General features: G+C 39.2%; 5 protein-coding genes and 1 long non-coding RNA gene across 7 annotated transcripts; 3 read left to right on the top strand and 3 right to left on the bottom strand.

The window, feature by feature from the left end:
• Window positions 1-13606: 13606 nt before the first annotated feature.
• LOC133738397 (ferredoxin-3, chloroplastic-like) lies at window positions 13607-16383 on the top strand. The gene is made up of 3 exons (XM_062165933.1): window positions 13607-13730; window positions 13961-14064; window positions 15736-16383. The coding sequence occupies exons 1-3, from the start codon at window positions 13633-13635 to the stop codon at window positions 16203-16205; spliced, it is 672 nt and encodes a 223-aa protein (XP_062021917.1). The 5' UTR covers window positions 13607-13632; the 3' UTR covers window positions 16206-16383.
• Window positions 16384-16907: 524 nt separating this feature from the next.
• Window positions 16908-20986, bottom strand: LOC133738395 (phosphatidylinositol/phosphatidylcholine transfer protein SFH3). 2 transcript variants are annotated; one of them, XM_062165931.1, is made up of 14 exons: window positions 20819-20986; window positions 20131-20380; window positions 19941-20040; window positions 19568-19834; window positions 19381-19458; window positions 19162-19263; window positions 19032-19081; window positions 18748-18847; window positions 18569-18661; window positions 18356-18424; window positions 17971-18094; window positions 17471-17856; window positions 17257-17337; window positions 16908-17158 (listed from the first exon to the last, which is right to left on the bottom strand). In XM_062165931.1, exons 1-14 carry the CDS (start codon window positions 20862-20864, stop codon window positions 17141-17143), a joined length of 1764 nt encoding a protein of 587 aa, XP_062021915.1. In that variant the 5' UTR covers window positions 20865-20986; the 3' UTR covers window positions 16908-17140. The 2 variants fall into 2 exon arrangements, with proteins under 2 accessions (XP_062021915.1, XP_062021916.1); XM_062165932.1 differs by having other exon boundaries at window positions 17471-17850.
• A 6863-nt stretch (window positions 20987-27849) lies between these two features.
• LOC133737342 (uncharacterized) lies at window positions 27850-28470 on the top strand. The gene has a single exon (XM_062164920.1). The coding sequence runs from the start codon at window positions 27850-27852 to the stop codon at window positions 28468-28470; it is 621 nt and encodes a 206-aa protein (XP_062020904.1).
• Window positions 28471-34956: 6486 nt separating this feature from the next.
• LOC133737341 (uncharacterized) lies at window positions 34957-35726 on the top strand. The gene is made up of 2 exons (XM_062164919.1): window positions 34957-34973; window positions 35249-35726. Exons 1-2 carry the CDS (start codon window positions 34957-34959, stop codon window positions 35724-35726), a joined length of 495 nt encoding a protein of 164 aa, XP_062020903.1.
• Window positions 35727-47476: 11750 nt separating this feature from the next.
• Window positions 47477-49930, bottom strand: LOC133740833 (uncharacterized). Its single transcript, XM_062168769.1, has 8 exons — window positions 49552-49930; window positions 49039-49114; window positions 48834-48949; window positions 48589-48644; window positions 48374-48481; window positions 48212-48281; window positions 47950-48048; window positions 47477-47864 (listed from the first exon to the last, which is right to left on the bottom strand). The coding sequence occupies exons 4-8, from the start codon at window positions 48606-48608 to the stop codon at window positions 47772-47774; spliced, it is 390 nt and encodes a 129-aa protein (XP_062024753.1). The 5' UTR covers window positions 48609-48644; window positions 48834-48949; window positions 49039-49114; window positions 49552-49930; the 3' UTR covers window positions 47477-47771.
• Window positions 49931-53821: 3891 nt separating this feature from the next.
• Window positions 53822-54347, bottom strand: LOC133738306 (uncharacterized). Its single transcript, XR_009860053.1, has 3 exons — window positions 54164-54347; window positions 54013-54077; window positions 53822-53911 (listed from the first exon to the last, which is right to left on the bottom strand). It is a non-coding gene; the product is annotated as an uncharacterized LOC133738306 (long non-coding RNA).
• Between the last annotated feature and the right edge of the window lie 17114 nt (window positions 54348-71461).

Genomic DNA, 71461 nt, shown 5'->3' with positions numbered 1-71461 from the left:
AGGCAATGACTTGGTGAGTAAGTCTGCCACACTGTCTTCATATCGAACCTAGTTCACTTTGATCTTGAGGAGAGTCTGTTGTTGTTGATTATGCTTGGTGTTGTCGCTTTTGATGTAGTCTTGCTTCACTTATTAAAGATAAGCAGCATTATCCTAAATGCTCGTAGGTTCATCTGTGGTAGACTTCAAACCATAATTGTTCGAATATGCGTAATTATAGATCCAATCCATATACATTCACGAGCCACTTCGTGAAGAACATTAATCTCTGCATTGTTCGAAGATATAGTGACTAAGGTCTGTTCTGTAGACCTCCAAGACATCGCGGTCTTACCCATGATGAACACTTAACCAGTTTGGGAATGACCTTTGTGTGGGTCAGAGAGATACTCAGCATCAGCAAAACCTTCCAAAACACTAATGTTATGGGATGGGGAGAGGGAACGCAGACCACTATTGGTGGCGTTCATGACATATGATGGGTCCAAATCCATCGTCTCTCTGTAGGGATAGAACAAGCCCATATCAATCGTACATCTCAAGTACCGAAAGATATCTTTTACACCAATCCAATGGCGTCACATTGGCGCAGAGCTATAACTAGCTAACAAGTTCACTGCAAATGAGATGTCCGGTCTTGTTCATTGAGCTACGTACAATAATGCGCCTATTGTACTTAAGTAAGGCACTTCTGCCTCTAGCACATCTTCGTTATCATCCTTTGGACGAAGAAGATCCTTTTCAGGATCAAGACTACGGACGATCATGGGGGTGCTTGAAGGCTTGACCTTGTCAAAATGCCTAATTAAGCATCTATCAACACGATACTCAAGTTCCAAACTGAGACATAATCGTTTTCTCCCAAAATCCTTCATCTCAAACTCGGATTTCAAGTGTTCAGCGGTTTCCCTTAACTCTTTAAGGGCTTCCAATGAAAATCATGTCCAACATGAACCGCTATAGGATCCGAAACTTGTTATGGAAACACGCGGGCTTATCCCTTCCCAATCAAGTAGTCACTTTAGTGAGCGTTTCAACCTCTTTGTAAACGCGCTTCATGGTTTAGAGCCACTTGACTTGGGTAAATGAAGTTCACCATGAACCTTCATGTATATTCCGTATCTGATCCCCATAAAGATACGTAGTGACCACATTTGTAAGCTACATGTTCAGTTATTCAGAAACTACCAAACTGACAGGGTAGTGGAGTGCAATGACATCCATTACGAGCGAATATGTCTCATCGTAGTCGATTCCAAGGCGTTTTGTGAGAAGCCTTGCTCCATAAGGCGAGATTGCCATCTCTTTTTCTCATCACGCTTTCTAACGAAGATCCATTAGTCAATAGGTTTTATGTTAGGAGGTGTTGGCCGGCATCACTGACTCAAAAACCTTCCTCTTTGTTAGAGAATCCAACTTAACCTGGATCGCATCTTTCCATTTAGGCCAAATTTCTTTACGTTGGCATTCATTAATCAACGGAGCGTGGTTCGATATCATTGGACTCAACAAACTCATGCGCAACTAAATGCGCAACTACATCATCAATTATGATGGAGTTTATATCCCACGTCTCATGTGCAATAGTATAATTTTCATAGAGCTCTATATTCTCAGGAATAGGTTCTGACGTTGAGGCGTCCCCTAACGGTAATCTTAATCCAGAAGATTCTCATGAAACGGATTTTGAGTGTTGATGATTAAAGGATTGGGTTGTGCCAAAGTATCATTCAAACCCACGGGCCTCCTATGCATCCTAGCTGGGGCCATGGCCTGTAACGCCGGAGTGCCACTTTCTTTGGCGTTGGCGCCATACCTACCTCCGTGTAGGGTGGCGCTACGTCCTCTCGTAGGGACGTCCATCCTTGCAGGCATGTTTGCAGCAGATATGTGTGATCTCGTCACTTTAGTGGGGATCGAGATGAGACATAGTGGGGACAGACCACGACAATTCTTGTCGTTCCTGCTGAACATTCTTGTTCTTATCTTCCCCTAACGACGGGAAGACTGTCTCATCAAAGTGACAACCCGCAAATCTAGCGGTAATGAGATCGCCTTGCAAGGGCATTAAGTGGCGGACGATTGTCGGAGTCTCAAATCCAACGTAGTTGCCCATTCGTCTGTAAGGACCTGTCATAGTGCGATGTGGCGGCGCAATTGGCACATAAACGACTCACTCAAATGTGCGTAAGTACGAAATACTTGTACCCAGTCACTATCTGTAACGCAGAGGTAGATTGAGTGGCGGTGGGTCGTAGACGAATTAGCATAGCTGCATGCGATCTTGCATCACCCCAAGCGGATATAAGGAGATGGGTGCGCATTACCAATATCCGGACTACCATCGTAGTCATTTCCGCGAGACCGTTTGGGTGTGTTCATGATGTCCAACATCAGTCCCAATGCAATAGCCATCGAAAGTCTTCGATGTAAACTCTCTAGCATTGTCAAGTCTAATTGACGGAATAGGATGATCCGGGGAGTGAGCCCGTTGTCATATGATATTTGCTAGGAGTGTAATATAAGCAGCATTTACAAGTGGATAATGGCATAACACGTGACCAGTGTGTTTGTGTGTCAACCAACATCATGAAATATTTAAGCGTCCGCATGTTGGTTGAATTAGTCCACAAAATCCCCATGGATTCTATGTAAGAACAGAATGAGTATTTTCATATTCTTTGCATAGGACGGTCTCAGTCCTAATTTCCCTAAGGAACAGGCTTTGTAAAATGAGCGAGAGGCTTTAGAAGCAACTAATGAGGATTTTGGTTGGGCCTAAGTGTTTGGAATGCTATTTGAAGCAAAGTTGGTGATTGTAGCATCACCTAGGGTGCCATCACTATGATGGATGCCGTCCATGACGTCATAGATAGAGACTGTGCCAGCCCCAGGCTGGTGGTGGATGGCGGCGGTGCCAGAGGCAGCGGCAGTGGTCACACTTAGTCCAGGAATCAACTTTTGATTCATGCTTCGTTTCGCTATATTGAAAGGATGTCCATATGAAGTCTTTAGTAGACGGATCATCATATCATGACTAGGATGACCTATTCTATCGTGACAAAGCCAATATGTGTCTAAATCCAAGAGATCTTCTCGCATAATTTTATTGGATTTTATAGCTCGAATAGTGACATAGAGTCCACTAGAGAGACATATAAACTTCTTTAAGATGTGCTTTTGTTCGTAATCATTAGAGGTATTGCAGAGGAACTCATTTCCGTTCTCTACATGCGTTTTCGCATGGAATCCGTTGGCTATTCATAATTGCGATTTGCCCTAGGAGCGTAGAGAGTTTCTGTGACAGTAATCAAGGTGCCATTTGGCAGGGGGAACTTGGGCTATTCCATGTCCTTGAATTAATACTGAAGGCCCAGCCATCGTAGTCACAAAATAATATGCTCAGAATCAAAATGGAGTCATAATGAAAAGAACTCGAAATTTTATTCATAAGCCAACATAGTACATCATTGTCTCTTAACCATTAGGAGAATCTAATCCAAATGCTAGCTAATGCAAAACAAAGGTAGTCGTTTGACTTCTTTCGGTAACTCCAAAATAAATATGACCAGGCGAGTAGAGAGATGTCGGTGGAGCAAAGCTCGCTTAAGTACCACTTATCTCAAAACCTTCCTAGACATCATACTTATTTTGGATGAGCCTATGTGAAGTAAAACTAAACCAATGACATTTACTACAAAGTATATGGCAATTGTACATCTCTTGGAAAAATAAAGACTTAAACAGAATTGGCGATCTATTGATCCCAGCCAGATTTGTAGTCTTCAACCCTTCACTCTAGATCATCTTCTTGATCTTCTTGTTCCACATAGTGAGTTTCTCTTGCTTCACAATATGCTTTGTAGGCGGTGACAATTTCTTCACGAGCTCTACAAATGTGTGCCCAATAACGGGATACTCCACATCGAGAACATACATCTCTTTGCTCAGACTCCATTGATTGAGGTGCTTTGAAAGCGTCATTTAGATGACTCTTAGTGTTGGTGGCGCCACCAACATGGCCAGAGGCGTTGCCTCCCTCTCTCTTTCCACGTTGACCTCTTAGGTTCTGTATTCGCCTATTTTGGTGGTTACCTTCCCAAGTAGAGACATTATATGGACCAGAACGTCCAGAAGTATCCCTAAGATTAGGGTTTCGCTCTTGGCGCCCTCTCTTAGGGGCGCAACTATAATTGGATTCTGGAATAAGCTCTGTTTCTACGGATCTCAAATTATAGTTCTTCACAAGGATGTTGTCATGCTTTTCAGTGACATTCATAGCTCCAATAAGCTCATGAAACCTTGTGATCCGTCCTGCGGTAACATCGATTCGATAGTTCTTAGCAACCATCAATGCAGAGACAGGGAAGGTAGAAAGGGTCTTCTCAATCAACATCGCATCTGTGATCTCTTTACCACAGAATTCCATTAAGGATTTAATGCGAAGTGCTTCCGAGTTGTAGTCAAGAACTAACTTGAAATCACATAAGCGAAGGCTATGCCATCTCACTTCTAGGTCAGGAAGCAGGGAGTCACGGACGTTGCCAAATCTTTCTTCGAGTGAGACCCACAGCCTTTTGGGGTCTTTTTCATTCATACACTCGTACTGGAGCGAATCATCCATATGACGAGTCATTAGGATGATGGCTTTCGCCTTATTTGCCTCTAAGGCTGCTCTATTTGCTTCCAAAGCTTGAGCTTGCTCAACAGTTAGCACGTCCTGGCTAGGCTCGAGAATCATATCCAAGATTCCATCGGCCTTGAGATGCTGGCGAACATCACGAACCCACCTGTGATATCCAGAGCCAGTTGTTCCCAATGGAGCAAAGTCCAATTTGGTCAGGTTACTCATCCTGAAAGAGAACAAGAAAAAGGGTTAGTTTCTGAGCGAAAAGCTACCACGAAAACATATAATTTTTTTTAGCGTAGTCGCTTCCAAGAAATTAGGAATTTTTTAGCATAATCGCTTCCAATAAATTCAATTCCAAGAGGTATTGGATTAGATCGAAACAAGAACGTAAGTGGTCGATCATAAATTCTCTACAAACTCTAATTTTGGAGATCTCAACAAGCTCCAAGCTTGGAGTGAGCACGAACCCCCACAGTTCGGCTTAATTAGGTCTCCCCTATGATTAAGAATGGGGGGTAGAAGAAGGGAGTTTGCAAGTCCCCGAAAAAAGAAGAGAAAAGAAATAAAAACTTCAAAAACGGGAACTTTTAGTAAAAATTACCTCGAAATAGGTCGTCGGAAAATTTGGCAGGAAAAAGTCGCCGGAAAACTGCCGGAAAAGTCGCCGAAAAAGTGGCCTGAAAAGTCGCAGGAAAGTGGCCGGCGGTGCTGACGTGGCAGTCGGTCGCTGACGTGGCGGAGCTGTTGCTGACGTGGATGAGCTTATGGGCTTGGTGGGCTTCTCTTCTGCTTCTGGGCCGAGATCTTCTGGGCCGTTGACGCACGTGGGCCGCTGGGCCTTAGGCTGCCTTCTCCTTCCCCTTTTTTTTTTTTTTCCTTTTCTTTTCTGCCGGTTTTCCTTCAGGAAGTTGTGGAGGCCGGTTCAGCAAGTTTTAGGCCGGTTTTTGGAATTTTTCTTCCGGTTCCTTGATTCTGGTATCAAAGGGTTTCTGTTGGAAAAAATTGGTAGAAGTCGGAGGTCCGAAACATGGTGAACCGGTGGAGAAATTGCTGGGGGTGGTTTGGAGTTTCCAGTGGCCGGTTCGGTATGTTTCAGGCCGGTTCTGGTGGTTCTGCCGTCAGTTCTGGATTCCTGGGGTCGAGGGCTTTAAGGTGTGAGGTGGAGGCAGAAAAGGCTTCAAGGTTTTTAGAGAAACAGGAATTGAGAGAAAATTGTTGTGTATTCTCATTAATAATAGGGGTCTCTTTATATAGAGGATTACAAGACATAGAATCAGAGTTGTACAAGGAAAGATAATCGTACAATTAATCGGATATCTATGAATATCTCCGAGAATATCTCTAATTCTAAACCCTATTACAACTAGGTCAAGTAACTTAGAGTTTGAGCCAGACACATATTCTGGATTTACTTGAACATATATTTATTTGGGAAAAATTTGGTAAGTGGACTTGAACTATGGACCACTACGAATTTTGGTACATGAAGTTTTAAAACTAAACTTTAGTACATCAAATTCCAAGCCCGATCCAGTATACGTACACGACGTCATTGACGTCGTTAATTTGTGTGACAAGTGTCATATTTTGAGGGGTAAAACGGTCTCTCTATCTCTCTTCCCCTCCCTCACTTCACTTTGTCATTTTGCCTCTTAAATCCCAAGCCCCTCTGCTCATAACCACCACGGCCACCGCCGCCGATGCCTCTGCCCCCAACCTCACCACCTGTCTCTACCACACCGACTTCGCCCTCTTCTTCCTGACCTGGTTTTTCTCCTTTCTCGTCCTCCCTATGTCTCCTCTCTCCTTCTCTCTCCTCCCTTCCTTTCTTCAGAACTCGATCTCCAGGCCCTCGCCCTCTCTATTAGGATCGATTCCCACCACAACAAACCCTGGTTCTCTTTCCCGAGACGAATCGAACCTAAAGCTCCTCCCTTTTTCTCCTTCTTTCCTTTATTTATTCCTCTGCAAATAGGACTCGGTGTCCAAAAAGAGGCCTCCGCCATCGACTGCGACCAAATTAGGGTTCTAGTAGTCAATTGCAGCAGCCACATTATCTACCATCAATTTTTCATTTCCAGCAATGAAATCGCAGCAAAAATGATTAGGATTTGAAATTAATGCAGGAGATTTGGATCTAGGAATTATGGAATGGTGATGGTACAAGCAAACCCTGGAGAACTTGAAAGTGGCCGACGCCATCATCCCTGAAATTCAGTGAGCTTCTGGACTTGTGTGGGTGTACACACACCCACTCCATTCTAAATTTTCAAGATAATTGGGAAGAAGAGGTTTGTCAGGGTGCCAAATATAAAGTTTTGCAGATAAAATTGTTCACGGCGTCGTGGTTTTTTGTTTTGGAGATGTGGTGGTCACGGACTCACAGCCATGGAGGAAGGGAAAGGGGCTGGGGCTGGGTCTGTGTAGAGAGAGAGAGAGAGAGAGAGAGGGAGGGAGGAGGGGAGGAGAGTGAGTGAGTCAGAGTGAGAGTGCTCGGATTGAGTGTATGAGAGTGAGAGATAGAGGAAACTGAAAGTACTTAATTACCCTCTGACAAATGAATATTGACATAAGGGTTAACGACGTTATTGACGTCGTGTACATATATTGGGTCGGACTTGCAATTTGATGTACTAAAGTTTAGTTTTAAAACTTCATGTACAGAAATTCGTAGTGGACCTAACTTCATGTACTATTTCTGAATTTTTCCCTATTTGTTTATCTAACCCATTTCTCTTTCCAGAAATATCCTTATATGACATATCCAATTAAAGAATATTTTTTTAACAAAAATATCTCATTTAATTTATACCAACAAAAAACTAAAATATATTAAAATTTCCTAATAAAATCATAATATGATTTATTTCCATTTTTTTTTTCAGTTTTAGTGTTCATCTATTTTAATTCATGTTAAAAGATTAGTAAGTTAAATGAGAAATGAAGAATGGATTTTTTTTTTTGGTGTTTTACAAAGGGTTTTGCAAAGGTGATGAAGTTAACACTAATAGTTTTGTGAATTGAATCACGAATTATGATGAGGATGCAACAAAAAGATTAAAAAAAAAATTTCAAATTTGGGTGGAGAAGATGAAGATTAATGTTGTCCAATGAAAAATTAAGTAGTTTTTTGTATTTAATTGGTTATGTATTTAGTTTTTACATATTTGGATTTTAGAAAATTAGTGTACTTATTAGTCATTTTGCACTAAGGTAATACAGTATTTCGATAATTAAAATGTTGGTAGGGTGAACTAAAAAAATGGGGTAGGGTGGCAAATGCTGCACCCTAAAAATATATTTGCCCTCAGTGAAATTTGTCTAGTTGGCATGAATCAACAAGTTGGGAAAGAAAAAAAAAATATAGTAAATATGGAATTTGTTTCTAAAGGCTCCTTCCTTTCAGAAACATGGGCCATGTAACATTCTGAACCAAATCCATTTCGCCTATTGGCGAGGCATAAATAGAGGCATTCATCTTCTAGTAGATCCAATCCAGATCGAGCATCTGTATAAGAAGAGCTCTTCCCCCTCTGTGAGTAGGCGTCCCCTTTTGAACATCAAATTAAAAGCAAATTCTTGTAAGATGAGAATCGGACGCTCCCCTCTGACTGAGCTACGAAGTCTTTCATTGCTTCCTAAGGTCAGGACATGGCTCCTTTCTATTGATCTGTCTAAGGAAGTACCCCTATGGGTAGCTTCTTTGTTCCAGGTAACCAAGGCTAAGGTCTCCATTTTTTTTGAAAAGGTAAATATATCTTTATATTTACTATTATAAAGCAAGACCATCCTTTTGGTGTCAAAGAACACTAAAATATGGTTTGACTAATATACTCTTGCATAAATGAAATAAAACTCAAAGAATTATTAAATTTAAATGGTCTTATTGGAAGTAGATAATGTACACAGTTATCCATGATCATTCAATAATTAAACAGTTATCCCATGAGAGACTTAACCACGTTAAAGTCAGTTTCCGTGCTAAAAGTTCCATGCGACGGTTAACCATGTTCAAATCAGTTTCCATGCTTTAGAAGTTCAGAGCAATATACAAACCCATGGTTGCCCATGTTTATATCAACAAAGAAGAGGTGAAGAATAATTATTAAATGGTGAACCATTTGTTTTAGAATTTCTTTTTCAATTCTTTGAACAGTAATTGAAGAGAGATTAGGGCAAACGTATCATGTATTTGGTGAGGCTGACTAATCAGTGAACATGCATGGGGTGTTTTGAGTATTTCATTTTAATAAGTAAAGACACTTTCGAAACACACTTAAATTTTTCTTGGCTTTTGATTGGGCAACCTCACCGCCACGTGGTGTGTTTGTCCTATGTAAGAATCTCTCCTAATTGAATCTCTTCTTTAATTTTTCTATGGAGTAACAATTTATACAAATGGTGATTGTCGAGGTGTTTTGTAGAAGAAATGCATTTTAATGTACTTCAGAGAACAAAGGAGTTCGAGGTATTAAGTCATTCAAACTTCATGGTTCTTCATTTTTTACTCAATAACACGTGCATTGCACTGGTATGAAGCTAGTCTCTACTACTATAAAAGGAAGCCAAAATTTGGTGTCAAATGCTTCACCAAATTTTGATTTGCCATAAATGCCCTTTACAATAAAAAAAAGCCTCATAATTTCAAATGGTTATTATGGTAATCTACAAAAACACAAAAAATATAAAACTGAGGAAATGGGTGAAAATAAAACTTTTACTTTCTCCTCATTTCAACAATAACACGTGCATTGCACAGGTTTGAGGCTAGTTACTATAGAGGGAAGCCAAAATTTGGTGTCAAAGGTTTCACCAAATTTTAATTTGCCATAAATGCCCTTTACAATAAATTTTTTTTTTTAATTTGTCATGAATGTCATTTGCAATAAAAATAAAAACGCATAATGAAATAATCTCAAAAGGTTATTATGATAATCTATAAAAACACAAAAAATAAAAAAATTGAGGAATTGAGTATGAGGCTAGCAGTAAACAAGCATCAAATGATTAACAAATTCTAGGATCCCAAGCAAACCAGTCGAACCTAGGGTCTCGAAGGGTTTGAGTTTCAACAACGGCGGCGTCATTTCCGGTCTGCTCCAGTCGGGCGGAGCGACGCTTAACGTCGCCAGCTTCCTCGTGTCTTGTTTTGGGTGAGTTTTCCTTGCTGATAAGAGGAATTTTTCTGGTCTCGGGTTGGGAGGCGATAGCCGTTCAGAGGAGAGTCTTTCCAGTCGATGTTGTGAGGTAGGTGGGAGGCCGGATTCGTTTGTCCGGTTGAACGCCAGGACTTGCGCTGATTGTGGTTGGAGAGACATCAAGGTTAACAAGCATATTGGAGGAACCAGATCCGTCTGGTGCTGGTGTTTTGCTGATTGATGAATAGATGGTGTGGTGGAAAGGCCGACCGCCGGAGCTGATGCCACTGGCTGTGGCGGTGATGGCCAGGCAAAGGATTTGGGCTTCTGGTTCTATAGCTTGGGTTTGGGCTTGGGCCTTTGGGCCTGGGCTCAATTCGAGTAAGTAGATTTCAAAGAAAAGCATGAAGACCAACCTGTTGCTGAGGTTGTTAGCTGCTAGAGTTTAAGTTCTGCCACTAGACAATTGGATGCAAGTCTTGTTTAGGTAGGGTTAAACTCTATAAGCTTTTCTAAGATGTTTCAAGTTGTGATTTGTACTACAATTGTGTGCCAACAAATTAGACTAGATAAATGATTTTTCCTTAGGAAGTGAGGTTATTATTGCTTAGTTAGGCTTGCGTCATGCGAGCGTCCCATTAGACTTTAATGAGTTGGGATAATGACCATTTACACAATTTTGGAGTTAATTAACCCCACTTACCCAGACATTCTAAGAGATTGCCCACTTACACAATATTTTATATATATTTTGCCCTAGTACCCAATTAAGTATTTATTTATTTATTTGGATTAAATTATGTTTAGTCCCTATACTATGACCATTTTTTCATTTCAGTCCCTGACATTCTCAATTAATCTAAAAAGTCCCTAACGTCAAAATTTCCGTCTGATTGGTCCCTCCCGCGTCAAATTAGGAGTTTGCCTTAGGTGAAATGTCCAATATACCCCTATGTTATTTTTTTTTCCTTTTTAATTTTTTTTTCTCCTTTTTTTTTTCTTTTTCCTTTTTAATTTCTTTTTTTCTTTTTTTCCTTTTTTTCTTTTTTCTTTTTTTCTTTTTCTTCTTTTTTTCTTGTTCCTTTTTAATTTGTTTTTTCCTTTTTTTTCTTTTTTTCCTTTTTAATTTATCTTTTGCTTTTTCCTCTTTTTTTCTTGTTCCTTTTTAATTTCTTTTTTTCCTTTTTTTTTTCTTTTCGTTTTGCCTATTTTCTCATTCCTCAACCCACCAATCCCATTCCGATCAAACTCCACAACCCATCTGTTTCTCTCCCCAAATTGAAACCAAACCCAGCAAAGACCTAGCTTGGCGGTACAGAGATGGACTCGAGCAAAAGCAAGAGGCTAGGAGCTGATCGATCACTTCTTCACCTTCTCTGAAGCCATCTCCCTCTGTTGGGATCCGCCCTCGCCTCCATCGTCGCCGACGCCATCTCCCAAACACAAGCAGATCCCAATCAGCTAGGAAATTCGCCGCTAAACCACTCCCCTCTTGTTTTCACAGCCTACTTCTCTCCCTTTCACTCAAATCTCACTTTCTCTCTCCACATCAAGCCTCAATTTGGAAACTTTTCACTGAAAACTACCATTTTTTCAGACCCTGAGGTTTTTGGGTCTTGCTCAAAATGGTGATTTGGATTTTGGGTCTGGTTGAAATGATGGTTTTTGATGGCCAAGTTGACCAAAACCAGAAGTGAAGAAGAAGAATAGTGATGGAAAAGAAAAATGGCTGCCGGCGTGGAGAACAATAACTGGGGTTTCAGGTCGATCTGGATTAGTTCGCTAACGTGGCGCTATCGATGCAGCAGGATACGATGGTCATTAAAAAGGAAAAAGGAAAAAGAAAAAAGAAAAAAGAAAAGAAAAAGGAAAAAAGAAATTAAAAAGGAAAAAAGAAAAATAAAAAAAGGAAAAGGAAAAAAGAAATTAAAAAGGAAAAAGAAAAAAGAAAAGAAAAAGGGCCACCGGCGTGGAGAACAAGAATTGGGGTTTCGGGTCGATCTGGATTGGTTCGCCGACGTGGCGCTACCGATGCAGCAGGATACGATGGTCATTAAAAAGGAAAAAGAAAAAAGAAAAAAAGGAAAAAAAGAAATTAAAAAGAAAAAAAAGAAATTAAAAAGGAAAAAGAAAAAAAAAGGAAAAAAAGAAATTAAAAAGGAAAAAAGAAAAAGAAATAACAAGGGGGTATATTGGACATTTCACCTAAGGCCAACTTTTAATTTGACGTGGGAGGGACCTATTGGAGGGAAATTGTGAGGTCAGGGAGTTTTTAGATTAAATTAGAATGTCAGGGACTGAAACTATGATAGGAATAAAGTACAGGGACTAAACATAATTTAATCATATTTATTTTTAGGATAATTTTGCCCTCTCCTTCTTTGTCACTTAGAGAGAGAAGTCATCGGAGACCTTGTCGGACTCTGGCGTGCGGTCACCGTCGCCGGAATTCAGTCACCGGTTGCCGGAGTCTAGTCACCGGTCGCCGGAATTCCTCAAAAAGCTCGTCGGAGATATCATAGGTCACGGGAGAATATTATTGCTCTCCAATAACATTATTATTGCCCCCCAATAGCCCCTAGTAAAAACATTATTGCGCCCCAATAATATTATTATTGTCCCCCAATAAAAACATTACTGCCCCCTAATAATATGATTATTGCCCTCCAATAATGTGATTATTGCGCCCTAGTAGAAACATTATTGCCCCTCAATTAAGCATGCAAATACCAACAAAAAGCAAACCTCGTTGATCCAAACACTAACACCGCTTCAAATTTATTCCAAATTTATTCATAGACCATCCAATAAACCCTCATCAGAATCCACTTCAAAAAACTCAGAGCTAGAAACCAAAATCAAAAATCAACTCTTCTTCGTCTTCCTCACATCGCATTCTCTCCGCACTAGCTACAGATTCCTTCTCATTTCCTCATATTTCTGATAATCCACGGCGGCCTCGCCATTCCTTCACTCATCTCCACCTCCGATTCTTCTCTTTTTCAGTTCTCGTGTTAAACGCTATTCCGGCCGCCTCAGTTTTGGTTCGAAGGTCTGCATCTCGAACTCAGACTGACTCCGGCAACCAAGGTCTGCGAGGGAGCCGGAGAGGTCGGGAAGGTTAGATGGCACGAGCTGGGGTTAGACAGCACCGTTTCGGACGAGGCCGCCGAGGGTGGGTTAGCTCTGATGTAGGAGCAAGGAGGTAACAGAGACGAGTCGTAGAGCCCTTTGTCGGAGGAAAGGCTTTCCTCGCCGAATTTTCTAAGCAAATCCTCAGATTAAGCTTCTTGAGGTCGACGAGGGAGCTGGAGAGGTCGGGGATCGGAGGTGGAGATCAGAGAGAGAGAGAGAGAAACTGGAGGTGGAGATCGGGGAGAGAGAAAGGAGAGAGAGGGTACCAGCGGCGTGGAGAGAGAGAGAGAGAGAGAGAAACTGGAGGTGGAGATCGAGGAGAGAGAAAGGAGAGAGAGGGTACCGGCGGCGTGGAGAGAGAGAGAGAGAAACTAGAGGTGGAGATCGGGGAGAGAGAAAGGAGAGAGAGGGTGCCGGCGGCGTGGAGAGTGAGGAGAGAGAGGAAATAGTGGCATCTATACAGTTTCTTAATCATACAAAGGGCAAAACTGTCATTAAATGTTAAATTGGGTAAATGGGAGTAAAAAACTCTTAGTGGAGTAAGTGGGCAATTTTTAGGCTCAAATTGTGTAAATAGTCAATGAGTTTAGTTTGATTTAGATAGATTATCTAATTTTCCGGATTTTCTTATATAAGTTCTGTTAGACTCTGACATGTTTTCATGGCTTGATTACTAATGCAATCAACTTCTATTAAAAAAAAAAAGAGGCTAGCAGCAAATTAAAGGAGATGAGTTGGCATAGAAATTGCGTGCATTCTCCATTCTCTCTCGCACAGGACGCAAAGCATAGCCAGATATCAAACCACATCGTCTCCAACACCACCGGGTATCCTCGTCTCTTCCCTGTGAATCTTTCTTTTTGATTCTGCCGATTTCTTTATCGCCGTCTTGCTTTTGACTCTGTAATTTGTTCCGAATTTACAACCAAACCAACAAAGCCAAAAATAGCCCTTTGGCCATCCCTTTCACATTTTTAAATGAAATTTTTTTTAGTGTCCTTGTGTGAGAGTGAGACTCTCTCTCCCTGACTATTTATTTGTTGGTGTGTGTGACCAGCCACCAGCCAGCCTCACTTTCTCCGCTCTCAGCCGAAATAAAACTACTCCCAAGTCTTCATCATCAGCTTTCTCATCTCCCTCCTCACCTAACCGTCCTACTCCGTAAGCTCTCTCTCTCTATCTTTCTTTGTCTATGAGCATGTCATTTTTTCTGGGCCAGTAGATTCATGTCATATTGGATCTGTTGTATCTCCGAGTTGTTATTAATGTTTGTATGTTCCGTTGTTGGTCGTATCAATTTGGGCTTGACTTTCAAGATCGGGACTCTGTTGTTTTTGTTGCCTGATTTTCTGTGTTTGATTCTGGCATACTCTTGAGAGACAAACACTTATATATTGTTTACTTTTAGCTTTTCAAATGTACATTGTACCACAAAATTTGTCCAAGTTTTAGTCTTTATATGGTTTTAATTGTAAAGATGCATGCTTTGAGTTGAGAATTTGATTCTTGAAAAACCCAAGTTGTATTTGTCTTGGTGTTTGCTGGGTTCTGATGCTTTTTTAGGTTGGACAATCCTGTTGGTGTTTGCCTTTGTTTTGGTCATGTATGGTTAAATAAATTTTTCGACTTTTCTTACCATCGATCTCTTAACCATGTTTTCTGGCTTGTGATGCTTTGGTTGAATGGACAAATCAAATTGGTTTTCATGTGATTAGCTATGGGTAAGTTGTTAGGTTAGTGCCCATGATGAACTACTGCTTCAGAAATGAGTTCATTTTTGGATGTTTCCTACCATCCTTTCTGTTAATGGTGATATAATCCCAAAATTTGGTTAAAGTCTATTTGTTATTTTTTTCCCTTGATTTTTCAAATTTTATGACTTTATTAATTGTGCTGTGTCAAATTTTGGTGATAGTGTAAAATTTAGAAGTGTAAATGTAATGTTAGTTTATCAATAGTTCGATGATGCTTCTGACCAATGAAAGGTACTAGAAAAACAATAGTCAACGATGCCACTTTGTTGGAAACCAAATTATGTAACTTTATCTGTTAAGTATTTGTTATCAATTTTCTTTTGGGTGACTTTATTGTTCAATTTTTATGGGCACTACCAGCATAAGCATGGTATAAATATGTGGGAGGATCATACAAAGTCAACTGTAGTATTAAGAAATTGATTCATTCGTATGAATTCTTGTTATAGGTATCTTGCAAATTTCAGTGGTAGATTTAGAGTTTTTTTTGGGGATCATATTGAGTTAAAAATCATCTGTCTTCTTCCTCTCTTCTTTGCCAGTGAAACTTCTACTTTTAGAAAACATCTTATGATATAGTATGGATTAAAGTATCTATATGGTTAAACAGAATGGAGCCTCGAGTGAAGAGCAGAGAGCCATGAGCTTGCTTCTTCTCATAGTGCTCCAGACATTTATGCCTTGGCGTTTCAGAGAGATGGTTTGGGGTTCCATTTTTTCATTAATATTGCATTGGCATACAAGTAGACATCTGGCAAAGAAGGATACCGTAAACCCTAAACCCTAAACCCTAAACCCTGAATATCCGGCCTTTTTAAATTACCCCCTAGCACGGATTAGTCTCTGGGCCTAGAAAGCCTATAAGGATACCGTGTGATCTCGATTAAAAAAAAAAAAAAAAAAATCTATGCTGTGTGTCATGCTTTCCATCAGTGTTATTGCCAACTCACTTTTGTGTCTTTTTGAAAGAGATAATGCTGATTTTTGATTACTTAGTTCCATTTTGTGCTTTTACTTTGGTTTATGTGTGTCTATTGGTAGTTATTAAATTTGTTGGGATGGTGGTATATGGATTCAGGTCTAAACATGTCAACCATGACAACTGTGAACGTTCCCTCTCAGTGCATGCTCAGAAATGCACCTAAGACTCGATTCACCAGTTCTATCATCAAGTTCTCATCTCCACTTGGATCTGTGAAGACTCTCTCCAAGTCTTTTGGCTTGAAAGCATCTGCCTCTGCCCGAACATCAATGGCAGTATACAAGGTTAAGCTGATTGGGCCAGACGGTGAGGAGAACGAGTTTGACGCTCCAGATGACTCTTACATCTTGGATTCAGCTGAGAACGCAGGAGTTGAGCTGCCCTATTCTTGCAGGGCTGGGGCATGCTCCACCTGTGCAGGAAAGATGGTAGCAGGTGCAGTGGACCAGTCGGATGGTTCCTTCCTTGATGACAACCAAATGAAGGAGGGTTATGTGCTGACCTGTGTCTCGTATCCAACTTCAGACTGTGTGATCCACACTCACAAGGAAAGTGAACTGTATTAGGTGCTTTATTGTTGCAATTGAGTTTTATTATGAAGTCTTGGTTGGTGGTTTCTAGGATTGTTATAGATCTCATGTTGTTTTAAGGTTCTCATGGACCTTGTTCTGTTTTATGGTGTTTGTTGTGGAATTCAGTATTCAGTCTCAGTTTAAATATAATGTTACTGCCTCGATTTCAGTAGATTGCTCCCATGCACGTACTTAACAGATTTACAGATGAACTTGATAGTAATCCTACTAAGGATCCTAAGAAAAATATTGAAATGTTCATAATGAGCAGAGAAATTATTCACTTATCTGAGAAAACCAAATTGGATTTTCTGACTGCTTGGGCTATTTCAAAGGATGGACAATGCCCAGAAATGTTGACCTGAGCAGCTTTAAACAAATAAGTCATTCTAACTTTCTAAGCAGCCAATAAAGATTACAATGTCATGGATTACAAAGTATCTATTTCCTGAAAGCCAAGTCAAATGCTTTAGTCCATGACTTGGAGTCTTGGATTAATATTATGAGTCTATGACCATAAAAACAAAACAAAACAATGCAGATTTGTTTTGTTTTCTCAATGATTTTTATGGTGTAAAAGCTAACATATTTCGGTATTTAACCCTGAATATGATATTTTCATACAGTTTTCAGTCATTTTATCTTCTTTTCAGTTTGCATCCCTAATCCTTTGCATGCATTATACCAATACTAGAGTAAAACCCTGGAAACCAAAGCGGTGCCCATTTTTAGTTAAAATATACACAAACTCTCAAACAAGGCACACTTGAAAATTAATAATGTACAGAAGCCTTAAGTTACAGTACCAAACTAGCAAACATAGACTGAATTCACAAGCAGCCATGGGGCTGACAATCAAAAACATCGCCACCAGCAGCTAACAATGAATGATCAAGTGTTCATTCAATAGAAGAACTGGAGCTACCACCTTACCATTTAAATGGGTTCTGCAATTACAATCCATAATACAGAAGGTCAAATAATGAACTATCTATGAAAACTTTAACTGGTTAAGCAACTAATATTAGGGTATTTAGTCACATACCAATTTCAGTTTCTTCTTCTTTTTCTTCTTATCAAGGTAGGCTATAAGCTCATTCTGTCGGACCAGGGCGTCATCAAGTGCCTGCAAAATCAAGACAAAAAGAAAATGCACATGATTACGGATAGTTTGTCTAAGTTTAGAATTTCCTTATCCGGGTTTAGTTTCTTTAAATGCAGTCTCCAATGATAGAATTTAAAAATATCACAATGAATACCTTCTTGGTTGCTGAAAGCTCTTGTTCCAAGGCTGTGGCTCGGTTGAGAGCATTGTTCAACATTTCCTCTTTCTCAGGGGGCATGATAGTTGGTTTCATGCTGAGAACTTTCACTTTCTCCTCCAACTCAGCCATGCGCTTCATCATGTTCATATATGTGTCACTGGAGATGGATGATGCAGGCAACTGCTTGGCTTTCATCCCCATTCCATTGCAGTAAGCAGGGCTTCCATAGAGGGCAGCCTCAGTGAGTTTCCTTGGCATGTCTCGTGTCAATCGGATCATGGTGACAATTCCCATGATGAAGGCCATGATTCCAGAAAGTAAGTAACTGCTTAGTCCTTCAGAAGACTTGCAAGCATTATGCGAGGGGAAGCAATCTGTAGCTTTGCAAGATAAACAAGATAATTTGTCTCAGCCTCTTTTAAACATATACATTGGTGACTCAATAACGTACATATTTCTATGTTTTTGGTCTGAATATTCGACTATATTAATACCTTGACTGTGGGAAAATTTATCATAATGAACTGGTTTAGACCAAGTTGCATCCACGGTCTTGTCAACCATTGGCATCAACTTGTCATACTCATAGGCCTTACTGGATTTTTTGGTGAATGAAACCTGCAAAATATGAAGCAAATGAGCACATTAATTGATACAGGCACAGGCAGCATAGAATTGCATGATCTTCATTACTTTTAGAAGGGATTGTAAAACTAAAGTTCGATTCATTTGAAAAAAAAAAAATGAAGGTATAAACAGTCACCCTAATATGAGTTGCAAGATTTAGAGTATGATGCTAAAAGGAGTAAAGAAAAATAGCCGTCAAAGATCTATGTTGCAATAATTAATGCAGATGTGGTGGAAATTCGGTATGCTTACTTGTTTAGGAACATGAGAGAGTTTTGTATGTTCCATTTGAGCTATTTTTGAGTTGAAAGAATCACATGTCTGCATGGGGTAGCATAGGAAAAAGAAAATAAGAAATAAACTAGAACGTGAGGTGTTTGGTCATTTAAACAAACACAGACAATATAATTTAAAGAGAGGAGGCTTTGAACACAGATAAAGGAAAACTTGAGCTGGTCTGATTACCTTGGAGTAAAACATTTCATCTTCAGAGATTATCTTCTCCTCAATGCCTGATAATGTTCTCCTTGTGCATTTGCCCTCCCCATTGTGAACCATCTGGCTCATCGAAAAAACAGGATTTGAAATCTATGAAGGATAGACTCAAGAATAAAATTAAAGATGATCCATTACTAGTAAATTACCTTCATTATATCTGGGTCATTCCATGGGCCTTTATCGGAACGCATGCAACCACCCTTATCTGCACAAGTACAAGTGCCACCCAAAAACTCTGGCAGCTCACTGATACCGTATAATACAATGTGTTATGAGAGAAAATATCCATGTAATATCACTAAACACATATATTACTACATAACGTGAACCAGAAATTTGACATTATTAAGTTTAAGCTGAAACTTGTACAGCCAGATGAAGAAATAGATAAAAAAAAAAAAGAGTATATTTCGCATAAAAGGAGTCTCACCTAGCATCAATTATTTCAAGCAACTTGCTCTGGTATTTGTTTCCAAGAACCTGTTTTGTAATCATTAACTTGTTTAGCACCACTACTGAATCAAAATCTTTAGTTTCGGGTGAGTAAAACAAATGCTTACGTTGATTTTTGCAGTGGTCTTGGGATCAAGGAAAGATTTGACAGTGTTCCATAAAAGCCTAAATCCAGAACCAGCATTAATGATGAACATACGGTTCAGGGTCTACAGTAAACAATACATTCAATCAGAGTCGGGAAATAATAGAACTACTTTTACTGCTAGGCAAGCAACCCAACAAGCTATTTATTAAACTTGACATAATACAATTTAATAGTGTACCTCAGGATAATTGTCGCCATCAATCTTCTGAAGGCACTGAATAAGTTCCCTCGCAGATTTATTGAAGTTTTTAAGCCCCTGCACAACAATTAAATGAACTAACACTTAACAATGATCAAAGCCTTGGATTAATTTGGTATCTTTAATTGATTTAAGCCTTATACTAAAAGAAAACGTATACACTTACCACTCCTTGTACATCAAGAATAGTGGTGCTCTGATCAATGTGCTTCTTTGCTGCAATGGAACATGCAGGGAATTTATGGACGAAGGTCCTCTCAAACTCCCGTACATGGTATTTTACATAACGGTCCATTGTTGTGACTTGCATCAGCTTGGTTGAATCCACTTGACCAAGTCTCTCAATGTAGACAGGTCTTCCCTCCTTATCAACTCCATGATGGCCTTGGGGATAGTATTTCAAAACCTCATCAATTTCCTTGTATTCAAATTCCTTAACAAAATAACAATGGGAAAATGTTCAGGCACAGAGATCGCTGCAAGCCAAAGTAAAAGATATCCACTAGATGGCATGGTTCAAGAGAAGTATTGTGCAATACCTCCATAATAGTGTCAGCACCAAATTCCTTCCTCCATTGAAGCATATCAGTCCACATCTGCTTTGCTTTCTCAATGTCAAATTTCCTGGCCCTTAAAAACCTGTACCATCATACATGAAAATAACAATTGAGTCATGATTAGATAACGCAAACACAATCATCTGTTGATGCAAATTATGAAATTTGTAACCTTAGCATCAGATGATGATCGTCATGTTTTGAGGGCAATAGTTCTTCCAAGATAAGTGCTTGGCGGAATGCGTCCACTGCCTGTAACTCCTCCGCATTAATGTTGTCCTCAATAGGGACAGACATTACCTTACTGTTCCTTCGACCCTTCTTTGTAAAGGAATGCCTAAACTTGGTGGAGGCATTAATTGCCTTCTGCTTAAGAGACCCAAGCCTTGTTTTCCTTTCCTCCTCGGAGTTTTCTTCAGGGACTGCACATGAAAATGAATCAACTCACAATCACAAGAGTTTTTCATTTTCCTAAGAAAAAGAACTGATTAAGAAAGCATTTCGTCCTAGACATTGGTAAATGAAAATTCAATCAAATTTATAACCATAAATAAATGAGAGCTAAACAGTTTCACCAGATTAATATCTTTTTCAGCCACCAATTCTATGGCATAATCCTTCTCCCAAAACCAAGCAAACTAAAGGGTATTTAGATAAAGCTAAAACATAACTTGAAAGGATCATTGGTTCCTAAGATTAAATTATTTCTTAAACAGAATGAGAAAACTAAGAACTAACCAAATTCCCAATACTTATACGGTTTGGGAACCAACTTGAAAGATCAAACCAAAGAATCCAGTGATTGAAACTAGGCCTGTAATGAAGACACAAATTAACATGGGATTTATTAATGAACTTACCAGGTTTTAGGTGTCGGTCAAGAGGTCCAGACATGGTGTCACACATGATTATTGATCTTGCAAGGTTGCTATATCAATTAGAGACCGCCAAAGAGGATAGGAGACTCAGTTAGTCATATATGCCCAAACTAGAGCCCTCAGGTGATAAATGTACCTACACCCTTTAACCTTGTTCACCAAAACACAGAATCAGAAAATGAAAACATTTCAAAATACTCAGAAAGAAAACTAAGCAGCTACGGATCAAAAGATTGAGGGAAGAAGAAACTAAAGCAAGAATTGGGTATTGCAGAAAATACCTTTTGACAAGAATGTAGGGCGTATAGAAGAGAAAGTGGTAGGCATATATATCAGACCGAATTAATCTCTGAAATCTGGACGGCCAGAGGGACAACGAGGATGGCATGACTGATTTAGAAAACAAGGACAGACAGGAGTTGAGATTTGGATTTGTTTCCATTGACATGGTCTACAATGAAATGCCTACATTTTCGATTTCTGGTGGTAGAGAAACGAAGTCTGCGAAGTGCGAGCCACTCCGTTCAATCCCCCATTATTTTTTCCCGCACAAGTAAACTATAGTTTCCTAACGGCTCTGCTCTTTCCTTTTCCACGTAATATAATAGTATCTACTTATACTCATTTCATCATTTCTTTATTGAGTAACGGTGTGTTTGGACGAAGATCTGAAATGACAAAAAGACAAACATAGGGCCATCAATTTTGACACAACCTAATAACTTGACTCGAAACTTGCATGAAATAAGACGCATTGATCACTCACAATTAAAAACACGGGACATTTGTGGGGTAAAACTACGAAGACACGATTAATAATGGGGCCTTCTCAACTAGCAGATGACTCCCTTAGCCCGTTGATCATTTTATTAGAGATTTAAAATTCTAATGGAATGTCAAGTGTTTTTTTTTTTTTGGAAATAGGGCTGGTGCGGCTGCCCTCAACCCTTGATTAATGAAATTGCAGAATACAAGGGGGGGACATAGAGCCTGAACCCCAAATTACAATAAGCATAAAGAGAACATCCCGAAATAATAACAGAATTCTCCACAAAACCTATGTATTCTAACAAGCACCAATTAGCAAAGAGTGCACGAATGGCTACTCTATTTGCTTTGACATAGCGGTGACATACCAGAAAGATAACTCTATTACGAAGAAGCATCATTACAAATAGCACAGCTTTCCCACTATGTTGCCGCACGGAAATAAATCCGGCGACACTCAATTTCATCCTGCCACTAGGAGGTTGTGTCCATTTGATCAAGCAAATAGCTCGCCGCCTCGCTAGGCCAGACAAGGCACACAGAGTGTGCATACCGGGACAAAGCCCACTTCGCCCTAACCAAAAGTGATAGGGAATTATTACTGGCAGAGAGCCATAGCTTACTAAAAGTAAATAATTTAGGAAATAATAATTAAGCAAAACAAAAAAATAAGTTGGGTCACGTGTCAAAGCCCAGACCAACAAAATGGTCAAAGCCCAACCCCAACATTCAACCGGCCCAAGTCGAGATCGGATGCAGAACTGACAACTTGCCGGCGCTTCCCCTGTCGACCATCCACCGGCAGCAGCGCCACCGTTACCTACCACCTTCCGGCTAGCCACCCTACCCTTCCAGAGATCGGAGTCAGAACATCCCCCTAGTGATAGATCCAATCTGATAAGATCGAGTCCAATCGATCTGATCTGCCACCAGGTATTCGCAGCGACGCCGCCGTCTGGTCACCACCCACAGGCGATCTCCGATCCAACCACGCCACCGCAAAACGTCCACACTCCCTCCCATGGTCAGGCGACATCGGCCCCGACACCCATCGCTGCCCTTCGCCGTCAAAACCTCCAAACGCCCTGGACAAGAAAGTCGCCCCCTGCAGCCAACTTCCCGACTGGACCATGCAATCTTGGCCACAAGGACCCTTCTCGCCTGTCCGACCATGCCGCCGCGAGGGCGTGCCGTCGGACCGAGCATACACTTCAAAAGGAAGACTCTCGCCGCCTAGGTTTTTTTCTCTCGCCTTTTAGAAACCCCCTTATAATGTCTCTTTTATTGGCCGAAGAGTAAGAAAACAACGGCTGTTATATAAAATGTCAAGTGTTTATGTAGTTGGAATGGTGACTTTTATTATGCTTCAAGTATATATAAATCATACACAAAAACTTATTGCTAATTCTTGTAAAGTCATATCTCGTCTTCTCGACAAGAATTCATTTCTTTTTTGAGGTAGGGCCCATATGGTTGCTATTAAGCCTTTACTATTGATGAAACCATATAATACAAGGGAGGGAATAGTGCCTGAACTCCGTATGACAATAAACTTGAACAGAATGTCCCAAAATAATATCAGGAGTCTATATTAATCCTGTGTATTCTAACATGCACCAATTAGCCAGGAGTGCACAACAAGAATTCATTTTGGCACGATTTCATTACTAAATGGGTTATGCGGGTGGGGTCGGTTCATTTGTTTGATAAACGGGGTTGAGTTTGGATTTGAATTCCCTGACACGTTCTTATTAATTGGGTTTAATTTGAGTTTAATATAAAACTAAATCTTAGTTACTTCCTGTACTTTGCTCCCTAAAATAGTTCAGTCTCTCACTTTCTAAGTTAAACAAAATATCTCTCACTTTCTAAGTTAAACAAAATACTCCTTGTTCTCTCAATTTCTCACCCAATTTGTCTAAAATGTCTATTATATCCCTCATTTCTATTTTTTTTCCCTCTACTTACCTTTCCTTCTCTTCCCTTTCAGATCAGCTCATACTCCTCCGAGACCTCTCTTAAAGGAAGAAGAGGTAAGTAGAAAACAAAAAAAAGGAAGTGAGGGTATAATAGATATTTTGGACCTATTGAGTGAGAAATTGAGAGAATAAGGAGTATTCTATTTAATTGAAAAGGTGAGGGACTAAACTATTTTAGGGAGCAAAGTACAAGGACCAATTAGTATTTAGTCCTTTAATATATTAGATGGGTTTAATTTGAGTTTAATATATTGACATGACCCATGTCTTTTAGGGGCCTTGACCCAAAGCACTAAAATGAGTTAAAATTAACCTATTTACCCTAGCAACAGATTTTTATTCCTACTAACCCAATTTAACAGCTAAATGACAACTTTGCCCTTGTCCTAATTAATAAACTACCTCATGCCATCGATCTCTCTCTCTTTTCTCTCTCATCCCTCTCTCATCCAATTTGAAACTCTCTCTCTCTCTCTCTCCCCCTCCCTCCTTTCTTTCTCTCTATCAGATCGCCTCCGCTGCCATCGTTGGTCTTCCTCGAAGAGTTTTATGACCCACTCTTCACATATGACTCGAATTCCCTGCCCAAAACCCTCCACTGCTCCACATCTATGCCGGATTGGCTTTCACGATGTTGCCAGAGCCTAGCTCACTCCTGTTGCCGTTGTTCTTGAGGAAGAAGCAGGTGTTGCCGGAGAGCTTCGGTGGCCAGAATAACACCGACGGTGAAGGCCTTCATATGTTACTGATTTGATTGTTCTCTATAGTGGTACTACATCATCTTGTGGAGTCAGGCTTGGACTTGAATCGGGATTAAAGCAACAAAAAGAAGTTTAGCCTTTCCGCAGTGGTTGTCAATCGAATTACCTCTCTCTTTGTCAAGCAAGGTAAACACAACGTCTTCTCTGGGTGGATCTCTTCTTTTCAAGGTGGTTATTGTGGTGACTGATATTTTGATATGCATGTCTTCCATTTGAATCAATTATGCATGGTATATGAACTCTACGGGTTCGGTGAAGCTAATCTGACAATAGATTATCGAGTAGACCAAGTCAAAATAGGGGAATTGGAATTAAGGTGAAATCTGAAGGTTGTGTGGAGTTGTACTGTTTTTTATTTGGATTATGACGAGCCAAAGGGGTCGTCAATTATTCATCTTGCTGAACTGACGGTGCCTCAGTCATCGAGCAAATCAAGCCATTAATTGTGTTCTAGGGTTTATGCGGTAGCAATTTTTGAATTTTAAATATTGTACAGTTGTTAATATGATACAATTTTTGTTGGATTTGTGTTAGTTGATGTAATAATGATGCTATTTCGGCCATAAGGAAATAAAAAAGAAATTTTTTTTTTATTGGGGGGTAATAATACATTTCCTAATATTTATTGCCCCCCCCCCAAGTAAAAGTTTTGAATTGATGTAATCTCCTCATCTTTTTCCTTAATCAAAGTTTTATTTGTCTAATTTAGGAAGATTAGTTCCCCTTCCCCCCAATAAATATTTATTACCCCCAAATAATTTTTTATTTATTGGGGAGCAATAAAAGTTTCTGGCGACCTATGAGATCCCCAACGATCTCTTTGGGGACCTCCAGCGACCTCTGGTGATGTTTCCGGCCGAGTCCGGCAACCGAATTCGTATTCCAGCGACCGGTGACCGGATTCGGATTCCAGCGATTGGTGACCGGAGTGTCGCGACCTCCGGCGAAGTCTCCTATGACTTCTCTCTCTATGTAACAAAGGGGTGAGGGAAAAATAGTCTCAAAAAATAAATAAATAAAGAAAATTTAATTAGATATTAGGGAATAACATATAAGAGTCATTATGGGTAAGTGGAAAAAAAAAATAACTAAGTGGTGTAAGAGGGAAAAAAAATCCCTAGAATGGCATGCAACAATTATTTGTGTAAAAATCCCTAATCCCTAGAATTAGTGTAAATGGACAAAACCCCTTTTTTTACCATGCAACAATTATTTTCTTTGAAAACATGCATTTTTTTGAAAATTGAAAACATGCATTTAGTGCTCAATTGTGTAGTTATTTATCCAATTCAATTTGGCATATGGCAGTCCCATATCTATTGTATATTGCTTTTGTGGGGAAATATTATTTAGCCATATTTTTAGGGTGACATGAAAAAGAGATAGACAACTCCACCAAATTTTGATATATGATGTAGAAATTCAAATTTTAACCAACTCCACCAAAAGTATTATACAGTCATATTGATTTACGATGTAGCAATTCAAATTTTAGAATGTCCTTAACTTTAAGCTCAAGTTTTTATATGAGAAATTTTTTTCACACATTGCAAAATACTAGATACACATCCTTTTTTTTTCATACACCTAAAATTAGATTTTAAGGGTACATTAAATTACCAAGAGAGACATTTATATCAAAAATAAAGAAACAGAGGTGAAATATACTATCCCGCTTTAGAGTTTTCTTCTCTACGTGAATGATGAGAATGAAGATGCAAACTTAGAGCCCTAGTCAAAAACAGGTTAATGGCACTGATTGATGAAAAATCATAGTTCCAAAGAAAATCAGCAACAACGTAATCGAATGTGATATTGGGGTTTCTCAACCCTCAACTAAGGTATGACTTCTCCATCTTTAACTCAATTTTATCTACTACAAAATTTAGGTTTTCAATTTCAATTTTTTTTTTTTTTTACTAATGAAAATACCTAGCGCTCTGCTAGGGTTGGGAGAGCGCCACTCTTGGCCTCTCTGTACCTTACTCCATCAACGATGGAGCAAAATTCTGGCATCGTTCTCAGCGCCGATACCTTGGCGCACGGCTCATACCATGTCGCCTGATAGGTCGTGGTTCGCAATCTTGCCGGCGACGACCTCTTTTTCTCAGCATGCCGGTTCTTTTCTGAGGAGGGAAGCGGTTGCGGTGCATACCGGGACTGGGATGGCACCGAGAGTTCGTCCTTTTCGTCCAATCCAAGCTCGACTGAAATCGGAGGAAAGTGGTTCTGATCTGGTAGGGCTGTGGCAGAAGTTGGTGGCTCGATTTTGGCCGGTGGCAATCTCTTCCCTTCAGATCCATTATGATCGTGTCTCTGTTCAATGGGGAGAAGCAATGGCTACGTTGTCTTCTTGGGTCAGGACGGTCTTGAGTCAGGCGTCTTCGGCCAGCTCGGGCATGGCTCAAGTCGACGGTGTGGGGCCTGGACTGGTGGCGAGTGTGGGGCTTGTGAGGGGCCGGTTTTCAATCCAGTTGCCCAGTGCGTTGGAGCGGCGATCGGAGTGGAGCAGCGCCTGGGCTGTGGACTGGACCTGCGCTACATGTGGTGGAGGAGGGTGCTGTCACGTTGGTGGGACCGGGTTGTGCTTTCTCCGACGCCGGGCGGTGGAGCAGTTGTAGGAGCCGCGATCAAGGTTGGTGCCCAGAGAGGTTGTGGGTGCCCAAAGTAGACCCTGGCGGGCCTGGGCCTCTTGGTCAAGTAGGGCTTTGGGCTGGGTCTTTCTTTTTGGGGCTTGGTAGCTAGTGAATGAGCCTGAAGCTGTTACGGTTCGCATTTGGGATCCGGGAGACCTTTTTTGGGCCCTAAATTTATTTGCATGTTGGAATTGCTTCTTTGGTTACTTAGGTAGAAGATTGCTCTCTATTCAGCACATTTTTTTGCGTGGGGTAGGCAAGGTCGGTCACACTACCAGCGGTTACCTTGATAGAAGGTTACCCTCTATTCGACGTATATCTTTGCGTGGAAGTATGGTCGACCATACTATTCGTACCGTTTTACATAGCCCGGACTCTGTCTGGTGCCTCATCAAATGCTTAATTGTATCCCTTCGTACCCTTGCTAGGTTTTATTTCCGATGCTTTGTTGCATCTAGTATTTCTCTTGCTATTTTATATTTTGATGTAGTTTCTACATCTATAAGTTGTAATTTTTCTTATGTTTATTATTAATAAAATGGTTGACTATTACTCTAAAAAAAAAAAAAAAAAAAGGTTTTCAATTTCAATTGTTGTTTTATAGATTAGTACTGAAACTAGTTTATTGTTTCAGGCTTTTAAATTTTCTCTTTGATTATCATAAAATATTTTGTCAAGTTAGTTTAAGATCAATATATATGAATATAGAAAACACACCCCTCCAAATCCCTTTTTTTTTTTTTTTAATTTTTTTTTTTATATATTTCTCTTGCTATAACATACCGCGATTCTCTCACTCTCTCTCTATCCTTACGCTTTGCTAGGGTTAGGGTTTTGTGACTGAATTGTGCAGCGCTCCTCTCGATTTCATGGTCGCTGCTATTGCTTCCATGATTGCTAGACTTGTGACTAGGCTGTCACTCAAGGACGGCGAAGAGCCGGTGGATTTAGGCAACCTTCGAATCCCAGGAAAAGAATTCTTAGCTAGGAACTTTTACCCAGTTGGGAGGCTGAACAATAGCCGTGCGGTGGCTCTGGATTCATTTCGTAGTGCCATCCGATCTATGTGGCGTCTTACGGGGACTGTTGAGGTTCAACCCCGTGCTGATCGCTTCTTGTTTACGTTCACTCATGAACGTGATATTGCCAGAGTGAAGAAGGGTGGACCATGGGACTTTCAGCGTGCCATGGTGCTTCTCAACGACTACGATGGCTTTTCAGACATCTCTGCTGTCAAGTTAGACTTCGTGTGGATTTGGGTGGAGGTGCAAGGTCTACCTCCGGGAATCTTGACTGAACCAACGATTCGGTTGGTTGGTGAAACCATTGGTGAAGTGCTGCAGGTAGATCAAACTGCTTTACGTCAAGGATCTGCACATGTACGCCTTGTTCTTCCCATTAACGATTCAGTTCGCCTGAACCGTAGGGTTAGGGTTTCCCCTATAGATATTCTAACACTTCAGTTTCTGTACGAGAGGTTGCTAGGTTAGTGCAGGCAATGTGCAATGATCAATCATGGAGGAGAGAGATGTCCCCTAGAGACGGAGGAAGAAGTGGCGTCGCTTGAGGGCTCTGGTCAGCCTCCGACAGCGGGGCCTTCCATCCCAGCCCTTGTTTTTAGGGCCAATGTTCAAACTACGGTTCCTTCTTCTCTTTTCCCGGCATTTAAATTACCTAATTTGCTGAAAAGGAGGACAGTGCAGATCCGGTCCTTACCAGAGGAAGTGGAAGTGCCCATATCTGAAGGGACCTCTGCCCAGGGCCAACTTACTGGTGTGCGACGCCAGAGAGAAGAAGAGCTACTGGCTGATGGCAAAAAAGCCAAGCATAGTCTAGCTTTAGTTTTGGTCGGGTTACAGCCGGAGAACCTCGGCTTCGATGTTTCTTCTGAGGGATTGTTTGAAGTGTCCATTACCTCGGCTCTAAAGGTGTACAAGAAACGAGGCAGCCCCCGTGGGAAGAGAAACGCGACTAAGCCGCCTCTGACAGCCTCTGTCTATGCCGACTCTGAATCTGGTATGTCTGTTGTTTCTGAGGGCGGATCTGGGGGTCAACATGCAGTTGGTGGTGGCCTCGGTGATGGAGTCTCTTTCCCGCTCTGGCTAGGAGTAGTAGGCCTACAAACCTTGGGCGAGAGCGGTACTGCTTTGCTTGCTCACGTCGTACACCAAGATGGTCTTAGGCTACAAGAATGGTCATGGCAGGGCTTCAGCTTAGGGTTTGTAGGTCAAAAGTTGTTTTTACTTGTTTTTGAACTTTAGTTTTGTTTTCCTTTCCTTTCGGTTTAGGTGCAATAAGCATGTTCATGCAGTTTAGTGTTGGTTGCCTTCAGGTTTAGTCGCTATTAGTTGAGCAGGTATTATGTAATATAGGGGATCTTGGCTCCCTCAAGCTTGACCGAGTGTGGTCGTATGATTTTATATCAATCGATTCGTTCCGTTACCCTCAAGAAAAAAAAAATGAATATAGTGCTAATTAGTTTAATGAGTGGGTTAGTTATCGTATTGGAATTAAAGAGCTGTGATATAAGTAGAAAATAAGAATTCAATGTGTTTGGAATGCTTCAATATTATTTCTTGAGTTTAAAACCCAAATCTTTCAACACATTACGAATCCACAACATCTCACACACTCCATGTGCCATACCTCGAAACTCAGCTTCAGCACTTGACCTAGCAACAACCTTCTGTTTCTTACTGCGCCAAGTCACCAGGTTTCCTCCAACAAATGAAAAATACCCAGATGTGGACCATCTGTCTGTTTTATCACCAGCCCAGTCTGCATCTGTGTACCCCACAACTTCCAACTCACCCTTTTTTTCAAACAACAAACCTCTTCTAGGTGCCATCTTAAGGTATCTCAAAATACGATACACTGCATCCATATGCTCTTCACTGGAACAATGCATAAACTGACTAACCACACTCACAGCATAAGCAATATCAGGTCTAGTATGAGAAAGATAAATAAGCCCCCCTACTAGACGTTGGTACCTTCCTTTATCGATTGGAACTTGATCCGGATAGATGGCAAGGTTGTGGTTCCTCTCGATAGGTGTCTCAATAGGATTGCAGTCAAGCATCCCGGTCTCAACTAACAAGTCCAGTACATACTTACGTTCTTACGTTGGGACAACGAAATCCCTTTCTTAGACCTTGCAACTTCAATTCCAAGAAAGTACTTTAATCGCCCAAGATCCTTCATCTCGAACTCCTTAGAAAGATACTTCTGTAAAGCCTCCATCTCTTTTAAGTCATCCCCTGTGACAATCATATCATCAACATATACTATCAGAGCGGTAATCTTACCCTGACTAAGCTTGATGAACAAAGTGTGATCCGAATTGCTTTGTCTATATCCAAACGTCCTCATGGACTTGGAGAACCTCCCAAACCAAGCTCTCGAAGACTGTTTCAAACCATAAAGAGACTTTTTCAACTTACAAACCTTTCTAGTATCATAAGGCAAATTTTTGACTCCTGGCGGCATGTCCATATACACTTCTTCCTCCAAGTTACCATTGAGGAAAGCATTCTTCACATCAAACTGACGTAGAGGCCAATCTTTAGTTGCTGCGAGTGAAATCAAGATTCGAACAGTATTGATCTTTGCTACAGGGGCAAACGTCTCTTCATAATCAATTCCATAGCGCTGAGTGTAACCTTTGGCAACTAATCTGGCTTTGTACCTGTCAATGCTCCCATCAGCTTTAAGTTTTACTGTAAACACCCATCGACATCCAACAGTCTTCTTTCCAGCAGGAATAGTCACAATATCCCAAGTCGAGTTTTTCTGCAAAGCCTCTAGTTCTTCATTCATTGCTTGAGTTCACTTAGGATTTGCCAAAGCATCCTGTACACTACTAGGAATAGATACAGTGGATAATTGATCAACAACAAGTGCATGTGACCCAGACAACCTATGGTTAGACATGTAATTAGCTATAGGATACTTAACTTTGGTTTTGATGTCTGGTTCATATTGTTTCTTAGGAATACCCTTGGTAGCCATCTGTGATTTCCTAGGTTCAATATTACCTATCCCAGATGAATTTTTTTTAATTAAATTACCTGAGAAGGAATACTCGCAGCGGATTCTTCAGTTGACGATGTAGAGAGGGGGAAGAACTCTGATAGATGAGAGCTCTTAATTATAATATGTTCATTGGGTGCATCACCGCCGGGCTGGTCAATGAGTAATTCGTTGGTTTGTGATGTTCCATATATTCCAGGATGCATTAATTCATCGTTGTCATCCTCAAGGTGTGTGTCTCCTGGCGCGTAGGGTCTTGGTTTGACAAGTCAAGGCCAATTTCAATTTGACTTTGGCGTGCTCCATCTATCTTCTTTAACAAACCATCAATTTGACTTGCAGCACTATTCACCTTGTCACGTTGTCGGCTGAAGCCACATGGCCTATTGGAGCCAAGCTGTGGCTAGTGGTGTCATGTCCATCCGAGGGCCCCACGGGTTCACCAATTTGTCCACAGTCATGTCCATATGAGGGCCCCACGTGTTCACCAATTTGTCCACCGATTTGGCCTTCTCCCATCAACCCACTGTCCTTACCTGCGATCCCCACGGGTCCACTCCCACCTTCTTTATCTCCCATCAGTCCACCTTCTTTTCCTCTTTCTTTTTTTCCTTTATCAACTGATATTGGAGAGTCCCCAACTCCAAATTTTGACTCCAAACCTTCTAATTCTTCGAATTCTTCACATGCAAATAAATCTCGAGGATTTCCTTCACAATCTCTCTCCCCCTGAAGGGAAGACTCTGAAACTCCCCCTGAATAATAAGGCTCAGATTCGCGAAATGCAACATCAAGAGAAACATACATAGTGCCAGTAAGAGGATCATAACAGCGATAACCCTTTTGGAATTCCCCATAACCAACAAATATACACTTACGGGCACAGGGATCAAGCTTGCTGCGTTGAGGCTTGGGAATATGAACATAAGCTATGCATCCAAACACGCGAGATTCAAGGTCTGGTAGCGACGGAAGTGACAGAAGTTTCTGCTGAGGATTTTGAAATTCAATGACCCGAGATCGAGTACGATTAATGAGGTAGGCGGCAGACTTCATAGCTTCCCCCCAATATTTATGTGGTACATGCATGCCAAACAAAGAAGCATGGACAACTTCAAGTAACTGTCGATTCTTCCTTTCTGCCAATCCATTATGTTGAGGAGTATATGAGTTGGAAGTCTGATGTCGAATTCCATGAGATTGCATAAACTCCTGCATAGGGCCATTAACATATTCACCACCATTGTTAGATTGGAAAACACGAATAGACTGTTGGTATTGTGTGGACACCATTTTATGAAAATCTTGGAACATGGAACACACATCACTCTTGTTTTTTAATAGAGATACCCAAGTCATACGAGTGCAATCATCAATAAAAGTCACATAATACCGAGCTCCAAAAAGAGAAGGGATCTTGGCAGGACCCTAGCCATCAGAATGAATCTTCATAAATGGAATGGGACTTTTATTAAGACTAGGTGAATACAAAATTCTTTGACTCTTAGCCAATTCACATACATCACAACGAAAATCTGAATCACTGAAAACCGAAAACAAATGAGGTTGTAGTTTCATCAGAATCATCATAAAAGGTCTTCTCAATAGCTTCCCATACATCTTTGGCGGTTGGGAGTCGGATATACCGATTCATGAGTGATGGCTCCATGGAATTAACTAACCAACTCTTCACTTTTTCGTTCTCTGTGGTTCAAACTTCAAATTCAGCGGAATCTACTTTTGGTGCAGCTCTAGCTCCAGTGAGATAGCCAACCTTTCCTCGTGCTCCAATCCTCATGTTCATAAGAGTTGCCCATATGGAGTAGTTGGATTCATTCAAGGCAACACCAGTTGGAAACGCTGAGTTATCTTGAGCAGTGGTATGATAATGGTTAATAATTGGAGGCATGTTGTGGAGTGCAAGGGTGGCAGCGTCGTCCTCCATTTAGCAGAAATAGGGGCCTGTACGAAATAAAAAAAAAAGGACTGTAGGGACTGTAGCAGCGCAGCAAGGCTTGTTGGCTATAGCAAGCTTGAACAATTATGCAGCGGCTTAGCTTGTCGGCTAGTGCAGCTAGGCGTAAACAATTATGCAGCGGCTTGTCAGCTAGGCCTAGACAATTATGCAGGATGTGGTGGTATAAATCTGTCCCCATGTGATGTTGCTGATGCTGCAGCTTCCAAGTTGATGTTGCGGCTTCCAAGGTTGTCCCCACGTGATGTTGGGTCAATTTCAAATAGATTTGTGATGGTGGAAAAATCAATTTGATCAGGTGGTTCGTAAAATTCTTCGAGATGCAGGTTTCTGGTTTCAGAGGAATACAGTGCAGGAATTGAGCCTGCTCTGATACCAAGTAGAAAATAAGAATTCAATGTGTTTGGAATGCTTCAATATTATTTACCTCCAAAGAATAGGGTTTATAATAAAGTGATACAAGAGTAATCCTAATAGGAAACGATCTCCTACAATTATACAGAGAGACGTAATCTATACGTACAAGGAAAGTAAATATTTACAAAATATTCTACAATATATTTCTTAAGACATGGAGGAAGTACGCCTTTTGTCAAATTGCAACCGTCTTTTCTTTCCAGAAGTGCTTGATTGGATATTTCTTGTCCTTGGAGATTTTCTTGTTACATATATAGCTAATATTTTCTTGTTACTTTTTTGATGGGTCAATTGAGAAACAAGATATTGATTCCACACTGATTTTTACTTATTATAGATGAGTAGCTATTAGTTAAGTTTATGAAAGTTGGGTAACACTGTCTTGAGCTAGGAGTGGTTCTTATTGGCGGTACCAATCGATCTGGTCTGGTTTTAAATCGGTGTCGATATGTCCTGTATCCTTTCTTGCCATCCATGCCATTCTGTAGTCTCGATTTCATTCAAGAGTCTAGTACAGAAAGTTGTAGGGGGGTGTATTGTATTTAGATTTCTAAGGTGTTTTAAAGACTTTTTTGGATTTGAAAAATCTAGGAGTATTCAATTATGATTTAATAAGACTTTTAAAGAGTTGTTGTAAGTATTAGGGTATTCAATGTGGATTTGGAAACAGAGATTTTAATTCCATAAAAATCTGAAGGTATTCAAAAAATCTACGAATTCTATAGAATATAAAATAGTGAACTCTTGTGGATTGTAAAGCCTCAGGTATAAATACCAAAGCTCTAAACAAATCCAACGTCTCCACCAAAGATTTTCACAATATTCTTTTTTCACAGCAGCTTGACGTAGGTACGTGAAACTTTCTTCTCTCTTTTCTAGGGTTTCTCTTCTCTCTCATTTTGGATTGAAACTTGGATCTCCTTTCTCTCGTTTCAATCCTTTTCTTTGCTCTTGAACATATTGCTATTGTATGTATCCATATTTTGATCATCTATGAATTGTGCCATATGCCCTAGGTTGACTTCAGTAGAATTCTTGTTGGTGTGAAAATAATCAATTCTCGTTGGTGTGAACTTAATCAATTCTTGTTGTGAAAGGATCAATTCTTACTAATGTGAAATAATCTGTAGACGGTTTGAAATTATGTGGATGTTCTTGTTGACTTTTGTTGCGAAACCTAAACTTCTCCTAAAAGCAAATAGGGTAAAGAGAAGATAAAGAGAAAAGAAACAAACAATCAAAGATAACTATAATGAAATACAGTTGAAGAAAAAAAAATTACCAAAGACGACTGCTTGGACTTGTGTTTTTGTTGATTCAATGAAGACCTTGTCTTTATTTTTTTGATTACTGCAGTACATATAGCATATATACATACTTACGCACTAGGCTACAAAACTACATGCTTAATTTGTTATAATGCCGCAGACAGTACATATAGCACATATATATATATATATATATATATATATATATATATATATCACCCAAAACGTACCTTGGGTACTCTTAACTTTGTTTGCTTATTTTCTTTGCTCTATATAATAAAGCCATGAAAAGAACTTACAGGTACATAATCAATGAATCTGCAGTGTTTATTATGTATGCATTCAAAGATGCAATAGTCCCTTTTGGCCTTCATAAATTGTTCGATGATTTCCTTATGCTTTAAGGTAAAGATGCATTGACAAGGAGAAATGGGCTTAAGTTACCTCCAGGTACTATACCCTATTCCTAAATTTTATTAGCTCATAAGTTTTCTTTTAATTCGACGTAGTCTCCTAATTCTAACCTCATGTCTAACTAGGTAAATTTTTATTGGTGGATGCTGGATTTGCAAATAGACGTGGTTTCTTAGCACCTATTAGAGGCGTCCGCTATCATATCAAAGAGTTCAGTGGTCAGGGTCGCCACCCTGAAAATGCGCGTGAGTTATTCAATATTCGTCATGCTTCCTTGAGAAACGTAGTTGAGAGAATATTTGGAGTACTTAAATCCCGTTTCACAATATTCAAGACTGCACCTCCATTCCCATTTAAGACACAAGCGGAGTTAGTGTTGGCTTGTGCAGGACTTCACAACTTTCTTCATAAGGAATGTCGTTCTGATTTATTTCCTGTTGAACCGGAGGATGAAGAAGATTCTGAACATGAAGAAGATCCGGAAGATGAATTCCAAACCCAAGACCAACAAAGAGAGGAAGCTAATGATTGGAGAATGGAGATAGCTAATCATATGTGGAGAGATGCAAGACCTGCACCTGATCCTGAACCCAATCCTCCACCCGTTGTTGAAGGCAACAATGCAGCAGAACAATCATGATTGTTTGAAGATGCAGGATTTCCAAGTTTTGTTTTTTTTTTGTTTTTTGTTTTTTTTTTTCTAGTGTATACGACTGTTTTACAATGGTATTAGTACAATTTTTTTTTCTTTTATGTTTTGGTATTTTTCAACATAATGCAGGCATAATATAAACCATTCTTGGTTCTTTGAATTTGTTCATATTGACTAGCAGAATTAAAATATAGGGAATACATGATGGTCTACTCAAAAGAAGATGAAGAAAAATGAAGCTTTTGATAAACCATCAGAAAATTTGATAAACCATACCCACTCTCTGCTTTCACTCTCCATCTCGTCTCGATTTCCTTTTCTGTTTCTTTTTGTTTTTGTTTTTTTTTTCTCACTCTTTTGGTCTTGGGCCAACAAAAACACTCCATCAAAATCCATAAATTCTAGCAAAAAATTTATACAAATCAGAAAAAGTCTATACGAATCTATTTATATAAAATCCTGAAAAATTTTACAAATCTATTGAAAAGTCTTTACAAATCAATAAATTCATAAAATCTATTGAAATCTATCACTTAAAAAAAATCCACTAAAATCCAACTACAATACATCCCCCGTAGTATACAGCTGAAAGCATGATCTTGATTTAATAGTACTAAAAGCTTTAGTGTCGTTTTGGAATATTGTTCCAATTGTTCCAATGCATTTAAAGCTTTGGTTTAATTAGTAAGTACATTACTTAAGACTTCTAAGTAGGCAACTGGTATGCGTTATTGCTACACCAATCTGGGTAATCTAGTCTAGTTATTATCCAGGGATTGCGTGCCATGATGTAGTGTCAAAGAATTAGTGGCTTTTGTTATTTAAACATGGGCTGGTTGAACCTGAATGAATCTGGTAATGGACTAAACTTATTATGTCAAAGCTAGATGCTTGTTTGGTAAGCTATAAAAGTAAGCTATAAAAAAAAAAGTACGCCACTATTGTTCAAAGTTAAACCCACAATGAAATCCAAATAAAAGTTATGGTTGGGTGAACTCATGTACTTCATATATCACCAAAGTAAGGACACATGCATTGGAGATCCTAAAACTTCATAGAACTGGGTAAGGCTAAAGTAGCTAGCGCCTTTTTAAGTTCTTTTCTTTTCCCTTCTCTAACTGAAGCAAAAACAGAACAAGTACGTTGTCACAATGAACAGAAGTAGCTGACACTAGCGTTTCAGTCATAGGAAATACAGCGAACATACAGTGTTTCAACACTAGTGTTTCAGTCATAGGAACCCAGCCTTCAATTCTCTTCGTCCTCCTCCGCCCGCCGCTGCTGCAAAGTGCAAATCTCCGAGTAAGATAGCTGCCGCAAGTTCAAGTCTCCGAGCCGCGACCTTTCTTCTCTTTTCCCAGCAATCCAAATCTCTTCTCCCTTTGGTTTTTCAAAGCCAAAGATCTTTCTTTCTCTCTGTTTCAAAGCCAAACACCTTTCTTTCTCTCTGTTTCAACGCCAAAGATCTCCATGACCAGAGGACGAAAGCAAGATGAAGATCTGCTGTATCTGCACATCAGTTGTTGTTGTTTATTTTTTATTTTGTTATTATTATTTTTTTTTTAAAGGACTAGTTGGGCCCGAAAGCCCTATAAACCGGCCCGAAGATTTCAGGCTCAGTCCCGGGATCAGCAAAATGTCATACGGGTTCGGCCCGTGCCCAGCCCTAGTTACAGTCTTGAGTTTTGATTTTTAATACTTTTGTAAAAATGATAATTGGTGTATTGATTATGATTACAATCCAGGTAGAAGAAGCATATAAACCTCTTCATAAAGGTCACCATGAAAGAAAACATTTTGTACGTCCATTTGATGAAGACTCCAAGTTTAGGAGGCAACAATAGTGAGGAGACACCTAAATATGGTGAGTTGGCAGTGGGTGAAAAAGTCTCACAATTATCTACCTCTTCAACTTGGGTGTAGCCCTAGCCTTGACAATGAGGTGGGCCTTGTAACGTTCAATGGTGCCATCTGAATTATACTTGATCTTGTACACCCATTTGTAGCCAATGGGTTCCTTGCCGGGAGGGAGAGGAGTAAGGCTCTAGGTGTTGTTAGCCTCTAAAGTTTGAATTTCAGATGTCATTGGAGAGAGACCCGCTCTCATACCATGTTGAAATGATAATTGGTGTATTGATTATCAATCTACCATATATGGTATAGAATAATCTAGATCTTAAGTATTACAACAAAATAAATTACAACGATTGACAAAATGTGAAAAGAAACAATTAGCATTTATACCTAAAGGTAACAAAATTTAAATGGACAATGCTGGATTACAAATTTAATTAGTGATTCAAAAGAGACGCTCTTATTTTAGAGGGTTTCTTGTCACTTGCGCTAAAAACTTAATGCATAGAGTTTATGATGCTTCGAAGCCTATTGAAAGGTTGAACCCTTATTTTTTTTATGCATTTGGGCAGTTTTAGAGATCACATATAAATGAAGCTAGTTTTTATTTTTTTATTTTTTTTTTGGGACAAAAAACATTAAGAGTGTGTTTGGATGAGGGAAAAAATGATGGAATTTAATTGAAAGTGAGGATTTCATAATTCCTAAAAGCCAATTCCCTCGTTTGGCATTATCAGATTGGAAATTTTAAATTTCTCTGTGGAAAAAAACGAAGGAATTCGTTATTTAAATTTCTCACTTCAATTTCCACCAAAATAGGTGTCATTTACGAATTCCTTTGCAGTATTCAAATTTTATTTCCAAAACAAGACTTTTTTCTATTTTATCTTTTATTTTTTTAAAACTTTCTTAATTTATTACACATTTCAAATCCTAAATAGATGCAACCAAACAATAGAAAATGCAATTAATGGAATTTTAGATTGATGGAATTAAAGATTCCATCATTTATAAATTCCTACGGATTTTATAATTTTCTCATCCAAACGCACCGTAAAAGAAGAAGAAAGAACGAAGCAAGCTTTTGAGGTTATGTTCAGCTAACAGGGACTAGGTTTTGGTTTGTTGTTTTACTCATTATAGTGACACGATAAACTAAGTTAATGAGATTGCAATAGGACAAATCATATTTCTTTGTGTGCATGTTCATTGAAAAATTAGTCACGAAAGAAGGCGTGGTTGGTAAAAAATGAGGGTTGGGTTGCTTGATGAAAGTAATTATGTGTCATTTTCTTGTAGGGTTTATTATTCTATACATATTCATTTCTTGGTTGTTCGAGATGAATGTCATTAGTCAGCTAGTATTCCATTCATATCTTCTAAGATATTTATGTTAATTACTTGTGGTTGCGGTGCTCCGATCCACCAAGTTTTAATCGTGTGAGCCTTGCAATGCTTGGCCAGCTAGCTAGGTAGCCACTTAACTAGCTAGCTAGTTATAATTAGGGTCAAATTACACATCTATGGAGCTAGACCCATATATATTACATTATCTCCTGACTTCTCCTTGTAATCATCCTAAATGCAAGTTAAAATGACGTACAAGTCAGGCATTAGAGATAGCCACAAAACATCTCTAAAAATTTATTAATGACTAAAATACAATTAAATTCGTCCTTAATAGAAGGAGTGATGAATTCTTATTAGAGACAGCTGGAAATAAAAATCCGTCTCTATTGCTGTTTCTATGACACGTGGACAATAGAACCTACTGACAAAACAAATCGCCTCTACTTAGTTCTAGAGACGGATGGGTATCTCATTTAATATTATTAAATCGCTCTACTGCATGAGCTCCTACTGCATTTGAGATGCTACGACAGCACCCAATCACAATCCAATTCAATCGGCCAATAATTTCAATTCTTTCTGTTGGGTAAAATGCATAGCAATATTATAATAATTGTCCTAGGCAACAACTTGATAACAATCTGCTTTATAAATCAACTGTTGAGTACAAATCCATGAATTACTTGTTATGAAAGAATACAAATACATCAAATGCATCGGACCATATTGATATCTTGCTTCATTGGACGGCTTTCGGTTTTTCGGTCATCCAGAAGTGTATATTCCCATTCTGCCTAGATCTGGACTGGATGAAAATTCTCCACATACCTTGGGCTTACTCCTTACTCTACTTTGCAGCGCCTCAAATGAATGAAGTCGTCTTGGTATTGGATCCCAGCACTATTTTGATGTGAACCTTTAGGAGTAATTCATAGAATTGCTCACCTGCAAGAGTTCTAGGCCAACTCTCAATGAAAGGGTCCCTTGTTTTCCCCCGGTATCGCCATGCAACTGGTTTACTGAACTCATGAGCTATTCCTAGATCCAGGGGAAAAACGTTCGATGGAATAATTTCAAAGAATATATGCTGCTTGATTGAACGAACATTGTGAGAAACTGAGAACCTTTCTAACTGACACCCGTTTTTTTTTTTTTTTAAGGGATCGTGGAAGAAGTTAGAAGTGGGTTCGACTCCCATAGTCCCAATGTGGCGAAAAAGATTGATCTGACCGTCTAGATCATGTCAACTAATTTATTTATTTATTTATTTTTTTATACCGTATGACTTGTTTTCAGAAAGGTGCATTTCTGATTCATGCACAGTTCCCTCGCGAGATAAATGAAGTAGGAACCCTTGTGCGTTTGGGTTGCTCAAAAAGGGAGAGACGAGCGGGGTGCGGTCACTGCGGAGAGTTGACAACTTAAACCAAGTATGGGTTATGCAGCGTTCATAACCAGCCTTGAACTGAATAGCCCGTCTTCTAATTCCACATGGGTGGACGTACAATGTGTTTCTTTCCGCACCCTTATCCGTTTACTCGCTAACTACATTCTTTAGCATTCTACCGATGTAAACTCATGGATTGGTTCCTTCAGTAGCATATTCGTGGATGACCAGGTCAACATGTTGATCGGCCCCTGCATTCTACATATGTATTTAAATGGTATCGCTAGACGGGTTTCTTCAGATGATATGATGGGTCAATCACAATGGATCATGTTCTGAAATATAAGAAGATGACTCATGTAGATAAAAAATGATGAATGGGATTGTGCAAATCGGACTGTATACAATTTGGTTTTGGAAGATAATAGATTTCCTTTATGGTCACTGTTGAGGAAATAATCAAAATTTGTTTATTTGCCAGAACCGCTGTTTTCATCCAACTTAGAGATATCGTGAGTACGTGTTAGAGAGAATAATGCAGTGGCTACAATCTAGCATCAGTTTTGCTTAGTTGTATATTTGTTTCATTTTAAAAAAGCATATCAATTTCTGATTTGATGTAATTACCATTTACTCTCTTTGTGTAACAGCAGCAATTAGGCTGCTATATAACTGTACACTTGTAATGAGAATGACAAGGAAAATCATATTCAACATGGTATCAGCCTAGGTCTAGAATCCTTACCTGTGTCTCCTCTTCTTCTCACGTCTTGTTCTTCAATATTGTCCTCCTTTATCTTGTGTCGGTCTCTTCTCACTATCCCAGTTTCCCCTCCTTGGTCTTGCAAGTATTCAACCAATTATCATCCCAATTTTTCCAGCAGCAATCCTCTCCTTTTCCAACAGCAATGTCGCAACAACACAACGTGCCTGGGTTGTTCTCTTCTCCTACCTGGGCATCCTCTTCTCAATGCCCACAAAGGTTTCCCAGCCCAAGTATAGCCCAACTACCCTAAACACAACGTGCCCTTGGTGTCTCTTGCATCAGACCCGCAATCCACCAATCATGTGCCCGACACCGGCCTTGCCGATCTCCCGCTATCTCATGCTGCCGGAGTTCCATCCTCACCCCTCTCCAGCTCGACATCGGTCCCAGCCAACATATCCGATCACGAATCTCCTCCGTCGCTGCCGACATCCTGTGCTCCTCAGTCCCCACTGGACTCCCCTGCTCCTCAGTCGCTGCCGGCCCCAGTTCTCCAGTACAGTCGGCGTCGTCCTCTTCCTCCACCGACGACGTCCCAACCTCCCACACCGGCCACTGCATCTCCACCAATCACATCTGCTCCAAATTCACTCCCATATTTCTCCTTGGCGCGACCTCCAGCGCTCCCTTAGACTTCGGTTCTCAATCTGTCGCTCCCTGAGACTTCGGCTCCGCCTCTGGCGCCTGCTTCCAACGCCACCCCGGTCATCACCTACCGTCGTCGACCCCAACCTGTTGCACCCAGTTCATCCCCGTCCTATGCTGCGATCACATCAGCTGCTGCTCCATCACACACCTTCCCGGCGTCGTCTACTCCAGCACCGGCCGCCCCTCCTACGGCTGCTTCCCAACCTGCTGCAGCTCCACCGGTCCCCTGCTCCACTCACCCCATGACAACTCGACTCCGGGATAGTATCACACAGCCTAAAATTTGAACTGATGGCCTGGTTAGGTATCCCATTCCTCGAGCTCTTCTCTCTGTTATTGAATCAGCTGAACCTATATGCTATACTCAGGCTTCTAAACATGAGGTATGGTGTGCTGCCATGACCGATGAAATTAATGCCTTGCTCAAGAACAATATGTAGACTCTGGTTCCCCACTCCCCTTCCCAACATGTTGTCGGCTGCAAATGGGTATTTCGCATCAAGAGTAAATTCGATGGCTCAGTGGAACGGTACAAGGCACGCCTTGTTGCCAAGGGATTCCATCAGCAGCAAGGAATCGACTACAGTGAAACCTTCAGCCCTGTCATCAAGCCAGCTACTATACGCACGGTTCTGTGTCTTGCTGTCTCTCGGAGTTGGCCTCTTCGTCAGCTTGATGTCAAGAACGCTTTCCTCCATGGGTATCTCCAAGAAGATGTGTACATGTCACAGCCACCTGGGTTCGGTGACCCCTCTAGTCCCTCTTATGTTTGCAAGCTCCATAAAGCGCTCTATGGTCTCAAACAAGCTTCTCGTGCTTGGTTTCACCGCATGAGCTCATTTCTGTTAGCAGTTGGTTTCCGTATTAGTAAGGCTGATTCTTCTTTGTTCATCTATCAACATGGTTCAAATCTCATATATTTCTTACTATATGTTGATGATATTGTGGTTACGGGCAGTAATGATCAGATTCTACGGTGCTTCATTGATGCCTTAGGTTGTGAGTTTGATATCAAGGATCTTGGTCCTCTATATTACTTTCTTGAATTGGTTTACAGGTCACATCTCATTCCAACAAAATTCACCTAAATCAAGTCAAGTATGCACATGACATCCTAGTCAAACATGATCTGTTACTCAACAAACCCGTTAGCACACCTATGTCTACAAAGTCTCTTCTGAGCACCAATGATGGGGTTTTACTTGACAATCCCACTATGTTCCGCGAGATGGTTGGCTCCTTACAATATCTCACCATTACTCGCCCTGACATAGCCTTTGCGGTCAATTCAGTGTCTCAATATATGAGCAAGCCCCGTGTTCCACATCTTCTTGCTGCCAAACGGATCCTTCGTTACATCAAAGGAACACTAGATCATGGTCTTTCTTTCAGTCCTCAATGCCAGCCTGTTCATCTCTCGGCCTATTCGGATGTAGATTGGGCTGGTTGTCCGGACTCACGTCGCTCCACCTCAGGCTACCTCATCTATCTTGGCAGCACCTTGATCTCATGGTGCTCCAACAAGCAGCCTACCATTGCTCGTTCGAGTCCGGAATCTGAATATCGCTCCCTTGCTCATGCCAGTGCCGAAACCACCTGGTTAGGCTACTTATTATATGAACTTGGTGCTCATATTCAGTTCCCTATCTTGCTTTACTGTGACAACCTTAGTGCAACCTACATGGCATCTAACCCGGTCTTCCATGCCCGTACAAAACATATTGAATTAGATTATCACTTTGTCCGTGAAAAAGTAGCACTTCGTAGTCATCGTGTTAACTATGTCTCTTCGGTGCATCAACCTGCTTATCTCCTAACCAAACCACTCCATAAGCATCGTCACCTTCTCCTTCGTACCAAACTTGTGCGTCCAGCACCGCCCAGTTTGAAGGGGGGGTGTTAGAGAGAATAATGCAGTGGCTACAATCTAGCATCAGTTTTGCTTAGTTGTATATTTGTTGTAAATTCATATCAGTTTCTGATTTGATGTAATTACCATTTACTCTCTTTGTGTAACAGCAGCAATTAGGCTGCTACATAACTGTACACTTGTAATGAGAATGACAAGGAAAATCATATTCAACAGTACGGTTTATGCCAAAGAGGTACGTAGTTGAAATGATTTTGAGTCCCTTTTTTTGAATTCCCCCATTTGAAGCTAAGCACTTTTCATCATTGCCATTCTCCCATTGATTCCTATGAATATAGGAAACTACCAAATCATATACCTCCCAAACTATAAGAGTACGTGATGACTACTGATATATCAAACCTATTGATCAACTAGCTCGAAATATACTACTAATGCTTTCACTAATTGACCAACCATGCTAACCCATGGTCGACGAGTGAACTTGGCCACCAAATACACTCTTCAAAGGATTAGATTTTGAATTTTTCTTTTCTTCAAAACCAACTTGCCATCAGAGAGAACTCGTATGCAGCAAAGTGGTCTCCTGAACGGAGAGATGGATGTAAATCTAGTTAGATGACATAATTAATTAAATTGGCTCATTTCGAAAAGTTTAAGTCCATATTTTCTGTGTAAGAATTTGTGGGCTTATCAATCTCGATTAGGAATGCAATAACTTGCTACTCTACTTGCAGAAAAAGTAATCGGACAGAGTTGTGTTATTCTAGTTTAATTCCTCCTGCATTGAGGATACAAATTTATATAATGGCCATGCTTTGTATAATTAGTAAACTTTTTTGTATATGAATCAGGATTGATATCCTTATTGCAATTAGGACTAGAAAACCCCTTCCCATAAAGGGCTAGTTTTGTTTGCCTACATAAGTACTTGGTCCCTGCTCTAGCTATTATCAAACATACATTGTTCTCTGCCCATTAGAGACAGCCTAAGGGATAGCTCAGAGGAGAAGCACCAAGATTTGACCATATCTACACCAAGTTAGTATTAAGTTCCACAATCCTTATTCTCTATGCATGAGTAAGTTCGTGTTCTTAATCTTGAGCATAACTCATATATAGATCAATATTAATTTACATTTGGTATCAGAGCCATTGTGCTCAATTAAGAATCGACTCAATTTTGCAAAACTTATTTTGTTAAAAAAAAAAAAATTTCTTTACAAAATCAGAGCCTACAGAAATATCAAAGAGAAAAAAAAAAAAAAATCTTACCTTTGACATCACAACGGTTAGCCCCAAATCTGGGATACATCATATACGAGGGTTCTTCGATTAAGGCTTCAACAATCGACCTCTGCCTAAATTTTCTTTAGAACTTGTTGAAATCTTAACCAAGGAACCTCAGTATATTCTTGCTTTCGGGTTGTCATCGGTGATCAAACGTTCATAAAGTCCTTGCTCCCAGGTATGTTGTTTGAAATTCATAACTATATGCTCCTATTTTAATTTTCTGCAATATAAATTGAAGTAGTCTTGTTGAGGCCTATATATGTTACTGATGATTGATTTTGTGTTTTGATTGAGTATTTGTTTTCTTGTTTGCTGTGTTGTTTACCTCTAGAAAATCTAAGTCTCCTGATTCATTGTAAAGCTACACAGTAAGCCTTTATTCATAAAACTCAAATAAAACACTTATTCTCTTGATCCAGTTTAGTTAAGTTTTCACATATGGTTTTGTCAATAGCAATCCCATGTTAAAAACGTTAATTAAACCTCAATATTGGATCAACATCTTGTGACATTAGTTTTAGAAGCTGGAATCCTTGCTCCCCATAGGAGGTATAAATGATTAAGGCTCTTGAGATTGATGTCAGCATATAACAGGCTTTAAAACTTGCCTTCAGATGGTGAACAGAACTGTCTTCTTGTCACCCTAGGTGTTGACATGTTCTGAACTACCTATAGTTGAGTTTTGAATTCTGGATATATGATTAAGTGTCAAATGTCCTTTTGCCACTCTAGGTAAGGCATACACGAGTAAAGTACATTGAGGCTCTTCATTAAATGCCTACTACATTCTAAATTTTCTCTATTTAAGAAACAGTTAATGTTATCATCAATGAGCAAATATTGCTTAAGCTTTAGGCAACATGACTAATATCATGGCTTAGTTTGTATTTTTTTTTCTTTCTTGTGGGAGATCTCTTCTTGTGGCTGTGCATATATATATGTCAGGGTATGAAGTTTGTTCATAAATGACTAAAGAGATGGAAAATGTTTACCACCCTTAATTTTCTAATTTGGACGGGAGTGTGAGTATAATTGCTTTGCTAATATATATATATATATATATATATATATATATATATATATATATATATATATATATATATATATAACTCATTGGAATATCAAATGGAGGTACCCAAAATGCAATGAGATTCCCCCCAGAACTTGCCTCTCACTGGAGAAATAATCTCAATTTCCTAAACGACCCTTTAGTTGGATTTATAACCTGAGTTTGAGAATAAACTTGAATTTATAACCTATCCAGTGCGCACTTCATAATTACTATATCTGATTCTAGTGGCATTCTTTTTTTTTTTTTTTTTTTTTTTTTTTTTTTTAAAGGGTTTGGAACCCAGCCAAGCTGGGAGGCTCAGCCCCACGCCCGGTTCCATTTATTAAAATAAAACTTTTCATCGGGGGGGGGGGGGGGGACATAAAACCTGAACCCCGAGCAACATAAGAACCAATACAATGAACAGAAGACAAAAAACGAGCAAAGTGCACAAGACAATCTGCTACACCAGTGCTTAAACAAAAAGAAACAACTCTAAAGGAATCGATAACTAGTACGTGAAATAAAATCATGACTGAATTGAGTACGGATGAACGAAGGAAGGGAAGTCCACCAGACAGATCCCGCATTCAAAGCTCCATAATTTGCTAGCTTATCTGCAACACTATTGCCTTCTCGATATATATGTGAGACATGAAAAGTAAGTTGACGAGCTTGAAACAAACAATTACACTACTACAATAAGTGAATCAGACGACGGAGATTTGGAGTTGTGTGATGACCAGCCTCACTGTGGTCTAAACGAGTGTTGTGTGATTGAAAAATCACACAACGGTGAAATTGCCGTTGTGCAATATTCATTTCCTCAACAGATATTTAGTTCTGTTGTGCGAATTCTGCGCAGGCATGTGCCTGGCATGGCATGCGCGGGGATGCCTCGGCATTGGCATGGCCATTCAGACAACAGAAAATGAAATTTAGCTGTTGTCTGAGATTCATAACACACAACAATTATATTGTTTATCTGTTGTCTGAGATTCATAACACACAACAGACAGAATTTTTTCTTTGTTGTCTGAGATAAGTAACAGACAACCCAATGAAATGATATCTGTTGTCTGTTGATTGATTCAGCCAACAGGGATAATTTTATTTCTGTTGTGTGTTATGAATCTCACACAACAGAATTTTGTTATTTTCTGTTGTTGGTTGTTGGTTCACACAACAGCTATATTGTCTTAACTGTGGTGTGAATATTGTAATCGAATTGGCTAACATCTAGTAACTGTTGTACGAGAAGCCTTAATTTTGAATCCTTTTACAGTCAGACAACATGTTATTTTGCATTGTGTTGTATGACTGAACCTTGGACAACTGAGATTGCCTTATCGAATTGTGTGAGGAGAACTCAGACAACATATTCTTTTTATCAACCATTGTGTGAGCATTATTATAAACCAGTTGTGTGATTATTTTAGGGTCTGTTATTTGAGCTTGGTTCTCACAACTTGGTTGTCAACTGTTGTTTGTTCAATCATGACCTAACTAGCTGGAACAATTTTCCAGAAACAATAATGCTTCATGTATATATATTACCACAAAAACAGTACATTACCAAATGAACAATACATATAAAGCCACATTGATCCATATCATTAGTGTAACTATATAAGTCAAGTACAACTAAACATCCAAAGTAGATAATTAAACTACCAAACAAACAAAGAAAGCATTCCTAGTCTAGCTAGACCAATGCATGCATGAATCAAAAGCTGATCATTGTTTCATGTGATCGATATCTATCAGCACAAGCAAAAATTCATCATGCTTTCCAAAAACATATGCGATGGCTTCTACACATATCTATTAACCACAAACCTAGCCCACTCATTCCTCAATTCATCAATATCCACTTGGGTATAAACTTGGTTGCTTCTCCTCTCCCACTGAAAAAAATTCAAGTAACCCAAGTCAAAATTACCATAAAAAGCTTGTTGGAACACAAACAGAATAAACAAGCTTTAATTGTACCTTGTTAACAAATGAAAAGTCTTTATCCTCAATGATGTCTCTCATGTATCGCATGATAAAGTAGCCACACTCCTTGCTGTTAGGTTGAGGAGGAATACCCTAAAAGCAGTAAATCCAGCATAGCAAAAAAAAAAGAATCCAAATTAATAATCATGGGAACCTAATCCAAATTTGCTTCCACAATCCAACATAACAAATTTTAGAATCCAACATAGCAAATTTCTAAACACTCCAGAATCTAACATAGCCAAAATGTACATACCGACAAATTTTTCCATAGAGGCGAACTTCGGCCTTTCCTGCCCTTGTGTGCATTATACATGGATATTGCACTAAAACAGAACACTTGCACACACAATCAGGTTTTAAGAAATAGCCATGCTACCCAACATGCATTATTCAAACTTGTATGACTGTGACTTACCTATCAACAATGGAAACCCATTCTCCAGTGGGTAATCGCCTCTTCATAGGATCCATAAAATAGACAATTTCTTGTTCGGGATCGACAATAGTCAGTACCCAATGTTTACTATATAACAATATAATCAGATTTTAATCAACGGCCCATATGTATCACTACAAGCAAATAAGTATTACATATATAACAATAGGTAGCAGTAAGTTGCTGATACTTACTCTGAATTATATGGCAGCATGAAAATCTGTCCAGGTTTTGCAGATATCAGCCTCTCCTTTAGTATAAACAGACACAAGTTCTTGGATTTAGTATAGATTGAGTGGGTAAAAGACAACTATTATCTGACAATTGCATAAATCACTACATCCACAGGGTTTAAGAAAACAAGATAAGGAAATAGTGATAATACTTTAACTATGACATAAATATTATAACCAATTCTGCCAAAGAAATGGAATCGTACCTGAATCACAACCAAAATTCAGTGCCAAAGCTTCGAATTCGTTGCTAGTGTCCAAAGCTCTCAGATTATCAAAATCTAGACTAGTAGATTGTGCTCAGGTTCACACACAAAGCTTCCTGAAATTCCAGAAATTAGAAAGGAACTGAAAATCATAGAGTATAGGAGGAAGAAATTAGCGATGACCCAGAAAAAAAGAAACTTGAACCTTTTCTTTGTTGCTTCTCTTCCAATAGGAGAAATAAGGTCGGCGCAACTCGGACAATTGAGAGGTGACTGAAACACTGAAACCCACAATAATTTGAGTTAGATTCTCTCTGTTTCCGACTAAAGGAAGCTTAGCCTATCCAACCCAAAACGAAGAAATTAACTTCACAACAGAATCAGAATCCATTAGCAATTATAAGTTTCCTACAACGTCTAAAATTAAACTTAGAACAAAAACAAAAGTAACAAAGCAGAAACCTAGTCTTTCATTTCAGATGAAATAATTGAAATAAAAACATACAAGAAGATCATGACATTAAAGGAAAAATTTCACACAAAGATAATTCAATTTCAAATGTATCTTCAACAGTATAATCTTCTTTATGCTTAGTCAATCATCCACTAATACAAAGCCATCAAGTAGCCATACCTAATCCAAAGCCAAGTTATTCACACATTTGATTGGATAAAGCTAGTTAATAGCAAAAAATCTTGGAAAGCTTAAAGTACTTACAACACAACAGGCACGCAAGTTAGAAAGTTTTTGTTTCAAGTGAGCTGGTCATCAGCAAATGGTGTTCCTTCTTCCAGTGAAAGAAATGGTACGTAATCTGAAAGGAAGAAAGGAAGACATAAAGACAATCAGAACAAATAAGTAGGTATAATATCAACAAGAAGATTGTTGTATGTCATCAACTTATTGTAAACATAATGCTGTGGATAAACGCAATTATACAATTGAGTAATCTGGTAAAGACTTAACTAAAATTATACAAAGGGTGGGTGGCTGTTTCATATGTCATTTATATTCAACAAGACAAAGAAAAGCATGTCTTGTTTTGCAGCAGAAACATAGAGATTGCTTCCCATATTTCTTGAACCCCAAGCCAGATAGCAACACGTACAATCTCAATTTTTTGTGATTCCTTGACTTAATATAATCTTGATTACTAAAAGCCACATTCATTCTTCAAATCATTCCATCGAAATGAGCCATAAGAAAGCTTTATGCTAATCCATTATTCTAGGATCCTTCCTGGTAGGACTGAAGAGGTAGTAGTTATCAAACATCTTACGTCTTGTGTTCAATCATTGACTACAATTTTTAGCCAAAAATAAGTAAGAAAAAAATAGAATTGTATATCTGAACTGAAGTGGTTCCTATCTAATAACAAAAGATACTCTCGTATATATCTATTTTTCACAGCTGGGGATTCAATTAAATTCATTATAGCAAAGAAATCAAAGTAAGCAATTTATGAAATTCAAGTCTCCTGGACAACACTCTGCATGTTTTCGTTAGCAGGATACACAGAAAAGCACCAACACACCACAGAGCCAAAACAAAACCACAATTAAGAAGAGCTCATACTTAAACACGCTCTTAATTTGATGGCAGAACTTATTTTTCCCAAAAAAAACAAAAAAAAACAATGATGGAGTTTTTGGACAAAGTGAGTGACATATATGGCACACTGACATGTGAAAAGTATCAATCAAAATCCTTGTCACTGGATTGGAAAAACTTGACAGGAAATCTTTTATAAAAGAGTTGTATTTATCAGAATTATTGCAAAAGACAAAAAGTATCAATTATACAATTGCTTTTCTTCCCATTGCTCACAGCATTACCCATAATTCTGGTAAAGACTTAACTAAAAGAATAAGCTTAAACTTTTTCCTATAAACCCAGAGAAACAAAACTGCAATTACCCACAATTTGTACTTCAAATTACACAGAGAAACAAGAAATTCGAAGAACAATACATAAAGTTTCAACCTTTAGCACTATACCCACTAAACCCAAGAATCATTTGAACAAAGATAAAGTCTTTTCTGTAAACAAACCTTTTGTCGGAGTAAGAGAGATCCAAATCCCAAATCTTCCGCGAGAGATTGTGAGAGAGGACTGAGAGAGGATAACAGCCTCTTAAACTTTTTCATGTAAACCCAGCTGAAAGAAGAACAAACCCAAGAATGTTCTTGCAAAAAAAATGCCCAAATTTCACCAGCGAAGTAAAGCTGTCACGCCCCGAATTTTGAATAACAAATTCAAATCCGAAACATGAATTTAACAACTTAATCAAATAAATGTTCTGAATTTTTCTCTCACAAACAACCACGCTTCACACCTCTCAATATTACAATAAACCAAATCCTCAAATTATTTATTACAGCACACTCTCACCAAATCAAATTGTAAAGCTCAAATGAGTTTAACTCACCTCACTATTACAATTGCTGTAAATCTATGACAAATACTCTAACCCGTACGATTACCGCCCTGATTCTCCTGACCTGCAGGATTACCCGCTACACAATTTGAATAGTGTACCGGGATTGCAACAACACCAAACCCGGTAAGCTTTTGACAGCTCGTATGAGTAAACAAGAATGAACTGTTGATTTATTAAAATACATTTCCTTTAACTCAAGTATAGAAATGTAGAAACATCACAATCACAACGATCACCACAAAACCACTTCACTTTCTCACTCTCATATATATATATATATATATATATATATATATATAGACACTTATGAGTTACTCTCAATTTCCCTCATAAGGTCACTCAACATTTGGCAGACAGACTACTTATGAGTTACTCTCAATTTCCCTCATAAGATTACTCAACATTTGGCAGACAGACTAGACACTTATGAGTTACTCTCAATTTCCCTCATAAGATCACTCAACAATTTATTGTTCCTCAACAATAAAACTCAACACATCTCTCAATATATTGTTTTCTCAACAATAAACTCAACACCTCTCACAATATGTTGCTTTTCAACAATAAACTCAACACAACTCCAACAGTACATATTATTTCACAATTTTAACAATACATATTATTTCACATAAATAATATATATACATAGACATTCACACAGGAATGCCCATTAATACCAACTATAGTTCACACAAGAAAATCATGAAATTCATTTCGTATAATAAAAATCATTTTACTTACCTATGGACCGTAGTTGATCAAGTCCACATAATTTAAAACAAATATTTATTCCATAAATATTTTCACACCATGACGACAAAATAAATTAATTAAAAGTACTCGGTTCGTAATATGAACCACGTGAGGTTTACTCACCTCGATAATCCCGCTGCGTCTTCAATTCAACACAATACACACCGAAACCGCTCACCCAAGGGAGACCGTCAATCACCTAATCAAACATGACCTTAACTTAGCCAACAACTCAAAAACATACTCAAACGACAACCCAACGGTCGGATCGAAATTAAATGATGATCCAACGGTCGGATCCTCACGGATCGCCTTTAGGATCATCCTCCAAAAACATCATGAAGATCCAACGGTCGGATCTTCCTGAATCGTCCTTACTAACATCTTCACCAATTTATACGAAAATCCGACGGACGGATTCTCACGAATCGCCTCCCTAATCACTGTTTAGCAATTATACGAAGATCCAACGGTCGGATCTTCGCCCATGACCACACAAAGCCACTGGGACAGTCATAAGATCAACATATCAAAACTACAAGTCCATCGGACGGTCCGATCTTCACAGATCACCAATCGAACGATTGAAATCGATCGAAATCGTAAAATTCATAACTTAATCATACGATATACAAAAATTGCATATAGTATATCGAAATAATCGTATTGAAATGTAGAATCTAAAAATGTAAGGAAATCACATTTTTGACCCCCGGAGGTGGCCGGAAAGGGCCGCCGGAGTTAGTGGCAGAGCCGCCGCCGACCACCGCCAATGGTGTCGGGGCCGGGCTTCTCCTCTTCATCTCAACAATCTTAAGAACTTTCTTAACTATCAAGTAAGCTGGAAATGACCGGAAGTGGTCGAAATTACCTAAAACAGTCGAGGTGGCCGGAAATTTTCCAGAAACCGGCGAAGAATTGCAGAAACCGATGTGCTATGATTTCGACGTGAAAACTTCATCCTCCGGCCTCGATCCCTTCTGGAGAGTTGTTAAAAACATCAAGGTGAACTCACTGGTTCAAGAATCAATCAAAACGATGCACTACAGCTCGAGATATCACGATCGAAAGGTTTTAGTTTTCGATCGAAAACCGGTCGAGCTCCGACGAACGTGAAACCGGTCACTCCAGTTGCGATCCTTCTGGTATGATGATCAGCATGTTGAGGCGAGTTCATAGAGCTAAGGATCGGAAGTTTTGGTGGCCGGAGCTAGGAGAAAACCGGCGTTGACTACAATCGAACTCAAATCGGTTCAAGCTCCCCGCCGCCGCTACAGACCGCGCCGCCGTGGAAGGCTGCCACATACGGGTGCGCAAGGACCAGGCGAAGCCAAGGGAAGAAGTTTGGTGAAGATTGGTGGCCGGTGGAGGAAGATATGGCCGGTGGAAGTTTGGAGGCGATTTCCGGTTTCGGGAGGAAATCTGCAGCCGGTTTCCATTTTTGGAATTTCTGAAAATATTTTCGGAAATTTCCGAAAATGGAAGCTTTATACTAAATTGGAAACTTTTCAAAAAAAAACATAACTAATTCATACGAACTCCGATTTTTGCGTTCCGCATATGCACGCGATTGTATCGACGAGCTCTACAACTTTCGTGAAGGAAGTTTTCCCAATTTCTGTACGTATAAAAAGTCGATTTTCGCGTGCCCCTAATTAACCTACGTTTTCGAAATAAAATCGTTCGAACTAAATCTACACTTCTCCAAGCTTCGTACATTCTGCCATGACCACGAAATCATTCTAAAATGTTCTCGGAAAATAACTTGAATTTTTCGGGTATTACAAAAGCAGACCTGGAATCAGCTCTTGATAACGTCGACCGGCGAAGTAGCAGTCCGACAAAGAGAGATAATGGTGGTTGATGGTCAAGACAGACTGAAATCTGCACAAATCCACTTACATTATCCAAAGCAGAAGAAGAAGAAGAAGAAGAAGAAGAAGAAGAAGAAGAAGAAGAAGAAGAAACCAGAAAGAAGAACAAACCGTTTTGGGGAAAGAAATTCCAAAGCAGCAACGAGTAAACCTCAGTCCACCATTAGAACCGAACCCTGAAACAAACCCTCAATCCGTTGTAATCACTAACTCTTTCATTCAGAAAACATAGAAAACTGAAACAAACCTTAGATCTACGAACCTAAAGAACATTGTATCGAAGCCCTAATTTTCCAAATCGATATCCAAATTGTAGTGAGGATCTTAGTAGAGAAATGGGTTTGATTTCTGGGGTTTGATTTCAAGGGTTTAATTCTTCCCTTTGGTTGCCGGCTATTTTGGATTCGGTTTCGAGTAAGAGTACATGCATGGGTTGCTGTTTTGAATTGGAATGAGCTAAGTAAGAGAACGCTATTGTCAGGCTTGGTGAGTTGGTGGGTCTGTTGGTGGGAGTAATTGGGGGAAAGTAAGGGAATAAGAGTGGTTGTCGGACTTCAATTAAGTTGCTTGGTGGGAGAGTACAATTTGTCTTAAGTTTCTCCAACAACAGATAAAAATGACCGTTGTGTGAGAGTATAATGACAAAGCAGGCTGGGAGGGAAAATTTGCCGCTTCTGCCTACCTAGGTTTCATCAAATTGAAACTTTGCCGCGCTGTGCAATTTTCTTCCATGCTTAGACAACAGAACAATGACAATCTGTTGTACAAATTTGTACATCTTGCACTAGGTGTGCCTAGTGGGATTTTTCAAAATTCATACAACAATTCATTATACAACAGATAACAAAAACCTGTTGTGTGTATAGTTCAAATTGCATTTTGTTGAACTCATTCTAGGAGGGAATCATATGCTCATTTCCCTCCATTCTAGGCCTCACATTTACACAACAAAAAATCCTTAACTCAGTTGTGCAATGTCTTCCTAAAAAAAAGGTTTTCAATTTCCTTGCATTCACACAACAGAAACAGATTTTTACCGTTGTATGATAGAGTTTGTGTTAACACACAACAACAAATTTTAGATCTGTTGTGTGATGAGTGTTGTGTGTTTCGATTTTTGTAGTAGTGTTATGCCATCGGGTTCTAAGTCTCCAAGGAATAAGACCTGGGTTTCTAAAATAATGTAACACAAGCATTGAGTCCGTCTCAAGCCATATATGAGTCCAACGCCGAACCCAAGCCACCTGAATGGCCTCAATAACAGCAAGTGCCTCAGCATCCATGGCACTAGGGACGTCAACTCTGGCTGAAAAAGCACCCACAAAATTTCCATCTGCATCCCTAAAAATACCACCATATCCAGCGCTTGTAGCATCTCTAAAGGACCCATCTGTGTTCACTTTCAACCAAGATGCAGGAGGAGCCATCCAAGTCACAGGCTTGAAAGATTGTGCACTGCACCGCAGCGGTGATAATTCCAGCAATAGAAAGATTGGAAGAGCAGAAGTAGAATTGGAATAGGGTTTAAAGACTAGCTGAGCAGCTTCCTTCAGAACTAGGATGAAACACTGTGTAAAGCGCCCCAAATTAAACTTACAGCCATTATTTCTGATTCTATTACGTTCAGTCCATGTGAACCAGAGAAGGCTGCGCACAGCCATCCTCCACAGCAGCTTTGATGCAGGGGAAAGCCGCTTAAGCAACTCAGTAGAAAACAAAAAGCTTATATTTGGTTCTTGCCAAGGTTGGAGCCGAAAAAGGGAGAAGAGCCAAGCCCAAACCTCTTTCATAACAGCACAATCCAAAAATAAATGAACAAGGGTTTCGTTGTGTACCATGCAAAAGGAGCATTGCGAGCAAAGATGCACACCAATTTTTTGCAGATAATTATCAGTCTTGGCCCTTCCATTAAAAACTTGCCATGCAACTAGGCTCTTCCTTGGCTGAATTGATTTATGCCAAATTAGTTTTCCCCAATCAACAATCACTCCAGGAGGAGACAAATATTTATAAGCCGCTTTAGCAGTTAACTTTCCAGATGAACTGCCAGACCAAACTGCTGTATCCGGCTGAGCATCCAATGGTATAGCAGTGTCTAGAATCAGTGTAGAAGCCTCATTGAAAAAAGAAGAGAATATAGGAGGCAACACCCATTCATTATCAACAATAAACTTACTTACTTGATCATTGAGAAACTTCATGAGCTCTGGGTCCACATTATACATTGCACATAAAGGAACACCCAACCAATTATCTTTCCAAAAAGACACCTTCTCACCATCGCCAATTAGCCACCGAGCATTAGAAACAATAGAAGGCCATAGCTTCTTCAAACCTAACCAAACTGATGATTTTTTGTAGTAGGAACAAGGGGACAAACCTGCTCTCAAGAATCTACTCCTCAGAAAACATGCAGATGGGGACAAACCTTCAACCACCTCCCAACAACGGTTGAGCAATAAAGCACTATTTAGATGAAAGAGATTTTTCAACCCAAGACCACCCTGATCAATTGGCGTGCAACATTTAGACCAAGCTATAAGGTTGGAACCCTTTTTTAATGGGTCTCCTGTCCAGAAAAAATTCCGAGTCCACCCTTGAACCTTAAGAAGAAAAGAATGAGGCCACTCATACACTTGGAAACTATAAATCAAAAGACTTTGTATGGTAGCAGAAATAAGTTGTAGTCTTGCTGCTTGAGAAAGTTGTAGGCCCTTTTTAGTGGCATTCTTGTTGCTTTGAGTATTGATAGTCCAAGTGGGAGACTGTAAGAATTTGTGGACCTATCAATCTCGATTAGGAATGCAATAACTTGCTACTTGCAGAAAAAGTAATCGAACAGAGTTATGTTATTCTAGTTTAATTTGTAATGGCCATGCTTTGTATCATTAGTAAACTCTTTTGTATATGAATCAGGATTGATATCCCTATTGCAATTAGGACTAGAAAACCTTTATGGGAACGTGGCGAGTTCTGTTTGCCTACATAAGTACTTGGTCCCTGCTCTAGCTATTATCAAGCATACATTGTTCTCTGCCCATTAGAGACAGCCTAAGGGATAGCTCAGAGGAGAAGCACCAAGATTCGACCATATCTACACCAGGTTAGTATTAAGTTCCCCAATCTTCATTCTCTATGCATGAGTAAGTTCATGTTCTTAATCTTGAGAATAACAGATATATAGATCAATATTAATTTACACTGTGTCCAAAGTTGGGGAGAGGCCGGGGGTGACACTGCATATGTCTTAACCCCACTAGATAACGATAGTCGGCCAAGCTAGAGAAAATATATCATAACTTTTATACAGAAAACAGAATCAAAGCTAGACCAAGAGTCAGTTACTCTGTTATAGCACACTGATATGATCTTATCTTTTTTTTTTTTTTTTTTGAAATAGGTATGTTCTTATCTATAGCACAAGGAATTAGTTAACTAGCCCCCATGTTTTCCCAAAACCACTATTACCCTTGTTTTATTCTAAAACTCTGCAATCTTATTAATAAATTCAACCCACATTCGTGTGCTACATTCACCATCAAATTACCTATTACCTTGTGGAGTTTATCAGAGAAGAAATAAGAGATCCATGGTTGAGGTTGGTATGGTAGCTGAAGAAATTGAAGATAAAGATCGAGACAACACGTACTGATGAAGAACCTGCAAGAGTTTGTCAAGAAAATATCAAATCGATTAGTTACTAGATCAAGGTATATACAAATCCCTAACCCATCTTGTCACGCCCCTGATTTTTAACACAATTAAAAATCGATATATAACCCCATAATTATACATGCGTGAACGTTCAGCCATCAATACCAAATACCTGGAAAACTTTTTCCCTTTATACAACATATATATTGATGCCCTGAACCCACTATGTCAATATTGACCCGCCCACAGAGTCATATATTACATAAGCTTACGAATTAAATTGTCTACAACAAGATAAAACGCAAAAGCTCCTCAGAGTTTACTACATAGCGGAAGTCATAACAATGGCAAGGCCAATCAATTTTGCTTCCTACCTGTTCTGTTGCCAACAAGCTACCTCGGCTTCAGCCCCGATTATCCTACCCTGCAGGATTAACCCCTACACCGTTGGAATGGTGCACCGGGTTGTCACACAACAAACCCGGTAAGCTTTTGCAAGCCCGTATGAGTAACTCGAAACAACTCACACCAAATCCCAACCACAACCACACTTAAAAAAATCGAATTAAGTAAAATCAGTAATCCCTGCATTGAAACTTAGTTCAGGAGATCACATCAGAACAACAATCCAAAAAGCAGTAATCCCTGCATATAACTTAGTTCAGGAGATTACATTAAATCAATCGATTCAAAAAGCAGTAATCCCTGCATATAACTTAGTTCAGGAGATTACATTAAAACAATCGATAAAATCACAGTAATCCCTGCATAGAAATTTAGTTCAAGAGATTACATTAAAACAAACAATCTCAGTTTAAACATTGTTCTCAAAACAACTCACACCCAATCACAGGATAAAAGTCCGCACAAGTCACGTTTCAATCGAGAAACCAAACACACTTTAATCCCGTAAAACACGAAATAAAGGAGAACAACTCACACTTTATTTTCCTTCAAATCGAAATAAAAGAAAGCAACTCACTCCTTGGTTTCTTTTAAAACGAAACATAGAAAACAACTCACACCTTGAATTCTATCAAAATAACATAGAAAGCAACTCACTCCTTGATTTCTATCAATCGTACCATAACGTACCATAGAAAACAACTCACACTTGAATTCTATCAAAATAACATAGAAAGCAACTCACACCTTGATTTCTATCAATCGTACCATATCGTTAATAAGGAAAACAACTTGCACCATGTCCCCTTAAAAACCGTTAATAAGGAAGCAACTCACACCTTGTTCCCTAAAAACACGTAATGTCATGAGTTATCAATAACCAATTCCCGTTACCCCATGAATTACCTATATGGAAGACAGACTAGAGCTGTAACTGAAACGTAACCACTCGTCCAGCCAAAGACGTGATTACCTGATATTCTGCCCAAGGTCATAGACCTTCGATCCTCGGGCCGCACTGTCCCTTGGAGCAAATCATTAAGCAGTCGCATTGGACACAAAATCATTACACAAATCTCAACGCTTTTGAAAACAATCGAAATCAACATTTCCATAATCATTGTTTTCCGAAAAGCCGCAAAACAATAAAAAGCATCATTTCATGCATATTGTTTTCATACACAAATCTCAAAATGAACCTTGTGAGATTACTCACCTCGAAACTCCCGCTGCGTCTTCAATACAGAACAAAGCAGCCAATCACAATAGCCGTCCAAAGAATACTTCGTCAAGTACCTAAGGAAACACAACTCTGATTCAGTTAACGAATCACAAGGAATAACGTTCGAAACCCTAAATCGAACCAAAATTCCCAAGGTGACGCCAATGGAGGCGAAACCACATCCTAGACCACCCAATGTCTCCGGAATACTTCTACGATCGATATGCCAAAACCACAAGTCGATCGGAAGCTTGAATCCTCACGGATCGAAACATCGAACGGTCCGAAACCGTAAAAATCACAACATGCTCATACGATCTCCAAAAATTACAAACAATATATCGAAATGCTCATATCGACGAGTAGATCGAACTCAGGAACAGAAACTATCCCTGAGGTGGCCAGAAACCGCCGGAAAACACCACCACAGTGGCAGCACCGCCGCCAAACCAAACTCGAAATTTGACAAAACTTCCAACACCAAAGTTCTTCATCTCAACTCCAATTTCAACTTTCATAACTACAACAAAGTCCAATTATAAACCAATCGATCGAATTTTACCTTAGAACAAACCGGACCGAAAGAAACCCTAGAATTTCAAAGCTTCGATTCGTCCTCCACAAGTGAAATCGTCCCAAGCCGCTTTGGGAGAAGCATCAACGTCCTATGGGCTTCAAAAGCCCTCAAGAATCACCGGCAAAGGTGGCAGGAATCGGAAGTTCACACTTGGGTCCGACGCAGCTCCGCCGCCAAACTTCTCGGCCTTGCACCGCCCTCCACAGCTCGTTTCATGCTCCAATTCTTCCACAGACCTCAAGAGGAGATTGAGGCGAAGAGAACCCACTTTGAATCGCGTCCTATAGTGGCCGGAGGAGCAAGAACGACGCCGGCGAAGTGGCTGGTGCGACTCGGGCTCGGGAAGAGCTGGGTTTCCGTTTTTGGAAATCTGGCATTGTTTGCAATTTTCGGAAAATTTCGTCCTTTTATACCAAAATGGAAAGTTTTTCCGAAGCCCATAACTTCTTCATACGAACTCCGATTCTCGCGTTCCGCATGTCCACGAACTCGTATTGATGCGCTCTACAACTTTTGTGAAGGAAGTTTTCGGAGAATCTCAACACTTCAAAAGTCAACCTTTGCAAACCCCCTAAAGTCATACTTTCCGAATAAAAATTCGTCCGAAATACTTCCACTCCATCCACGAGCCACGAAACCGTCCGATAACCACAATTTAATTTCCGGAAAATCCTCGGAAAATAAATACGAAATTCCGGGGCATCACACATCCTCTCGGCATTTTACTACTACCCAATATGTGTCTTCATTTTCGCATCCTTTTGTACATACTCTGAGTTCAGATATATGCTATTCGTTAGGAGCGGAATTAGGATTAAAATTTAGGTGGTCGAAATGTAAAACTATTTTTTATAAGTCATCCTAAACATAAAATTGAAGTATATATTAAAATGAACAATGAATATATATTAGTTTTTTTTTTTTTTTTTTGAATAAAGAAGGTCATCCATAATGTATTTCAGCAAGGAGTACAATAATAATCTGCCTAGAGGGCTGTCAGAAAAAGTCATTACCTAGAGAATACTAAACTAGCACACCTCTCACACGAGCATACTAAAAATACACTTCCTAATACACCCACCTTTTTGAAAATTAAGCCTAAAACAAGAAAACTTAGAAACTTCGAAGAGCAAAACAAACTTGGACAATCAAAGTTCTAGTCTTCTTATCAATCTTCTTCACTAAAAAAAGAAAAAAGAAAAAAAAAGGACTAAATATTGTTTAATCCCTAAACTTTTACTGAAAAAAACTTTAGTCTCGGTCCTTTAATTTCACATGTTTAATCCTTGTACTCTCACTATTGGACCAATATGTCCATTCCATTAGCCTCTATCAAAAATCTTCGTTAAGTCGCTGACGTGACAATCCTTTTGCATCAAAATGACTATTATACCCTCATTTTCTTTTAATTTATTCTTTTATCTCTGTTTTTTTTTCTTTTCTTTTTATTTATCTCTTCTTCTTCCAGCTCCCCGAAATCTATGCCATCAATTCGACAACTTCAAACTCAAATCCGGCATCTCCTCATCATCCTTTAAATCAAAAGAAAATCCTAACTCTAATTTTATCCTAATGGTGCCTATATAAAATCTGCTTGAACTTTGTTTCCATTGCCCACGAACACTTGCAGTTCATCCCTTCCTAGGTTCCTCTTTGTTCTGTAACCTTGTAAAGAGTTGGTAATATGAATTGGTGAGCCCCTATCGATCCAAAAGGAGTTCATGGGAATGGAAACTAAGTGGGTTTCAAAAATAGTAAAAACAGAAATTTTATTTGATTCAAAAACAGTGAAAACCAAAGAGTCACCTTTTTTTGCAAGCCATTTTTTGTAGCGAGTGCAATCTCGCTCTATGTGTCCATCTTTCTTAGAGAAGTAGTAGAGAAAAGGTTTAGATTTTGGGTTGGAAGATCCTTTAGAATTGGAAGAACTAGACTTTGAAGAAGTTGTAGGCGTTTTCTTTTGCACACCCCCTTGAGGCCCAAGATATGGCTGCTTCTTTTTTCCCTTTTGCTGCTGTCCTTGTTTCCCTTTTTGCACAAAATTAACAGATTTTCCCTTCTCCCAACGAAGCCGTTCCTTCTCTTGAACACAACTTGAAATAAGCTCATCAGGTGTCCAGCTTTCTTTTTGGATGTTGTAGGAAACAGTCTTTTGACTAAAAGAGGGTGGTAATGTATTTAGGATGTGGCCACCATCACCTTCTTAGAGATGCCAAAATCTAGAGAATTAAGCTTGACACCTAGCTCTAAAACACCCATGATGTACTCTCTAATATTTCCATTGCCATCATACTGTGATGAATTAAACTTTGATAGCAAAGCAACCCCTTCAGCCTTCTCAGACTCCTTATATTTCTTACCAATAGCATCAAGATGGTCAACAACATACTCACAATCCTCAATGCTACCATGTACGGCCTCTGTCATGGATCTTTTCATAACCAGTAGACATAACCAGTTAGACCTCTCCCACTTTTCATACCAAGCTCGTTTTTGGTTTGTTCCGGTGGCATGTGTGCTCTCTGGTTTAGGAGTCCTAAGTACTATATCCAAATATGCTAGTCCTAGTGAAATAATTATGTCCTCCTTCCACTTCTTAAAATTTGAACCACTTAATGGTTTGATCGGACTAATATTTTCTATGTTTTTAGTATCATTTTCTCTACATTTTACTTAGTTATTCTCTTAACAATATCATTTCTAACTTAGTTTTGTGGTTTTAGGTACATTTGAGCTTCAAACGCAAGAAATGAGCTAAGAAGAGCTAGAAATGATGGAAATGAAGACAAGGAGGAAATGTGGCGCAGAAATGACAAAGAAATGGAGAAATGAAGCTTTCCTAATCCTACCAGGAAAAGGAATCCCAGTTAAAGTAGGAATCCTAATGCAACTAGGAGTGAGCTCGGAAAAATGATGTTCGGAAATAAAGAAATGACAGAGTCCCAGTTGGACTAGGAAACCTGATGACACTAGGAGTCCTGGTGGTGCTAGGAGATGTTGTGTCTTGAAGATGACTCAAGATAGTTCAAGATTGTTCTAGAATATTGAAGGAATTTCGGCAATGTGAAGAATATTTTAGAATTGGCCATTTTGGGGAAGTTTGGTCCGAAGTTTGAAGCATGTGACTTGCACATGATGCTCTAGATCCTTCTTGACGATTTTGAGGAGTTCATGGCCCATTCTACATGCTTTTTCCCTGAGAATTACAAGGAATTACTAGAAGATTTCGGCAAAATATATATGGGATTATTTTGGATTTTCTTGGGATTTTATGAGAGAAAATAGAGGAATAAGAATTGATTTATGACTCTACATACTAGGGAGGCCGAAAATAAGTCTAGATACATGGAAGATTTCGGCCAAAGAAGAGTTACTTGCTCTCTACTTCATATTGGTCGAAGTGATGTAATTCAAGAGAAATTCAAGGGAACCCTTGTAACGTCCCGTATCTAAATTTACCCGTTTACTAGTCATTTAGACAGTAAACGGTAATTTGTTTTACTTTTACTCTTTTTCAGCAACTTTAGTGGCCCTAAAAGTTGACTTTTTGTTCGGGTCAAAATTTGGGAAAATGTTCTTCATGGAAGTCGTAGAGGACGTTAAACCGAGCGCGTGCATATGTGGTGCGTAAAAATCGGAGTTCGTATGCGAAAGTTACAAACGAAATAGTAAAGTTACTGTTCATTGGTAGAAAGTATAAATTTGAAAATTTACTGTTGCTGGGTAATTTCTTTTCTCTCTCCCCTTCCCCGCGTTTTCTCTCTTCTCCCCGAACTGTCGCTCTTTCTCCCTCTCGCCTGCAACTCCGGCCTTCTTCCTCCTCCGGCCACCTGACGACGAAAAGCAAGCATCTTTGGACTCGTCTCCGCCCCCTCTTGGCACCGGTGGTGGTAGCTCACGGCGGTTTGGCCGGAAAACGAGGCATCGGCCCGTGAAACTTTACTGTAGCCGATCGGAACTTTCATCGATTTCCGGCGATTCAGGCCGTTTCCGGCCACGAAATTGGCATCGAAGGTTCGGTTTTCATCACTGATCATTTCCCCTATGGCCTTGTGTCACGATTTGTTGTGTAGAAGTCGAATTGATGAATTGAAATTTTAGGGTTCTTGAGAAATTTCTGGGCTTGTGTTCATCGGCCGAATTGGAGATCTTTCAGGTAAAATTGGAACTTGTTGTAGTTGAATGAATGGTTGGGTGTGTTGAGTAGATGCTACTGTCCAAATTTGGTGGCCATCGGAGGTGGTGGCCGCCGGCGCGTGGGGCCCACGCGCCGCCACTGTTGGTGGCGCGTGGAGGCGTGTAGGGCAGTGTTTTAATTCCAGTTTTTAGCCCATTAAATTCTATAAATGTTGTAGAGCTTGTATGTGAAGTTTGTGATTTTTGGAGAAACTTGGAATTAATTATGAATTTTTGAAGTTTAGGGTTTCGATTATCGAATTACGAGAATCCGACCGTCGGATATCTCTCGGTTCTGCTTTGGAACCTTTAGATTAACGAATTGGTATTAGTGGTATAATTTGGGCTAAATCCGAGGAGAATGGGAGATGTAAATTATGAGGAATTGAGTTTAGGAATTATATTAAATTGTTGAATAATTATTCACGGAATATAATCGTGTACAGGATGTCGTACCGAGCCCTGGCTCGATGAAGGAACTCGTATACGTGATCGTCGGAATAGTACTGTGAGTGGACTTTTGTTTTTAAGTAATTGATGCATGCATTATTTCTTAAAGTATGCTCTATTTATTCATCAATTTACATTTCGAGTATGAGATTATAAATTGATTTCGTATTATCTCATATAAATACTTTCATTATTGATTCGTTTCCGAAATTGCTTTTGATTTATAATCTTAATGGTGAATTATCTTATTTCCGAGGTTATTTCCGGAATTATTCTCTAATTATATTTTATTTCGATTTGAGACTTCTAAAGGAGTTTCGAAATGGGATTTCGATGGAATTATTTCTTGTTTATTTATTCGATCTTTGGTTTTGGCATTGGGAATGCCTTAGTAATGATTTCGGTTTGAGAATTGTGATTTTGTTTGATCTCGCTTTTCTGCTATTGATTTGGAGATACTTTTGGCGTGTGGGACACGTCGTTGGAAATTCTTTAACGAGAGATGGGGGAAGCCTTATGTATTTTGGATTTACTGGATTTTCGGTTATGTTTCCCTGTGCCATACTGAGGGGTGATTTTATCATGCTAGCATTGATTTTCCGCCTTTGTGGCGCGGTGATGGGATCACCGTAGCCCTTCCGCCTTTGTGGCGCAGGTTACTGTCTTTGTGACAGTAATTCTGTAGCCCAGTATCCTATCGCTACACTTAGTGGCGTAAGGGTATATTACGGGAGTTATGGGAGTTCTTTAGCCTGGGAGGCTATCACCCAACCAAGCCTGAGTGGCTTATTCGTATGGCTATCATCTTCCCCTACTCATTATATTATTGCTGGGCTAGCGGGGTCTAGTCCGATTCCCTTAACCAGCGGGGCTGGTCTTATTTTCATGAGTATCAGAGTTCTTTCCTCTTTGCTTGGTTGTGGCTAGCGGGGCCAGTCGGTTTTCTTGAGCTGAACTAAAATTGTTGTGTTTCTTTAAATTGTTGCATGCATCGGGTTTTTAAAAAGATAAATGTGGGAAAGTATAAACTCTTATGTTTTTACAATTATTTATTTTTGTCCACTCACGCTAACGTTTTTATGTACTTTCCCCTGGGCCCTTCGGTTTCAAATGCCCAGTTTGCAGGCGAAATTAGTTGAGGTCGGGCGTACATTAGAGTTGAGGCATAGACAACAGCGTGGCTTCCGCGTTTTTATTTGATTTAGGCTTTCCTTGATCACCCTTGCTATTAGATTTGCTCTGACTACCTGAGGAAATTAATGTTATTTAAGTTGTGTTTTGTGTCATATGTTTTTGGTTGATGTTGTTTGGGGGAGCAGGGTGGCTCCAGGAGAATAAGGATGGATGATTTAGAAGTGTAAATTTTCTTTCTACAGGTTTTGGGTTGTCCACTTTAGGGGAAGTTCTGCCAAATTTTTGGCAAAATTTCTTCTAAGGTGGGCCCCGCAGGTCCACTTCGGATTTCAGGGTGAAATCCGGGGTGGGTCCTGTCAACCCTAGCCCTTGCCGTTCACTATATAAAGGGAGTTTGCGAAGACATTCTACACACCACAAAATTCAGAATCAAAAGCCACAAACACTCTCCTTTCTCTTCCAAGTTTCAGCAACTTCAAGAAATCCAAAGTTCAAGGCCGTGAGCATCCATCCTCTCCATTCAAGCATCCTTGCCGTAGCTCTCATCCATTCCACCACATTTTGAAGCTTCTTGCGTCCTTGAAGATCAAAAAGTGTAACCATGGAACCCTATTTTCTGTTTTCGGTTTTGAACTATGTAATTCTATTTCGGTTTTTATATAAATTGCGATTTGGATTTCATTCTTGGTTTCTTGTTATGCGATTTCTATGGTGGATGAAAGATTGAATTTAGTTATGTGATTTTCGAATACTATGAAGCATGTTTTAGGTTTTTCTAATTGAAAATTGCGATTTCATATATGTTTTGCATGATTGTTAATTTCGAACTTCAATCCCATGTTTTATGTATTAATTGATCTTTGGATGCATACTTAGGTTGATGAACATGTAATTGAATCCATATTAAGGTGCTAGCGTTCTAGGCTTTAATAAATTTGGTGGAAAACCTATAAATACTTAGGTAAATTAACAATGAGTTTTGCATGCTTGATTAGCGTTCTAACTTGTGTTCTTGACTTGAATTGATCAAACTTCCATGATTCTTAATGCGTTGAAAGTGTTTTTGTTAGTGATTAGCTACCACTAGTGATTGCATGATTAATAGGGTTAACTATGGTGCGTTCATCTAGTTAATTTAATTAAGGGAAGTAATAAGAACTTTGTATGCGTTCATCTTTGTTCTTGATTGATTCTATGCTTGGATATATTTTGATTCGTGATTTGATGTTTGAGACCTTGCCAACGTGTTAGTAGTAGTTGATCCTATCTATTTTCGTTCCATTCATTTAATTCTATTTTATTCTTGGTTTCGATGTGTCACATATGTATATAATTACTTAGTTGTTAAATAAAATAAATCCTAAATCCCCTTCTCTTATCTTCGTAATTAATGTAAAGATATATTCTTTAATTTGTTTTGCTAACGTTTCATTTTTCAGGAATTAATTAGGCCCTAATCCCCGGTTGAGAATGATCCCTACTTATTCTTACTACATTGATAGGGTTTTAAATTGATACACTAATTTGTGTACGTCATGGTTCAATAGAGAGAACATTGCTAGGAACTGAATTTAAACATGTAAAATAACATGAGAGAAAATATATATATATATATATATATATATATATATATATATATATAAAACATGCGCAAATCAAGAACAATAAAACAAGTATGATTGTTCAAACCCTATTTTTCTTTAGTTTACACATTATATTTTATCCCAAAGATGCCAAACAATATGTCTTTATTTTCTTTTCACACCGCAGGAATTATTAGAATGCATGTCTGTAAAGATGTCTTTCTCACAACCAAGATGTAAGGAAGCATCGCTTTATTGCACCCTAAAAGTACCCCAGCATGCTGATTTTAACGTATAATCAAATAAATGAATTCCAAGGCTCTATTTATCAATCATAATCGTTAAAACCACAAATCGACCAAATTCTTTATAGTCCCAATCATACTTAAACTTTTGACCAAGGTCAATTGTTTAATTTCTTTTCTTGATATAGACTTTTGGTCTAACAAAACTCAACCTTAGTCTGAAAGTTCAAGTTTCAGATTGTTCTTGCACAAAATTATTAATTCTTTGCAATCATGGAGAAGAAGGAAAAGCTTCCTACAAGTTGTTATTTGCACAGGGAAGAGAGAGATCTCTCTCTCTCACAAAAGAAAGAAACGATTTGTCTAAAGGGGTCTGACCCGTCGTCCTTTTTTTTTTTTTTTTTGAAAACCTAAGATCAAAACAATCTTCATGATTTCCAGATGCATATGACCCACTCTGATACCACATGTAGTCTTTATTCTAAATTGTCCTTATACATAGAAACACATCATTCCATAAGTTTTGATTAACTGAACATCGTACTAACCTTGTCCGGATGCCATTGCTTCAGTTGATGTCGTTGTAGAATACTAGATCTTCTAGTCTCTCCAGTCTCTTTATGCTATATCTTAATGGGGCAGAATGTTTAGCATATCGACTGTGACCTTAGGGACCCTGTATTCATATGGTCATATGTCTTAAAGTCCTAACCCATTGAGGATACAATAAGACACGACTTTACGACCAAGTAACCTTAATAACATATCTTCAGGATTACATAAATCCTTTATTTGTTAGGTCTCCAACCAATATATTATATTATATAAATAAGATATCGTAACTGGATAATCATTATTATATTCTCAATTATTTAATCATTGACTAATTGGTTTCCTTAGTATCGTTACAATACATGATATGTCCAATAAAGATATCTTACAGCCTCTCCCCATCGTTGTGACAAAATTTCCTTCACTATCTTGACAAACAATACCAACACCAACTCGTTCTCCATTAATAGCAACTGATGCATCACAATTTAACTTCAGTCTTCCAAATGGTGGTGGAGACCAATGCGAACTTGCATTCCTATTAATAGCATAATCATCCATCTGACCTTCTTGGTTACAAAGCTTTGTTTGCTTAATATTCTCCCAGGTGGAAGCACCCAGTTCCTATAACACCAAAGGAGCTTTTGCTTGCTCCCATGATAAACAACATTTCTTTCTTTCCAATTAATTTGATAGATATCTGAAAAAAAAAATGAAGTTAGGGTTAGATCTAGACAAGTAAATGCTGATCTTAGGTTGATTTGTATTATTTGTGGAATTGTCCAGAATGCAGTTGAAACCATCTTTGAGTTACAAATGTTCTAAGGTGTCTCTATTTTTTTCCTTTGAATTACTTCGTCTTATTCAATAGTCATTGTATATTAGGTTAAAAAAAAAAGGACTAGTTCGATACAGAAGTAGAGTAAATGGACTAGTTCGGTACAGGGTAAGAAAAAAAGTTATGTAAGATTAGTGACATGTCCTACAAAGAAGTTCTACAGTACATTAATGTATCAGCATATAAAGCAAACTTAATTTGATGAATAAATTGACTAGTTCGATACAGAAGTAGAGTAATTTCAAACTAATCTACCAATGCAAGGAGGCAGTCCACCTTTAAATCAAACTAGTCTATTTAATGTATGATATATTGATGTACCGTACATGAATTTCATCTAGTAAGATTGAACGCGTAAATACCAAACTTTCTCTTCTTATAATTTTTAGGATTAAATATTGTTTAGTCCTTGAACTTTTACCCAAAAAAACACTTCAGTCATTCGCCTTCTAATTTCACACGTTTAGTCCTTGTACTCTTCAATTTTGAACCAATAGGTCCATTCTGTTACTCTCCGTCCAAAATCTCCATTAAATCGCTGACGTGGCATTCCTTCTGCGTCAAAATATCCATTATACCCCTGCTTCCTTTTTTTTGTTTTTTTGTTTTTTCCCTTTTTATCTCTTCTCCCCTCCATCCTTGCCACCTCCACCGCCCCCTAACCCATCCTCACAACTCTCCCCAATCTCCATCTCTGACCTCCCTCGATCGGCAACACTTGCAAACCCTTCTCAATGGTCGGAAAAACCGGTGCCTCCATGTTGCCCCACCACTACTACAACTCTATCCTCCAAACCCATTCCCCAGCTTCAGACCGCCTCCTCTGCATCATCTTATCCGGCCTGCAAAAGAGGGCTGAGCGACAATGATGGCGCTGCAGAAAAGGAATCCATCTTGGATAATTTTGGTTGCTGATCTGCAGCTATTTCTCACCTCAACCCAATGTCATCATCCACCAGATCTAGGGCTGCGATCTCTACATCGAGCTTGTCCTCCATCGCCTTCGCCACCGTCAGCCTTAGCCTTATCCTCTGTATTTTTCTCAGAAATCGGTGATCGAAGGGGGAAGGAAAATAGCATCTCGAGGAGTTGGGTATTAGAAATTATAGGACATTTGATTTTGGGGTGGGTATATGGCTTGCCTTTGATTTTCTGTTTCTGAAACTCTGTGATTTAGAGTTAAGGATGAACTTGTGGGGTTATATGGCTTGCCTATGTTTTCTTTGTTTATGGGAGGTGCTAATGCAGGTGGCGAATAGGGAGGGCGGTGTAGGGGATGCCGCAGAGGAAGATGCTGAGGGAACGAGTGGGGCACGACGTCGGGAATTGAGGGACTGGATGAAGTTGACGATTATGGAGCGCTGGATTAGGGTAAAGTGACCGTACCATATGAGATTGACGGTGATGTTGCCCTTGAGAAGGGTGTCGTTGTGGTACTTGAGCACCAGTGGCTGCTGCTCCACTGGAGTGGAGAGTCTCCGACCACCGAAACCGGGCTAGACCAGAAACAATAGGAAGAAAGAAATTGCAAAGTGGTGAATATAAGACATGATGAACAAGGTAAGATTTGAGGTCTAAATGGAGAATGAAATTATTAGTTATTGGCCGGAAAAGTGAGAAGGGGACGACAGATGTCGATGTAGATTGGGTAGGAGATTTCGTGGAGCTGGAAGAAGAAGAGAAAACAGAAAGAAAGAAAAAAATATTAAAAAAAAGATGAGGGTATAATCGACATTTTGAGGCAGATAGATTGACACGTCAGCTATTTAACGAAGATTTGGACGGAGAGTAATGGAATGGACCTATTGGTCCAAAATTGAAGAGTACAAGGACTAAACGTATGAAATTAGAAGGCGAAGGACTTAAGTGTTTTTGGGTAAAAGTTCAAGGACTAAACAGTATTTTATCTTAATTTTTATTTTCCCTAAGCATAACAAATCTATATTTTATCTGGTTTTTGTGAAGTGTGTATTTGTTCCTTTCAATAATAGGAATAGAAGAATTTTTTATTTTTATTTTTTGAAATATGAAAGAAAATATCTAATGGAGTTTGGTACTCTTCCCAAAGCTTGTTTATTGCTTGTGCTTAATGAGGCCACTATATACTTCTTGAATGCAAGTTTGTCAATTTATGAATGAAATATCACTTTGATAAATAAAAAAAAAAAAAAAAAAAAAAAAAAAAAGCAGTGCTACAGACAACAAAAAATTATACCAAAAATCAATACCAAATTGTGTGGCATCTGAGTTGGCTTACATGTCAAGACATTCAATTTAATAATTTCCAACAAATGTCATTGATTTTATTTAGAAACTAATTAATCAGCAAAAAAAAAAACATGGTTCATCAAACAACCAAATTTGTTGTCGCCCTTCCTCAAACCAAAAAACAACCAAACTGCAGAATCAAAAGAACAAAGAAATCTGGAGGAGAATAGCGCAAAGAAATTACATCAAATGTTGTAGACTGCATATATAGTAGTACATCTATTTCTATCTTCCTTTAACAATGTAAGAGCATGAAACCCAGTAGAGATAGATCCGGTTATCAATTGAAAATCATCATTGCTCCATCACTGCATATGTGTATTTCTAGAATGAAAACTACCCACCACTAATAGTAATAGATCATTATTCAATTGCCGGTCAACTAATGAATTAAGTCACACACAACTTCGTATTCTATTTTTATGTTTTGACTGATAGCCTTCTCCTACAATTGCA

The sequence above is a fragment of the Rosa rugosa genome, chromosome 3 (genome assembly GCF_958449725.1).
Source record: "Rosa rugosa chromosome 3, drRosRugo1.1, whole genome shotgun sequence".
Taxonomy (NCBI): Eukaryota; Viridiplantae; Streptophyta; class Magnoliopsida; order Rosales; family Rosaceae; genus Rosa; species Rosa rugosa.
This window is presented reverse-complemented; position numbering and strand designations above follow the sequence as displayed.

What these genes read in the sequence shown, in the direction of transcription:
- LOC133738397 (XM_062165933.1), top strand. Translation starts at nt 13,633, where the DNA reads ATGAGTTGGCATAGAAATTGCGTGCATTCTCCATTCTCTCTCGCACAG. An exon ending in ATCGTCTCCAACACCACCGG is followed by an intron (nt 13,731 to 13,960) that starts GTATCCTCGTCT and finishes GTGTGTGACCAG; the next exon opens with CCACCAGCCAGCCTCACTTT. An exon ending in TCACCTAACCGTCCTACTCC is followed by an intron (nt 14,065 to 15,735) that starts GTAAGCTCTCTC and finishes ATATGGATTCAG; the next exon opens with GTCTAAACATGTCAACCATG.
- LOC133738395 (XM_062165931.1), bottom strand. Translation starts at nt 20,864, where the DNA reads ATGTGTGACACCATGTCTGGACCTCTTGACCGACACCTAAAACCTG. An exon ending in GTGCTGACACTATTATGGAG is followed by an intron (nt 19,835 to 19,940) that starts GTATTGCACAAT and finishes TATTTTGTTAAG; the next exon opens with GAATTTGAATACAAGGAAAT. An exon ending in ATGACCCAGATATAATGAAG is followed by an intron (nt 18,662 to 18,747) that starts GTAATTTACTAG and finishes TCGATGAGCCAG; the next exon opens with ATGGTTCACAATGGGGAGGG.
- LOC133737342 (XM_062164920.1), top strand. Translation starts at nt 27,850, where the DNA reads ATGGTCGCTGCTATTGCTTCCATGATTGCTAGACTTGTGACTAGGCTG.
- LOC133740833 (XM_062168769.1), bottom strand. Translation starts at nt 48,608, where the DNA reads ATGCTGCCATATAATTCAGA. An exon ending in ATGCTGCCATATAATTCAGA is followed by an intron (nt 48,482 to 48,588) that starts GTAAGTATCAGC and finishes ATTGTTATATAG; the next exon opens with TAAACATTGGGTACTGACTA. An exon ending in TGGGTTTCCATTGTTGATAG is followed by an intron (nt 48,282 to 48,373) that starts GTAAGTCACAGT and finishes GTTCTGTTTTAG; the next exon opens with TGCAATATCCATGTATAATG.